General features: G+C 35.8%; 8 protein-coding genes and 2 long non-coding RNA genes across 11 annotated transcripts; 4 read left to right on the forward strand and 6 right to left on the reverse strand.

Annotated features, from left to right (window-relative positions):
* The first annotated feature begins 11665 nt into the window (after window positions 1-11665).
* Window positions 11666-12756, forward strand: LOC113322269 (major latex protein 146). Its single transcript, XM_026570334.1, has 2 exons — window positions 11666-12091; window positions 12214-12756. The coding sequence occupies exons 1-2, from the start codon at window positions 11887-11889 to the stop codon at window positions 12486-12488; spliced, it is 480 nt and encodes a 159-aa protein (XP_026426119.1). The 5' UTR covers window positions 11666-11886; the 3' UTR covers window positions 12489-12756.
* Window positions 12757-21910: 9154 nt separating this feature from the next.
* LOC113339651 lies at window positions 21911-22582 on the reverse strand. Its single transcript, XR_003355096.1, has 3 exons — window positions 22450-22582; window positions 22264-22363; window positions 21911-22182 (listed from the first exon to the last, which is right to left on the reverse strand). It is a non-coding gene; the product is annotated as an uncharacterized LOC113339651 (long non-coding RNA).
* Window positions 22583-23206: 624 nt separating this feature from the next.
* Window positions 23207-24717, reverse strand: LOC113339656. Its single transcript, XM_026584898.1, has 2 exons — window positions 24226-24717; window positions 23207-23917 (listed from the first exon to the last, which is right to left on the reverse strand). Exons 1-2 carry the CDS (start codon window positions 24306-24308, stop codon window positions 23590-23592), a joined length of 411 nt encoding a protein of 136 aa, XP_026440683.1. The 5' UTR covers window positions 24309-24717; the 3' UTR covers window positions 23207-23589.
* Window positions 24718-31574: 6857 nt separating this feature from the next.
* LOC113322277 (major latex protein 146) lies at window positions 31575-32665 on the forward strand. The gene is made up of 2 exons (XM_026570342.1): window positions 31575-32000; window positions 32123-32665. Exons 1-2 carry the CDS (start codon window positions 31796-31798, stop codon window positions 32395-32397), a joined length of 480 nt encoding a protein of 159 aa, XP_026426127.1. The 5' UTR covers window positions 31575-31795; the 3' UTR covers window positions 32398-32665.
* Window positions 32666-41797: 9132 nt separating this feature from the next.
* On the reverse strand, window positions 41798-42469 carry LOC113339665. Its single transcript, XR_003355097.1, has 3 exons — window positions 42337-42469; window positions 42151-42250; window positions 41798-42069 (listed from the first exon to the last, which is right to left on the reverse strand). It is a non-coding gene; the product is annotated as an uncharacterized LOC113339665 (long non-coding RNA).
* A 688-nt stretch (window positions 42470-43157) lies between these two features.
* LOC113339670 lies at window positions 43158-44600 on the reverse strand. The gene is made up of 2 exons (XM_026584908.1): window positions 44109-44600; window positions 43158-43800 (listed from the first exon to the last, which is right to left on the reverse strand). The coding sequence occupies exons 1-2, from the start codon at window positions 44189-44191 to the stop codon at window positions 43473-43475; spliced, it is 411 nt and encodes a 136-aa protein (XP_026440693.1). The 5' UTR covers window positions 44192-44600; the 3' UTR covers window positions 43158-43472.
* Window positions 44601-51445: 6845 nt separating this feature from the next.
* LOC113322285 (major latex protein 146) lies at window positions 51446-52536 on the forward strand. Its single transcript, XM_026570351.1, has 2 exons — window positions 51446-51871; window positions 51994-52536. The coding sequence occupies exons 1-2, from the start codon at window positions 51667-51669 to the stop codon at window positions 52266-52268; spliced, it is 480 nt and encodes a 159-aa protein (XP_026426136.1). The 5' UTR covers window positions 51446-51666; the 3' UTR covers window positions 52269-52536.
* Window positions 52537-56968: 4432 nt separating this feature from the next.
* Window positions 56969-57830, forward strand: LOC113339676 (major latex protein 149). The gene is made up of 2 exons (XM_026584914.1): window positions 56969-57226; window positions 57337-57830. Exons 1-2 carry the CDS (start codon window positions 57022-57024, stop codon window positions 57609-57611), a joined length of 480 nt encoding a protein of 159 aa, XP_026440699.1. The 5' UTR covers window positions 56969-57021; the 3' UTR covers window positions 57612-57830.
* A 2719-nt stretch (window positions 57831-60549) lies between these two features.
* On the reverse strand, window positions 60550-63065 carry LOC113339685 (B3 domain-containing protein At3g19184-like). 2 transcript variants are annotated; one of them, XR_003355098.1, is made up of 4 exons: window positions 62416-62534; window positions 62172-62300; window positions 61214-61371; window positions 60550-61082 (listed from the first exon to the last, which is right to left on the reverse strand). XR_003355098.1 is itself a non-coding variant. In XM_026584923.1 (4 exons), the coding sequence occupies exons 1-3, from the start codon at window positions 63063-63065 to the stop codon at window positions 62417-62419; spliced, it is 468 nt and encodes a 155-aa protein (XP_026440708.1). In that variant the 3' UTR covers window positions 61960-62300; window position 62416. The 2 variants fall into 2 exon arrangements, 1 of the variants encoding a protein (XP_026440708.1); XM_026584923.1 differs by lacking the exons at window positions 60550-61082; window positions 61214-61371 and adding exons at window positions 62536-62754; window positions 62835-63065 and having other exon boundaries at window positions 61960-62300; window positions 62416-62434.
* A 2194-nt stretch (window positions 63066-65259) lies between these two features.
* On the reverse strand, window positions 65260-66999 carry LOC113322293 (inositol-tetrakisphosphate 1-kinase 1-like). The gene has a single exon (XM_026570360.1). The coding sequence runs from the start codon at window positions 66758-66760 to the stop codon at window positions 65666-65668; it is 1095 nt and encodes a 364-aa protein (XP_026426145.1). The 5' UTR covers window positions 66761-66999; the 3' UTR covers window positions 65260-65665.
* Between the last annotated feature and the right edge of the window lie 5090 nt (window positions 67000-72089).

A 72089-nucleotide genomic window follows, 5' to 3' on the forward strand; every position in this document is an offset into this window, starting at 1 on the left:
TGTACTATTAATTATCTCACGAATTCTTATCTTGTCTAAATATCTTCGATTCTTTCAGGATATGGGTTGAATGACAGTTACTATTGTCCTAAATGCTGCCCACTGCTGGGTCATGTGGTTTGTTTCTATATAAACTCATTCAGCTAAGATCATTTTCATAACAAATTCAAAATTATCCTAACATTTAGTTAAGGCAACAATCAGTATCATTTATAAGCAATGGCTCATCATCATGGTATTTCAGGTCTAGTTGGGATATCTATTATCTAGTACGTTTGACTGGCTATGGGGTTGTGTTGGTAAATGCCTAAATGGTGCCCCTTGAGTTAGAAAAAGATTGCCTATTGACAACAGAAATCTCAGGTTGCAAAGGTTACCTTGGATGTTTTTTCTTCATTCTTTTGGCTAAAAGTTTATAAGAAAAAAGAGAGACACAACCATCACTTAACTCTACGTACGGGGTACAATTCTAATACTAACAAAGGCCGATGTCTATTCCCCGTAAGTCACTGTACAAAAAGTATTGAGTCTACGATGGAGTGGAGCTAACAAAAATGAACGTGCCTGTGTACTTCATTTTGACTGTTAGATATATGACCTTTAATCACATGTATCCTCTTCCCTTTGCGTGTTTGATATAGACTACTAGGGTGGTAGTAATAGGACTTTACCCCACAGTGTTACTGTATAGGTCCCAAATTTGTTCTCGTTCAATCTAAAAAGTTAGAAACATTCGACAATAGAAAGTAGAAACCTTAACAAATAGTTTGATTCCCTTACGTTGGGTGAATGATTGGTGCGTACAAGTGCCGAACAGTATTATGACAACACTCAGGGTATCAAACAACAAATAATCTAGTTGAACTTTCGACACTTCAATCGAGTAGGGATAAAAGATAACTGCACCACAAAACTAGAGGTGTAAAACGTGCCGGCCCGGCATAGTCCGACACACGAAATCCCGTGCTTCACGTGCCATGCGCCGTGCTGTATTGGGTCAACGATTCATACGTGCTGTGCCGTGCTGTGCTTTACTAGTCAAAAGCTAGGAACAACACAGCCCACGGGCACATGACACGAATAAACGTGATGTGCGGTGTCGTGTTGGCACACATATTATAAGCAATTTAAAATCACCTAATGGTATACATTAAGTCGGACATTAAGTGTCGTGCAGGTTGTGCAAAAAGGGTTGAGAGCTCATTCTTGAGCTGAGGCATTGGTTGTGAAACTGGTGATTTCTTCTAAGAATTATTTTGGCATTTTGACATACATTTGTCTTTTAATTTGTACGGTAACCAAGACATTTTTTTGCTGCATTGAGAATGAATGGAAATAGAATCTTACTGTGAATTTCTAGTGTGTTTTTTGATGGATGGATGTAATTTTTACAACTTGATATAGCAGGGAATTGCGAATTGTCCTTGAAATTTTTAGTTTTGGTGACAGCTAAGGCCAGAGGTGACGGCATGCTGTCCCAAGAAATACCTGTTGTTATGCCGTCCCTGTTGGTAAAGTCAACTGAAATTAGTCAAAGGCAAATGTGACAGGAATACTTCCGTCATAATTGATTTAGTGACAGTATATCCGTCGCAGTCACCGTCACAAAAGGTATTTGCGACAGCACCTAAGGTGACGGTACTTTATCCGTCACAGATGTTCAGTTGTGACAGAAAAACAGGCTATTGTGTCACTTTTCTGCCGTCCCAATAGGGCATCACATGTAGTTTTTGTTCATCATTAAACTATGCAATTAAGATCTTATTTTAAGATGATTGTTTTGAGAGATTATTTCAGACGGCGGTTCTCTATTTTATTCAGTACCTTCCAGGAAAGTAATCTGGGTGGGATGCAACTTCTGCAGTCTAAAAGACTAATGGAGATGCATCAACTGACAATCATGAGTAGATAGCTGGTATTGCTAACAATTCTGGTGATTTTGCTGTCGCATCTAATTCTGTTAATTCGCATTTGTAGTCTAGCTAGGTCAATCCAACTGTTGGTTATCTATAATGTATTAAGGGAAAGGAAATACTAGCTAGGTCAATCCAACTGTTGGTTATCTATAATGTATTAAGGGAAAGGAAGAAAACTCGATTTATATACAATCATATATATATATATATATATATATATATGTATATCTTGAACCTCATCCTTTCAACCGTTTGTAAACAGAATTCATTCGAAGTTTGAGCCTAGTACAGTATGTCATCCCAATACTAGTAGTTACAGGTCAATTTATGACTACAATCTCACAAAATCTTTTCTGGTCTCTAAATCTGTAAATCTTTCTGGATAGATATGGTTGAATGATCGTTGCCCCAAATACAGCTCAGTATCGAGTCATCACCCTGATTCAATTCACTCCTGTAGTTGCTGGTTATTTCGATATAAAATCATTCAGCTTAGATCAATTTTCATCACAGTCACAATCACAATCGTCCTAATATTCAGTTAAGGCTACAATAAGTATCAACTACTAGCAATGGCTCATAGTCATGGTATTTCAGGTCTAGTTGGGAAACTTGTTATGGAATCCGAGGTGAACTGCAACGCTGACAAGTATTACAAATTATATAAGCACCATGAAGATCTTCCAAGCGTAATCCCTCATATTTACACCAGCGTCAAAGCTGTCGAGGGACATGGAACTACTTCTGGTTGTGTCAAGGAGTGGGGCTATATTCTTGGTATGCTTGCATATGAATTGATAATACATTAAAGTCGTCAAATTTATTGTCTTACTTTTTCTTCATATTCTGCAATTACTTTTTCTTCATATTCTGCTGATGTTGGAGCTTAGCTTGTTAGGCTTCCAACCGGTTAATGTAATACCCTTTTTAAAAAAAAATAGAAAATTAATATTTTCCATTATATTCGGGCAGCCATTATTTTCTTCCTGTGTGCGGGTAATTTTCTTCTATTTTTCTTTGGTAAAATATTTCAAGGTCCAAAAATTTAGGGACTATAATTCAAGATGACTTATTATGCATCAACCTAAAACAAAATAAGAAGAAGTGTGATGATGATGATGATGCTAACGAAGAAAATAATATACAAAAGGTACACACTATTCTCTTTTTTTAGTGGATTCTTCTTTTTTTCCCATTACTGATTATTGGTCTTGGTCATAAGAAAGAACCAGTTGTTGATTGTTTCACGTGCATGACTATACGGGGCAAGCCTTGAAGAGCGTATTGACTACTTGTTGGCAGTTTGAATGATCCATGTATCAGTACTCTCACTGCATAGATATCACGGCATGTTGGAGCATCTTTTGTTATGTGAAGTGTGTTGCACTTGTTTGTTGGCAAATTGAACACCTGATATATATATATAATATTGTTACTGTATTGATGTAATGCACGTTATAACAAACTGATTTGTTGAAGAGCCCTCCGAAGATCTGGGTAGCGCGGGAAAGCATGTTGTAGCAGAACTGGCAGCAAATATTCCATAATCATATGAAAGTCATGCGACTTCAAACAGTGCAGGCCGGGAGGTTGAAGAGTGACATTGTTTCCAAGATTTGAGGAAAATCCAGTCGGAAACTTCATGTCTTTCGATATCTTCAAAAAGTCATTTCTTTCCTTCTTGCTCAAAATATAAGGAGTGTCAGGTACGATATCTTTACCAGTTTCAGGATCTTCAGTAATCCATTGACCCCTCTGAATATTCAGAGCCTCCATACCTTTCCTAGCAAACACACTATCTTTTTATTTCTTCTTTAAGTCAAGTAAAGCATCTACAAGATGTTCACTAACATTCTTCTCAACGTGCATTACATCAATACAGTAACAATATTCATTAAAATCCATGTTGGAATATCCAACGGCCTCGACCTTTTGTAAAACGCTTTAGTTGGTGAATGAATATCATCGCAATCAACTTCATAAAAATCTCTCTTTCTCTTCTTACCGTCTTTGGAAAGCTTACCAGGAACATAATGAACATGACTGGTCTTCGCCATTACTTCTTGTCCGGTTAATCGAACTGGTGCAAATCCCTTCTCTTTTGTTTGGAGTCCCATATACTTGCTTGACCTGAAAAGAGGACACGAAATTCTCACTACCAATGCAATTCCTTTTCAATTGAACAGTCAAAAATTAAGAACTAAAATGATCATATATGACCAAACCAAGCTTCACAAAAAATCAAGATAACAACTTTAAACCAACTCCCTTGGAAATTATTGAACATGTTAAAATCAACAATGAACCAGAAACTCCAAAGTTAAATATAAAAGCCATGCTTAGTTATTTGTTTTGCAAGTAATTGCAGTATCAAATTCATGCGACATTTCATCATGTTAGATAATCAAAAATAATTAAGGAAATTTTCATCATGTACCTGAAAGGATGATTTGTCTTCAAAATCTTCGGAAATTTTTGTACACAATCTTGCGGGAGTGAGGTAACCAATTACTTTCCATCTCATCTGCACAACCAGGACACGTTTTGTAACCACGAACTACACATCCAGATAGATTTCCGTATGCAAGTACGTCATGAATACCTCACATAAGAATTGCTCTCAACTTGAATGCCTATTTTAAACGCATATCATATGCATCAATACCCTCCCAAAGTTGTTGCAGGTCCTCTATTCATACTTGAAGAAAAACACAGATGTCTTGCCCCGGTGCTTTAGGCCCTGGTATCAACAACGACATGATCTGAAACTCTTCCTTCATACATAGTGATGGTGGAAAGTTATACATTACCAGATAACTAGCCAACAACTATAACCGGTAGATTGGATGCCTCGAGGATTAAACCCATCAGTTGAGATGCCAAGCCACACATTACACGCTTCACTTGCAAACTCAGGCCACCTTTCCTTCGTGTTCTGCCACAACACAGTCTATTGGATGGCGCATATGATCATACGACGCTTCTACTCTCATGCCACGTCATGTCTTCAGAGATCCATGGTACAGTATAAAACTTCTTAAGTCTTTCATCGAGCGGAAAATGTCGCAACACTTTCTCTAGCTCTTTTGTTGGCCTTGGTATTCCATCTTTCCCCACTTTAACTTTGTACCTAGATGCTCCACAAATCGGACATTCTATTGCATTCTCAAGGTCTTTCCGGAACAGCACACAATGGTTAACACAAACATGTATATTTTCAGCCTCCATTCCAAGATCTCTCAACATCTTCTTCATTATCGGGTATTTTTCAGGAAAAATATTGCCCTATGGAAACCATTTTCTAAGTAATCCCAAGAGGTAAGTTACACTATTCCCTGACCATGCCAAAAGTCTTCTTTACATGATGCAACTCTACTATGACAGAAAGCGTTGTATGACCATTCTCACATGACGGATATATCTTCTCCTCTGCTAACTTCTTATACTTGTCGTACTTCTTACCTAAGCTACGATCTTGAATAAAGGGATGTTCATATTCACCTACATCGACGTGCTCGTTCAACCCTTCAAATACCCCAAATGCATTGTCAACAAAATCACCCAACCTGCACCCACCATCTCTACTGTCCTCTGCTACATGTTCCTCTACAGGCTCCACTGAAGTTTCTTCTTGAACCAATTGATCTACATTTGGGGGAACTACCTATGATGGTGGTGTCGGCTTCTCTCCATGTAGTGACCAATGTACATATGTAACTAGCATGCCGTTCACTTTTAAATCATGCCTCACTAGTTCAGACTTCTTAGATTTTGCATTACGACAAACACGACAAGGACAGGGATAAGTTTGTGAGTCTCTAGTTCTGTTCTTATATGCAAAGGCAATAAAAGTATATACTCCTGTTCTATACACATGACTAAACCTATCTTCAAACATCCAGCTTTTCAGTATGTTGAGACATTCTACAATAATGAAGACAGGCCAGATTATAAAATTGATGCACTATTTCTAACCTGTAATTCACAACGAAACAAAAACAATCAAACTGATTCCTAAGCAAACTGAATGCATAATAAGAAACTGAATTATAAGCAACTAAGAGCAAATTAAACTACGCACAATACGAGAGAGGCAGAAACTATAGATTACTAGAAGTACAAACAAGCAACAAACCCTCTCTGCGGTGAACAGGTTTCGTCCACGATACGTTGATACCTAAGTAATAAGCAGGCAACAATATGATAGTAAGAAGCTGAACATACAATCTTATACAACAATGATAACTATAGCAGCTAAAAAAAAGCTGAACAGGTTACCCGACCTTTCAAGTCCTTAAAACCGCAATTTTACGCAACGAAACCTGCACCAAAACACAAATCACACTTTAGAATTGCCATCTGACAACAACATCACAACAATGAGGACCAGAAAAAGGGAGTTATTTTCCCACTAAGGACTCTGTTTTCTATCCTTGTTTTCTTTCATTAAGAGACAGCATAACCAGATGGATAACAATGATACTGCATTGGAACCAAAAGCCGTATCAAGACTCTAAGAACATGTAAGCTCTAGTTATTACTACGTTCAAACTAACAAGTTATTCTAATTAACCTTCCAATGAGTCATGTAATATGAAGTATAGGACTTCATAAAAAACTAAGAAACTAACCATGCCATACACAATTGAGACTACATCCAGCAGTAACAAATCAAACAAGTGACATTTGAATACAAGCAGCAAGAGATTGATAACTAAAAAAGCAATTTGACCCTGAAAATAGCTCACAAATAAAAAATTGATGGCACCATAATAATAAAACTAAATGTGTTGACTAAGCAGAAAGCAAAACACCCATGCCTTGAAATTCTACATAATACACACACACACACACACACAAAAAAAAAAAAAAAAAAAAAAAAAAACCTAACTTCAAAACCAAAATCTGTATGGACTTCACAGAGTTAGGTCAACAAAATCAAAATTAAACAACAATGCTAGGAAATAATGGTTTAAACCTGATGATAATCAACTATCAAATGAATTGATTTCAGATGTCAGTAACAAAATTGATTTTATGTTCTAGGTTTAGGAATTCTTTAAGGTTCTAGAGGATCAAGATTTCTAGGTTTTGAGAATAGATTGAAATTTCTATGTTTGTTTACTGAAATTCAGGTTTCGATTTGTGGTTTCATTGTAAGAGAAGGGTTTTGGTTACTGAGTTTTTAGTTTAAGGGTTTGTTTCTCAGACTTTGGGTTCTGAGAGAGAAACGTTAAAAACGATGAGATGAATATGTCTGAATATATTTGGGTGTGAGAGAGAAATAAATATGTATGAGAGGGAAATGTTTGAAATTTTGAGGGAAAAATATTTGGTGAAAAAAATAAGAGGGAGGATGATTTTGGTGAAATATTGAGAGGGAAATGTTTGGAAATTTTAAGATTTTCTAAAAAAATAATAATAAGTAAAAAGAAATTGATATTAAATAAACTAGACTACTAAAAGCCCATAGATATGTCTGATATTACATATTTGCCGATGTTGCCCAACGTTTTATACGTTAGATGTCCATTAAACTTATTTTAGCTTATTGATATTATATAATTTAACCAACGTATTTTTTGGTTTCCAACGGATATTGGCATTGCACAAGGTCGCAACGTCAATATCCGTTAAACACCTCCGAAACTGAGGTGTTGGAAAATACAGGATATGATGTAGTGAGTGGGAGGTTTTGTTAGTTGAAGCAGCTACTTGGGAAAACAATCTATGAGAGCTCAGTTTCCAAAACTAATGTTTGAGGACAAGGATCAGGTGAAGGAGAGGGATTTGTTATGAAAGAGTCATGACCTTACTATAATGGGCTTAGGCCTTTATCTATTATGTCTTTTGTATGGCCTTTATTTAAGATTGTCTTAGGGTTATTTTCTCAGAGTTCTGTTTTGTTAGTAGATGTGCTGGGAACCGTCCGATTGTGAGTTGTGGATTGGAACTTTCATACCCTATCATTGTGTTCACCTGAGTTTATTAATGAAATTATAACCTAGCTTCCGTACCTTCTCGGTTCTTCTAATTATTCTACTCATGAGTTGTTTGTGAGCTAATCGGTAACGTAGATTGTTGCAGTTTATACGATTAAATGAATTGAAGGAAATTTTGGAAGTTTTCTTAAGTCGTTCCATTCTTGAAATTTGGTTTTTGATTTGGGTTCCGATTGATGCTATCTCGTATGTTTGATTGAGTGTAATTGAATTGAAATTGAGGTTAATTTATGTTGTTGATTTGTTAAAACTTGCTTAATTTGCTTACGTGTAAGGTTGATAATATAATTTTGGTTATAGTTTTAATTGAATCAGACTTTCGCATACCTTCAGTTGGTTTTGGAATTTGCAGATACGAGGAGTAACCATATTGATCCATGTCTCTCCATATAATTATGGAGAGTTTACCACAGTTATGGTATGATTTACTAAAGAAAAAGATAAAGTAGTAAAAACAGCAGTTGTGCTAGTTTTTCGCCATCAATGGGGTTCTCCATTATAACATGTGGAAGCAGAAAAAAAGAAACTTAATCGGACCGTAGCTAGATGGTTTTCATTAAAATCCGTCAGATCTTACACCAATATCGGGGGTATTCTTGTAAAGTCAGTGTAATTATTTATAAAATTAATTAAATTTAGTCATTGAGGTCAACGCTGGTCAACTTAATTAACAAGTACCAAACCTTAAGTTGGGCAAAATTTAGACCAAACACTAATATTGGACAAAATGTAAGTATTAAAGAGCAAATAATCCACTTATATTTAGAAGCCAGAGAATAACTGGGATCAATATGCATGACCTCTAATATTTTTTTCTCCGTGTTATTGTACACGATATTTATATTAGTCTTTCGTAATCATGTTTTAAAATCCGTCAATCCACTGCATCCACCCGGTTCATCCGTTCACCCATAGGTATTTTACCCGTTGGGTAATGGACTGGACGTGGATACAATTTTAATATCCGTCAATTTAATGGATTGGACACGGATGATACCAAATCCGCACCTACCACCTCATTGCTCACCCAACGCTAAAGTTGCAAAACTGAATAATGCTGGTTATGAGCTTATGAAATATCCATCAAATCATTACTGGTCGCTGACGCTGCAGAACCGACAAATATTGGCTATGGTCTTATGAAATATCAAATACATTTGACTAGGGATTGTTTGGTAAATGGTGTGCCTTGAGTTTGAAAAATATTGCTTATTGATAACAGAAATCTTAGGTTTCAAAGGTTACCTACCCGGATCAATTGGCAATGTGTGGAGTGGATGGACAAAAACAAAGACTTAAAAGGCCTAGAGTTAAAGATCTAGAAAAAAAATCTCCCATATTTAATAGCGAGGAAACCCTCGCCTCCTGTTGGATAAGGCTTTTTTTTTTAAGTTTAGTGAAACAAGAGTTTTGGTGAAGACAGTTGGCAAAGCAAAAATTACAAACCCAAAGCAAAGTACCTACCATATTAGGACTCTCTTTTCCAAATTAATACACAAAAAGAAAACAAAAACAAAACCACGTACTATTTTCTTCTAAAATAAAAGGAAAATACAAATAAAATCCGCACATATTTCATATATTTTCTTCGCCTATTTAATATATTCACTCAGTCACCAAATCGTCACCACGGAGTGGGTCCAAGCCTAGCGCACACCAAGTTAAAGAACATAAAAAATGCCTGTTGGGTATCACGGGCACAAAGCTAGTGTGTATAAAGGCTAGAGGTTTTAGTAGGGGTGCGTAATGAATTGTTGGATACGTATTTGTTATCACCTGCGTCCAATCAATTTAAATGGAAGATTAAGATATTCTCCCACGTCCAATCTATTACCCGTCAGATGTGACACCCGCAGTTCTCATATTTGACGGGTGAGCGGATGAGCGAATTTTATACAGATGGATTTGCGGATATAAAAAATTATAGACGTAAATGGATAAATGTTGAACACCAAGTAACATAATGTCTTTCCAGCAACCAAAATTATAATATTTATTGATATGAAGGTCTCCGATTAATCCAAAATTTATACTTCTGGAATATCATTGAAGATCTTCAATGCTTCTAAATAGCAAACTATATATATCATCTACCAATTTTCCATAATACCCTTCACGAACATTATCCTTAGGATCGGGTGTCCAACTGATGGGTGATGTTCAACCTGCGTCCAACCCGTAAAAATGATCGGTTTCCAAAAATTCACTCGCGTCCAATCCTCCAAGATAAGACTTGGGAGTCCACTTGCCAAAATGTTGATCGCTTTGGGTAAAATTCGCGGATTTAATGTTTTTACTCACCCCTAGGAATTAAGCAACTATTAGTCTGGAGTTGTATTTAACAGTGAGACTAGAAGTTCAAACATTCCCCTTCATGGGAAAGGAGGGCGTTTTAAGTCTCTTAATACGTGGAATATCAAATTATTGGTCTCTAAGGGTGAGTAAAAACACTCGTATCCATGGATTTTATTCAAAACCATTTGCATTTTAGCAGGTGGAACGGATTGGGTGCGGGTGAATTTTTAAAATCATCGGTTTGGTGTATCACCCTTCCGTTGGATACCCAACCCGGAGGGGAGATTTGGTGGTATACCAAAATAGGAAGGATAAGCTAGAGCGTGAACAAGTTACTTATATTTAGAAGCCAAAGAAATATTCGGGATCAGAATAAGAGAATGAGACTAAGTTGAGGATACTATGGACTCAATATGCATGATCAGTAATCTTTTTTTCTGTTTATTGTACACAACATTAATATTAGTGTTTTGTAATTATGTTTTGAAATCCGTCAATTCGCCAGCATCCATCCAGTTTATCGGTTTATCCATAGGTATTTTACCCGTTGGGTAATGAACTAAACGTGGGTGCATTTTTAATGTCCGTCATTTTACTGGATTGGACATGGGTGGTACCAAATCAGAACCTACCCACCCATTGCTCACCCAACGCTGAAGCTTCAAAACTGACTAATGTTGGTTATGGGCTTATGAAATATCCATCAAATTATTGCTTGCCGCTGACGCTGAAAAAATGCTGGCCATGGGCTTATGAAATATCTAGTATTTTTCTTTAGCTGAGTTTATATGAAATATCTAGTACTTTTTTTTAGCTAAGTTTATGAAATACTTCCTCCGTCCCTGATTAGATGACCTACTTGGTTTTAAGTTTTGTCCCATAAATAGATGACCTATTTTTGTTACTATAAGAAATATGTATGATTTGATAGTTATGTTTATATTCGTTACGTAGGTGTTTTAAAATGCTTTTTAACAGTATAAAGTTTACCAAAAACCGTGATATAGTTTAAGAAATAAATCATTTCTAAATTTTACTAACATCCTTGTCTTAAAAATTGTGCAAACTACAATTAGGACATCTAATTACGGACGGAGGGAGTATCTATTATCTAGTATGTTTGACTGGCTATGGGGTTGTGTTGCTAAATGCCTAAATGGTGCCCCTTGTGTCACAAAAAGATTGCCTATTGACAACAGAAAGCTCAGGTTCCAAGTCATGGATGCATGGATTATGAAATGCATGGTCAATCCAACTGGTTGGTTATCTATAATGTATCAAGGGAAAGGAAGAAAACTCGATTTATATACAATCATATATATATAATATCTTGAACCTCATCCTTTCAACCGTTTGTAAACAGAATTCATTCGAAGTTTGAGCCTAGTACAGTATGTCATCCCAATACTAGTAGTTACAGGTCAATTTATGACTACAATCTCACAAAATCTTTTCTGGTCTCTAAATCTGTAAATCTTTCTGGATAGATATGGTTGAATGATCGTTGCCCCAAATACAGCTCAGTATCGAGTCATCACCCTGATTCAATTCACTCCTGTAGTTGCTGGTTATTTCGATATAAAATCATTCAGCTTAGATCAATTTTCATCACAGTCACAATCACAATCGTCCTAATATTCAGTTAAGGCTACAATAAGTATCAACTACTAGCAATGGCTCATAGTCATGGTATTTCAGGTCTAGTTGGGAAACTTGTTATGGAATCCGAGGTGAACTGCAACGCTGACAAGTATTACAAATTATATAAGCACCATGAAGATCTTCCAAGCGTAATCCCTCATATTTACACCAGCGTCAAAGCTGTCGAGGGACATGGAACTACTTCTGGTTGTGTCAAGGAGTGGGGCTATATTCTTGGTATGCTTGCATATGAATTGATAATACATTAAAGTCGTCAAATTTATTGTCTTACTTTTTCTTCATATTCTGCAATTAAAATTTATTTCCGGTTATATTATTGTGTTAATTTGTTCGCGCAGAGGGGAAACCACTTTCTTGCAAGGAGAAAACTACATATAACGATGAAACAAGGACGATACATCATATGGTAGTAGCAGGAGACTTGATGAATGATTACAAGAAGTTTGATGCAACACTTGTAGTTAATCCAAAGTCTAATGGACATGGATGCATTGTTAAGTGGACTATAGATTATGAGAAGATGAATGAAGATTCTCCAGTTCCATTTGGTTATCTAGCTTGCCAGCAACAGATCACCGAAGACTTGAGTTCTCACCTCTGCGCTTCTGATTAAATCGTCAATGGATATATCTATCGGATAATATCAGTGTGTTATAACGTGTAAGGTGTGTCAAAATGGAGAGTACTATCCATTAGTGAAGTGTCCGCTAGACCTATTTTCTACCTAATAAATGCGTACGTGCGCATATGTTTGGTGTGTTTCATTTCGTATCGGTTTTCATCTACTTTCTGTAATTTCTACTCATAATCAAGGCTTAATAATGCCCAAGTCATTTAGATTGTTACTACTACGATTTATCAAAGCGAAAATTGAACCCAAATTTACTTCCTCCCTCTTCTAGAAACTCATCATTAAGATGGTATATATATGTAGCCCAAAATTCAAGATCTACAGTTAAAAACAATACATTTAGATTGACTTATATATACACATTTTCAACATAACTATATCAACCTTTATTCGTTAATAATATTAACTTATTTTCAAAAAGAACGGGCACTTAGCTCAGCTGGTCATTCCCGTTTTCTAAGGTTTTATGCGTTCTTGGAGGTCCCACGTTCGAGTCCCCAATTACGTAATATTGCAGGAGTTCATATTAAAGATAGAGTTAGCTTGCCCCCATTGTGGTACAATCTCAGCCCCATCCGTTTCGGTTCCTTTATATAGGTTACCCATGAGGCTCGCTGATAGGTTAACACAACAACCTATTTAATTAATGCAGTAGTACGTTGTTGGAGCTTAGCTTGTTAGGCTTCCAACCAGTTAATGTAATAATCTTTTAAAAAAATAGAAAATTAATATTTTCCATTATATTCGGGCAGCCATTATTTTCTTCCTTGTGCGGGTAATTCTCTTCTATTTTTCTTTGGTAAAATTTTTCAAGGTCCAAAAATTTAGGGACTATAATTCAAGATGACTTATTATGGATCAACCTAAAACAAAATAAGAAGAAGTGTGATGATGATGCTAACGAAGAAAATAATATACAAAAGGTACACACTATTCTCTTTTTTTAGTGGATTCTTCTTTTTTTTCCCATTACTGATTATTGGTCTTGGTCATAAGAAAGAACCAGCTGTTGATTGTTTGAATGATCCATGTATCAGTACTCTCACTGCATAGATATCACGGCATGTTGGAGCATCTTTTGTTATGTGAAGTGTGTTGCACTTGTTTGTTGGCAAATTGAACACCTGATATATATATTATATATATATAGGTGGAGTACAAATCCTCACAATTTGAAAGTGAAACGATGTAAATCATATTTTTTTTACAAACAAATTGGCACCGTTTTTTTCCACGACACCCACTTTAATTATAACAAGAATGCTGCACTGACTATCTGACTGCTTGCCATAGTTTTTGCACCCATCTAACAATGTTGATTTCAAAACTATGATAAAAATACGCACCCAAGAATTTATAGAAGATTCAAAGTTCGTGAAAATCTATGGGTCATCGTTTCCCTCTATCCTCGCCTATGAGTAGGAATAACATGACGCGAAAGTTCCCTTGGTGACATCATTCTTTATAACAACTAATCATGATTAGCCTATTCCAATCGATTGAATAATAGAGATAACACTATAGAAATTAAATGGTGAAATAAACTGTCACCATATCAGTTGATTTCAAGAAAAAAAAAAAATGAAACTTATGAGCTTCCATGACATTTACACACTTACTAGAATAAAACTTACAGATGAATGTATCTCCAAACTCACAAACGTGAATTTTGAAAAAACATTTTTCTGGAAACGTTTAATGTCTTCTGATGGAATCAATATTTTTTTTTTGGTGATTCACAGCACAAACAAAGATGAAAGAATCTCAAAAAGGAAAAATTTTTTATTAGACCATAATCAAATCTCCTCATCTTTTAATTCCAATTTTTTCAATTGCATTGAATCTCTATTTACTCTCCCATTATCCTCCCACGATTAAGAGAGTTGCTTATCAATAAATAAGTTAAAACCGTCCATGCTCTAAGGTCTGCATGCAGCGAAACGACTGCTCCTTGATGACTAGCACGTAATAACCCATTCCAAAAGAAAAAATGTCTAAAAAATTGAATGCTCCCTAATTATAATTATCAATGAGTTGTGTATAAATAAGGGATTGTATTTCTTCAACCACACACATTCACTCATTCATTCATTCCAACTTAATTTTTTGGTGATTTTTTTTCGTAAGAGTATCAACATGTCAAACATGATTAGCCGCAACCCCATAAAAACCATTGCCCAAAACGTATTTGCTTTCTTTTCGAGAATGCATGATTGCGATGAAAATAAACATGCAAGAATTAGGTTTCGTGTTGCAAGAAAATAGGAAGAGATCGATTTCATGGCGACCAACGAAGTCATTGAGGTTCATCCGTTCACCCATAGGTATTTTACCCGTTGGGTAATGGACTGGACGTGGATGCAATTTTAATATCCGTCAATTTAATGGATTGGACACGGATGATACCAAATCCGCACCTACCAACTCATTGCTCACCCAACGCTGAAGTTGCAAAACTGAATAATGTTGGTTATGAGCTTATGAAATATCCATCAAATCATTACTGGCCGCTGACGCTGCAGAACCGACAAATATTGGCTATGGTATTATGAAATATCCAATACATTTGACTAGGGATTGTGTTGGTAAATGGTGTGCCTTGAGTTTGAAAAATATTGCTTATTGATAACAGAAATCTTAGGTTTCAAAGGTTACCTACCCGGATCAATTGGCAATGTGTGGAGTGGATGGACAAAAAAAAAAAGACTTAAAAGGCCTAGAGTTAAAGATCTAGAAAAAAAAAATCTCCCATATTTAATAGCGAGGAAACCCTCGCCTCCTGTTGGATAAGGCTTTTTTTTTTAGTTTAGTGAAACAAGAGTTTTGGTGAAGACAGTTGGCAAAGCAAAAATTACAAACCCAAAAGCAAAAGTTAACTTACCGTGTTTCGATTTTATGAAATTTCAAATTCAATTTGGAAAGCCGAGTACCTACCATATTAGGACTCTCTTTTCCAAATTAATACACAAAAAGAAAACAAAAACAAAACCACGTACTATTTTCTTCTAAAATATAAGGAAAATACAAATAAAATCCGCACATATTTCATATATTTTCTTCGCCTATTTAATATATTCACTCAGTCACACCAAATCATCACCACGGGGTGGGTCCAAGCCTAGCGCACAACAAGTTAAAAGAACAAAAAAAAAATGCATGTTGGGTATCACGGGCACAAAACTAGTGTGTATAAAGGCTAGAGGTTTTAGTAGGGGTGCGTAATGAATTGTTGGATACGTATTTGTTATCACATGCATCCAATCAATTTAAATGGAAGATTAAGATATTCACCCACGTCCAATCTATTACCCGTCAGATGTGACACCCGCGGTTCTCATATTTGACGGGTGAGCGGATGAGCGAATTTTATACAGATGGATTTGCGGATATAAAAAATTATAGACGTAAATGGATAAATGTTGAACAACCAAGAGTAACATAATGTCTTTCCAGCAACCAAAATTATAATATTTATTGATATGAAGGTCTCCGATTAATCCAAAATTTATACTTCTGGAATATCATTGAAGATCTTCAATGCTTCTAAATAGCAAACTATATATATCATCTACCAATTTTCCATAATACCCTTCACGAACATTATCCTTAGGATCGGGTGTCCAACTGATGGGTGATGTTCAACCTGCGTCCAACCCGTAAAAATGATCGGTTTCCAAAAATTCACTCGCGTCCAATCCTCCAAGATAAGACTTGGGAGTCCACTTGCCAAAATGTTGATCGCTTTGGGTAAAATTCGCCGATTTAATGTTTTTACTCACCCCTAGGAATTAAGCAACTATTAGTCTGGAGTTGTATTTAATAGTGAGACTAGAAGTTCAAACATTCCCCTTCATGGGAAAGGAGGGCGTTTTAAGTCTCTTAATACGTGGAATATCAAATTATTGGTCTCTAAGGGTGAGTAAAAACACTCGTATCCATGGATTTTATTCAAAACCATTTGCATTTTAGCAGGTGAAACGGATTGGGTGCGGGTGAATTTTTAAAATCATCGGTTTGGTGTATCACCCTTCCGTTGGATACCCAACCCGGAGGGGAGATTTGGTGGTATAGCAAAATAGGAAGGATAAGCTAGAGCGTGAACGAGTTACTTATATTTAGAAGCCAAAGAAATATTCGGGATCAGAATAAGAGAATGAGACTAAGTTGAGGATACTATGGACTCAATATGCATGATCAGTAATCTTTTTTTCTGTTTATTGTACACAACATTAATATTAGTGTTTTGTAATTATGTTTCGAAATCCGCCAATTCACCAGCATCCACCCAGTTTATCGGTTTATCCATAGGTATTTTACCCGTTGGGTAATGAACTAAACGTGGGTGCATTTTTAATGTCCGTCATTTTACTGGATTGGACATGGGTGGTACCAAATCAGAACCTACCCACCCATTGCTCACCCAACGCTGAAGCTTCAAAACTGACTAATGTTGGTTATGGGCTTATGAAATATCCATCAAATTATTGCTTGCCGCTGACGCTGAAAAAATGCTGGCCATGGGCTTATGAAATATCTAGTATTTTTCTTTAGCTGAGTTTATATGAAATATCTAGTACTTTTTTTTAGCTAAGTTTATGAAATATCTAGTACGTTTGACTGGCTACGGGGTTGTGTTGGCAAATGCCTAAATGGTGCCCCTTGAGTTAGAAAAAGATTGCCTATTGACAACAGAAAGTTCACGTTGCAAAGGTTACCTTGGATGTTTTTTCTTCTTTTTTTTGGCTAAAAGTTTATAAGAAAAAAGAGAGACACAACCATCACTTAACTCTACGTACGGCGTACAATTCTAATACTAACAAAGGCCGATGTCTATTCCCCGTAAGTCACTGTACAAAAAGTATTGAGTCTACGATGGAGTGGAGCTAACAAAAATGAACGTGCCTGTGTACTTCATTTTGACTGTTAGATATATGACCTTTAATCACATGTATCCTCTTCCCTTTGCGTGTTTGATATAGACTACTAGGGTGGTAGTAATAGGACTTTACCCCACAGTGTTACTGTATAGGTCCCAAATTTGTTCTCGTTCAATCTAAAAAGTTAGAAACATTCGACAATAGAAAGTAGAAACCTTAACAAATAGTTTGATTCCCTTACGTTGGGTGAATGATTGGTGCGTGCAAGTGCCGAACAGTATTATGACAACACTCAGGGTATCAAACAACAAATAATCTAGTTGAACTTTCGACACTTCAATCGAGTAGGGATAAAAGATAACTGCACCACAAAACTAGAGGTGTAAAACGTGCCGGCCCGGCATAGTCCGACACACGAAATCCCGTGCTTCACGTGCCATGCGCCGTGCTGTATTGGGTCAACGATTCATACGTGTTGTGCCGTGCTGTGCTTTACTAGTCAAAAGCTAGGCACAACACAGCCCACGGGCACATGACACGAATAAACGTGATGTGCGGTGTCGTGTTGGCACACGTATTATAAGCAATTTAAAATCACCTAATGGTATACATTAAGTCGGACATTAAGTGTCGTGCAGGTTGTGCAAAAAGGGTTGAGAGCTCATTCTTGAGCTGAGGCATTGGTTGTGAAACTGGTGATTTCTTCTAAGAATTATTTTGGCATTTTGACATACATTTGTCTTTTAATTTGTACGGTAACCAAAACATTTTTTTGCTGCATTGAGAATGAATGGAAATAGAATCTTACTGTGAATTTCTAGTGTGTTTTTTGATGGATGGATGTAATTTTTACAACTTGATATAGCAGGGAATTGCGAATTGTCCTTGAAATTTTTAGTTTTGGTGACAGCTAAGGCCAGAGGTGACGGCATGCTGTCCCAAGAAATACCTGTTGTTATGCCGTCCCTGTTGGTAAAGTCAACTGAAATTAGTCAAAGGCAAATGTGACAGGAATACTTCCGTCATAATTGATTTCGTGACAGTATATCCGTCGCAGTCACCGTCACAAAAGGTATTTGCGACAGCACCTAAGGTGACGGTACTTTATCCGTCACAGATGTTCAGTTGTGACAGAAAAACAGGCTATTGTGTCACTTTTCTGCCGTCCCAATAGGGCATCACATGTAGTTTTTGTTCATCATTAAACTATGCAATTAAGATCTTATTTTAAGATGATTTTTTTGAGAGATTATTTCAGACGGCGGTTCTCTATTTTATTCAGTACCTTCCAGGAAAGTAATCTGGGTGGGATGCAACTTCTGCAGTCTAAAAGACTAATGGAGATGCATCAACTGACAATCATGAGTAGATAGCTGGTATTGCTAACAATTCTGGTGATTTTGCTGTCGCATCTAATTCTGTTAATTCGCATTTGTAGTCTAGCTAGGTCAATCCAACTGTTGGTTATCTATAATGTATTAAGGGAAAGGAAGAAAACTCGATTTATATATATATATATATATATATATATATATATATATGTATATCTTGAACCTCATCCTTTCAACCGTTTGTAAACAGAATTCATTCGAAGTTTGAGCCTAGTACAGTATGTCATCCCAATACTAGTAGTTACACGTCAATTTATGACTACAATCTCACAAAATCTTTTCTGGTCTCTAAATCTGTAAATCTTTCTGGATAGATAATGATCGTTGCCCCAAATACAGCTCAGTATCGAGTCATCACCCTGATTCAATTCACTCCTGTAGTTGCTGGTTATTTCGATATAAAATCATTCAGCTTAGATCAATTTTCATCACAGTCACAATCACAATCGTCCTAATATTCAGTTAAGGCTACAATAAGTATCAACTACTAGCAATGGCTCATAGTCATGGTATTTCAGGTCTAGTTGGGAAACTTGTTATGGAATCCGAGGTGAACTGCAACGCTGACAAGTATTACAAATTATATAAGCACCATGAAGATCTTCCAAGCGTAATCCCTCATATTTACACCAGCGTCAAAGCTGTCGAGGGACATGGAACTACTTCTGGTTGTGTCAAGGAGTGGGGCTATATTCTTGGTATGCTTGCATATGAATTGATAATACATTAAAGTCGTCAAATTTATTGTCTTACTTTTTCTTCATATTCTGCAATTACTTTTTCTTCATATTCTGCTGATGTTGGAGCTTAGCTTGTTAGGCTTCCAACCGGTTAATGTAATACCCTTTTTAAAAAAAAATAGAAAATTAATATTTTCCATTATATTCGGGCAGCCATTATTTTCTTCCTGTGTGCGGGTAATTTTCTTCTATTTTTCTTTGGTAAAATTTTTCAAGGTCCAAAAATTTAGGGACTATAATTCAAGATGACTTATTATGCATCAACCTAAAACAAAATAAGAAGAAGTGTGATGATGATGATGATGCTAACGAAGAAAATAATACAAAAGGTACACACTATTCTCTTTTTTTAGTGGATTCTTCTTTTTTTCCCATTACTGATTATTGGTCTTGGTCATAAGAAAGAACCAGTTGTTGATTTTTCACGTGCATGACTATACGGGGCAAGCCTTGAAGAGCGTATTGACTACTTGTTGGCAGTTTGAATGATCCATGTATCAGTACTCTCACTGCATAGATATCACGGCATGTTGGAGCATCTTTTGTTATGTGAAGTGTGTTGCACTTGTCTGTTGGCAAATTGAACACCTGATATATATACAAATCCTCACAATTTGAAAGTGAAACGATGTAAATCATATTTTTTTTACCAACAAATTGGTACCGTTTTTTTCCACGACATCCACTTTATAACAAGAACGCTGCACTGACAATGTTGATTTCAAAACTATGATAAAAATACGTACCCACGAATTTATAGAAGATTCAAAGTTCGTGAAAAAACTATGGGTCATCGTTTCCCTCTATCCTCGCCTATGAGTAGGAATAACATGACGCGAAAGTTTCCTTGGTGACATCATTCTTTATAACAACTAATCATGATTAGCCTATTCAAATCAATTGAAAAATAGAGATAACGCTATAGAAACTAAATGGTGAAATGAACCGTCACCATATCGGTTGATTCCAAGAAAAAGAAAAACGAAACTTATGAGCTTCCATGCCATTTACACACTTACTAGAGTAAAACTTACAGATGAATGAATCTCCAAACCCATAAACGTGAATTTTGATGGCGTATTGCGTTTTTCTGGAATCAAAGTTTTTTTTTTTTTTGATACATTTTTCTGGAAACGTTTAAGGTCTTCTGATGGAATCAATAATTATTTTTTTGGTGATCCACGGCACAAACAAAGATGAAAGAATCTCAAAAAGGAACCGTTTTTTATTAGACCATAAACAAATCTCCTCCTCTTTTAATTCCAATTTTTTCAATTGCATTGGATCTCTATTTACTCTCCCATTATCCTCCCACGATTAAGAGAGTTGCTTATCAATAAATAAGTTAAAACCGTCCATGCTCTAAGGTCTGCATGCAGCGAAACGGCTGCTCCTTTATGACTAGCACGTAATAATCCATTCCAAAAGAAAAAGTTTCCAAAAAATTGAATGCCTCCCTAATTATAATTATCAATGAGTTGTGTATAAATAAAGGACCGTATTTCTTCAACCACACACATTCACTCATTCATTCATTCCAACTTAATTTTTTGGTGATTGTTTTTTCGTAAGAGTATCAACATGTCAAACATGATTAGCCGCAACCCCATAAAAACCGTTGCCCAAAACGTTTTTGCTTTCTTTTCTAAAATGCATGATTGCGATGAAAACAATCATGCAAGAATTAGGTTTCGTGTTGCAAGAAAATGGGAAGAGATCGATTTCATGGCGACCAACGAAGTCACTAATTTGGATTTACTAATGATCGATGAAAACTTGAGTATATTGTTATTTCGATCCGAATTAAACTATTTTTTTAAAAAGAACAAAATATTAGTGACACCTTCTAATCATTTTTACATAATTGCGATGAAATTAAACCTGCAGTACTCAAGTTTCGTGTTGCCAAAAAATGGGAAGATGTCGATTTCATGGCGACCAACTAAGTGACTGCTTTGGTTTGATTCACTAATGATCGGTCAAAACGTGAGATATTTTTATTTCGGTCCAAATCAAACTAATGTTCTTTTTTTAATAAAAATATTAGTCATGTATTCTAATCTATCTTGACGTCCAACACAGGAAAATACCATGCACGCCGTCGTCCCTAAGAATTTGATATTGGAAGTTCGGAACGTTGCTTCAATAAGTCATCTGCTTGTCTAGTAATCTTCCTTGGAGAGTGAATTACAACAGACCATTCAGGGTCCTTCAGATCTGGCGAGTAAAACACTTGTGAAGCCTCAAATCAAGTATCGCAGCTTCATCAAAGTAAATGTTTGAACTTCTGAAATTATTCAAGCTCACCAGTACCAAGTTGGAATCAGGACACATTTTACACCCATGACTCTTCTTCTCAACTTTCACCCAGTCGCAATAAAACACCACCTCTGTAAACTCTGTGTAGTCATGCTCCAATATTTGTTTAACCACACCATACCACTTAGTCACACCATCGACGAGTTTTTTTATCTTTACTACTTGCCCTGTATGTTGTAGTTGCTTCCATGCAAACGCCACTATCTTGTATGACGCGATCATGTTCTAGCTCATAGGATTTGGATGCGAAGATATGACCATTGACCCTGTACTTGTTATATTCCTTCGCTCCAACAGGCCCTTTTACATAACGCCATAATTTGGAGTTCATTTTGCGCTCTTTCACCAACTGAAGCATTACAGAACATGTCAGTCACAAAGAAAACTGACTAGCACAATATGAAAATCATATAAATCTCAGCATAATTACCTTATTATACATCCATTTTATGAAATCTGTTTGTCATTCTACTTCGCTTCTCGTGCTCTCTATCCCATTTGTATCAACCATTATCTCATCACAGTATTCACTGGCAAACCAGCTTACATGTGAGAATAATTATCACAAACTACAAAAGAAAAGTATTCTTAAAGAATCAATAAAAAAGGTACTCACGCGTAGTAATCTGCAAGACCTTCTACTTCATGATGAAATATCACCCATCTAAATATCTGTATAATTTGTACATCAGATAGAATCACTTTCTTATCTCCATATCCCCGAGGGCCTTCATCATTGTACTCAGAATCGGCATCCAAGAATGCTTCATGTGTAGCTTTGTGATTGCCATCCTTTGAGTTGTTTCCCACGTGTTCCATTGCATGCACCACACCTTCAGATACATGTTGATTTTCTTTAAACGAACCTTCCACGTAACGCTTGTTGCTTGGAATGTTCTTGTAAAGCTTCATCGCCCTGCGTAACACACAAACTACATGTGAACAAAATAGTTCGACACCATCATTTTTAGCTCTAAAATTATGACCTGGTCTCGTTTCAGTGTACACCAGCTGCAGATATTCATTAACTGTAAAAATAAAGAATCTGTAAAGTGATACAGAACTCAAGTCTGGAGGGATATACCCATCATAAATACTAGTGATTAAAACTTGGAGCTTAGCTCCACCTAAGTTATACATGAAACTATTTAGCTGCTGCATAGTTTATAGATTATAGTGTCGATTACCAATAACAAAGTTAAAACTTGGTTCAGTTCATGCTTCAGTATCAAAATAATTTAAAGTAATTACCTTTCAAATGGATACATCCATCGGAATCTAACTGGTCCACAAGTTAGAGCTTCATCAGCAAGATGCACCACCAGATGGATGCTGATAACAAAAAAAGAAGGCGGAAAATACTTTTCCAGAACACATAATGCCTCAGCAACCATGTATTTCGCCTGTTAAAGAACAAACTGATTTGTTGAAGAGCCCTCCGAAGATCTGGGTAGCGCGGGAAAGCATGTTGTAGCAGAACTGGCAGCAAATATTCCATAATCATATGAAAGTCATGCGACTTCAAACAGTGCAGGCCGGGAGGTTGAAGAGTGACATTGTTTCCAAGATTTGAGGAAAATCCAGTCGGAAACTTCATGTCTTTCGATATCTTCAAAAAGTCATTTCTTTCCTTCTTGCTCAAAATATAAGGAGTGTCAGGTACGATATCTTTACCAGTTTCAGGATCTTCAGTAATCCATTGACCCCTCTGAATATTCAGAGCCTCCATACCTTTCCTAGCAAACACACTATCTTTTTATTTCTTCTTTAAGTCAAGTAAAGCATCTACAAGATGTTCACTAACATTCTTCTCAACGTGCATTACATCAATACAGTAACAATATTCATTATAAATCCATGTTGGAATATCCAACGGCCTCGACCTTTTGTAAAACGCTTTAGTTGGTGAATGAATATCATCGCAATCAACTTCATAAAAATCTCTCTTTCTCTTCTTACCGTCTTTGGAAAGCTTACCAGGAACATAATGAACATGACTGGTCTTCGCCATTACTTCTTGTCCGGTTAATCGAACTGGTGCAAATCCCTTCTCTTTTGTTTGGAGTCCCATATACTTGCTTGACCTGAAAAGAGGACACGAAATTCTCACTACCAATGCAATTCCTTTTCAATTGAACAGTCAAAAATTAAGAACTAAAATGATCATATATGACCAAACCAAGCTTCACAAAAAATCAAGAATAACAACTTTAAACCAACTCCCTTGGAAATTATTGAACATGTTAAAATCAACAATGAACCAGAAACTCCAAAGTTAAATATAAAAGCCATGCTTAGTTATTTGTTTTGCAAGTAATTGCAGTATCAAATTCATGCGACATTTCATCATGTTAGATAATCAAAAATAATTAAGGAAATTTTCATCATGTACCTGAAAGGATGATTTGTCTTCAAAAATCTTCGGAAATTTTTGTACACAATCTTGCGGGAGTGAGGTAACCAATTACTTTCCATCTCATCTGCACAACCAGGACACGTTTTGTAACCACGAACTACACATCCAGATAGATTTCCGTATGCAAGTACGTCATGAATACCTCACATAAGAATTGCTCTCAACTTGAATGCCTATTTTAAACGCATATCATATGCATCAATACCCTCCCAAAGTTGTTGCAGGTCCTCTATTCATACTTGAAGAAAAACACAGATGTCTTGCCCCGGTGCTTTAGGCCCTGGTATCAACAACGACATGATCTGAAACTCTTCCTTCATACATAGTGATGGTGGAAAGTTATACATTACCAAGATAACTAGCCAACAACTATAACCGGTAGATTGGATGCCTCGAGGATTAAACCCATCAGTTGAGATGCCAAGCCACACATTACACGCTTCACTTGCAAACTCAGGCCACCTTTCCTTCGTGTTCTGCCACAACACAGTCTATTGGATGGCGCATATGATCATACGACGCTTCTACTCTATCATGCCACGTCATGTCTTCAGAGATCCATGGTACAGTATAAAACTTCTTAAGTCTTTCATCGAGCGGAAAATGTCGCAACACTTTCTCTAGCTCTTTTGTTGGCCTTGGTATTCCATCTTTCCCCACTTTAACTTTGTACCTAGATGCTCCACAAATCGGACATTCTATTGCATTCTCAAGGTCTTTCCGGAACAGCACACAATGGTTAACACAAACATGTATATTTTCAGCCTCCATTCCAAGATCTCTCAACATCTTCTTCATTATCGGGTATTTTTCAGGAAAAATATTGCCCTATGGAAACCATTTTCTAAGTAATCCCAAGAGGTAAGTTACACTATTCCCTGACCATGCCAAAAGTCTTCTTTACATGATGCAACTCTACTATGACAGAAAGCGTTGTATGACCATTCTCACATGACGGATATATCTTCTCCTCTGCTAACTTCTTATACTTGTCGTACTTCTTACCTAAGCTACGATCTTGAATAAAGGGATGTTCATATTCACCTACATCGACGTGCTCGTTCAACCCTTCAAATACCCCAAATGCATTGTCAACAAAATCACCCAACCTGCACCCACCATCTCTACTGTCCTCTGCTACATGTTCCTCTACAGGCTCCACTGAAGTTTCTTCTTGAACCAATTGATCTACATTTGGGGGAACTACCTATGATGGTGGTGTCGGCTTCTCTCCATGTAGTGACCAATGTACATATGTAACTAGCATGCCGTTCACTTTTAAATCATGCCTCACTAGTTCAGACTTCTTAGATTTTGCATTACGACAAACACGACAAGGACAGGGATAAGTTTGTGAGTCTCTAGTTCTGTTCTTATATGCAAAGGCAATAAAAGTATATACTCCTGTTCTATACACATGACTAAACCTATCTTCAAACATCCAGCTTTTCTCAGTATGTTGAGACATTCTACAATAATGAAGACAGGCCAGATTATAAAATTGATGCACTATTTCTAACCTGTAATTCACAACGAAACAAAAACAATCAAACTGATTCCTAAGCAAACTGAATGCATAATAAGAAACTGAATTATAAGCAAACTAAGAGCAAATTAAACTACGCACAATACGAGAGAGGCAGAAACTATAGATTACTAGAAGTACAAACAAGCAACAAACCCTCTCTGCGGTGAACAGGTTTCGTCCACGATACGTTGATACCTAAGTAATAAGCAGGCAACAATATGATAGTAAGAAGCTGAACATACAATCTTATACAACAATGATAACTATAGCAGCTAAAAAAAAGCTGAACAGGTTACCCGACCTTTCAAGTCCTTAAAACCGCAATTTTACGCAACGAAACCTGCACCAAAACACAAATCACACTTTAGAATTGCCATCTGACAACAACATCACAACAATGAGGACCAGAAAAAGGGAGTTATTTTCCCACTAAGGACTCTGTTTTCTATCCTTGTTTTCTTTCATTAAGAGACAGCATAACCAGATGGATAACAATGATACTGCATTGGAACCAAAAGCCGTATCAAGACTCTAAGAACATGTAAGCTCTAGTTATTACTACGTTCAAACTAACAAGTTATTCTAATTAACCTTCCAATTAACTCCAATGTCATGTAATGAAGTATAGGACTTCATAAAAAACTAAGAAACTAACCATGCCATACACAATTGAGACTACATCCAGCAGTAACAAATCAAACAAGTGACATTTGAATACAAGCAGCAAGAGATTGATAACTAAAAAAGCAATTTGACCCTGAAAATAGCTCACAAATAAAAAATTGATGGCACCATAATAATAAACTAAATGTGTTGACTAAGCAGAAAGCAAAACACACCCCATGCCTTGAAATTCTACATAATACACCACACACACACACACACAAAAAAAAAAAAAAAAAAAAAAAAAAAAAACCTAACTTCAAATTAACCAAAATCTGTATGGACTTCACAGAGTTAGGTCAACAAAATCAAAATTAAACAACAATGCTAGGAAATAATGGTTTAAACCTGATGATAATCAACTATCAAATGAATTGATTTCAGATGTCAGTAAAACAAATTGATTTTATGTTCTAGGTTTAGGAATTCTTTAAGGTTCTAGAGGATCAAGATTTCTAGGTTTTGAGAATAGATTGAAATTTCTATGTTTGTTTACTGAAATTCAGGTTTCGATTTGTGGTTTCATTGTAAGAGAAGGGTTTTTGGTTACTGAGTTTTTAGTTTAAGGGTTTTGTTTCTCAGACTTTGGGTTCTGAGAGAGAAACGTTAAAAACGATGAGATAATGAATATGTCTGAATATATTTGGGTGTGAGAGAGAAATAAATATGTATAGAGGGAAATGTTTGAAATTTTGAGGGAAAAATATTTGGTGACCCAAATCAGCGGGCGGCTGATTTTGGTGCTCTTGACGGGGCCCTGTTTGGCCCTTTTCCGCTTTTCTCCCCCCTCCTCCTCCGTCCCCGCTTGATATTCATCTAGACTCTAAAGCCCATAGATCTGTCTGATATTACATATTTGCCGATGTTGCCCAACGTTTATACGTTAGATGTCCATTAAACTTATTTAGCTTATTGATTTATATAATTATATAACCAACGTATTTTTTGGTTTCCAACGGATATTGGCATTGCACAAGGTCGCAACGTCAATATCCGTTAACACCTCCGAAACTGAGGTGTTGGAAAATACAGGATATGATGTAGTGAGTGGGAGGTTTTGTTAGTTGAAGCAGCTACTTGGGAAAACAATCTATGAGAGCTCAGTTTCCAAAACTAATGTTTGAGGACAAGGATCAGGTGAAGGAGAGGGATTTGTTATGAAAGAGTCATGACCTTACTATAATGGGCTTAGGCCTTTATCTATTATGTCTTTTGTATGGCCTTTATTTAAGATTGTCTTAGGGTTATTTTCTCAGAGTTCTGTTTTGTTAGTAGATGTGCTGGGAACCGTCCGATTGTGAGTTGTGGATTGGAACTTTCATACCCTATCATTGTGTTCACCTGAGTTTATTAATGAAATTATAACCTAGCTTCCGTACCTTCTCGGTTCTTCTAATTATTCTACTCATGAGTTGTTTGTGAGCTAATCGGTAACGTAGATTGTTGCAGTTTATACGATTAAATGAATTGAAGGAAATTTTGGAAGTTTTCTTAAGTCGTTCCATTCTTGAAATTTGGTTTTTGATTTGGGTTCCGATTGATGCTATCTCGTATGTTTGATTGAGTGTAATTGAATTGAAATTGAGGTTAATTTATGTTGTTGATTTGTTAAAACTTGCTTAATTTGCTTACGTGTAAGGTTGATAATATAATTTTGGTTATAGTTTTAATTGAATCAGACTTTCGCATACCTTCAGTTGGTTTTGGAATTTGCAGATACGAGGAGTAACCATATTGATCCATGTCTCTCCATATAATTATGGAGAGTTTACCACAGTTATGGTATGATTTACTAAAGAAAAAGATAAAGTAGTAAAAACAGCAGTTGTGCTAGTTTTTCGCCATCAATGGGGTTCTCCATTATAACATGTGGAAGCAGAAAAAAAGAAACTTAATCGGACCGTAGCTAGATGGTTTTCATTAAAATCCGTCAGATCTTACACCAATATCGGGGGTATTCTTGTAAAGTCAGTGTAATTTATTTTATAAAATTAATTAAATTTAGTCATTGAGGTCAACGCTGGTCAACTTAATTAACAAGTACCAAACCTTAAGTTGGGCAAAATTTAGACCAAACACTAATATTGGACAAAATGTAAGTATTAAAGAGCAAATAATCCACTTATATTTAGAAGCCAGAGAAATAACTGGGATCAATATGCATGACCTCTAATATTTTTTTCTCCGTGTTTATTGTACACGATATTTATATTAGTCTTTCGTAATCATGTTTTAAAATCCGTCAATCCACCTGCATCCACCCGGTTCATCCGTTCACCCATAGGTATTTTTACCCGTTGGGTAATGGACTGGACGTGGATACAATTTTAATATCCGTCAATTTAATGGATTGGACACGGATGATACCAAATCCGCACCTACCACCTCATTGCTCACCCAACGCTAAAGTTGCAAAACTGAATAATGCTGGTTATGAGCTTATGAAATATCCATCATCATCATTACTGGTCGCTGACGCTGCAGAACCGACAAATATTGGCTATGGTCTTATGAAATATCAAATACATTTGACTAGGGATTGTTTGGTAAATGGTGTGCCTTGAGTTTGAAAAATATTGCTTATTGATAACAGAAATCTTAGGTTTCAAAGGTTACCTACCCGGATCAATTGGCAATGTGTGGAGTGGATGGACAAAAACAAAGACTTAAAAGGCCTAGAGTTAAAGATCTAGAAAAAAAAATCTCCCATATTTAATAGCGAGGAAACCCTCGCCTCCTGTTGGATAAGGCTTTTTTTTTTAAGTTTAGTGAAACAAGAGTTTTGGTGAAGACAGTTGGCAAAGCAAAAATTACAAACCCAAAAGCAAAGTACCTACCATATTAGGACTCTCTTTTCCAAATTAATACACAAAAAGAAAACAAAAACAAAACCACGTACTATTTTCTTCTAAAATAAAAGGAAAATACAAATAAAATCCGCACATATTTCATATATTTTCTTCGCCTATTTAATATATTCACTCAGTCACACCAAATCGTCACCACGGAGTGGGTCCAAGCCTAGCGCACACCAAGTTAAAAGAACATAAAAAATGCCTGTTGGGTATCACGGGCACAAAGCTAGTGTGTATAAAGGCTAGAGGTTTTAGTAGGGGTGCGTAATGAATTGTTGGATACGTATTTGTTATCACCTGCGTCCAATCAATTTAAATGGAAGATTAAGATATTCTCCCACGTCCAATCTATTACCCGTCAGATGTGACACCCCGCAGTTCTCATATTTGACGGGTGAGCGGATGAGCGAATTTTATACAGATGGATTTGCGGATATAAAAAATTATAGTAAAATGGATAAATGTTGAACAACCAAGAGTAACATAATGTCTTTCCAGCAACCAAAATTATAATATTTATTGATATGAAGGTCTCCGATTAATCCAAAATTTATACTTCTGGAATATCATTGAAGATCTTCAATGCTTCTAAATAGCAAACTATATATATCATCTACCAATTTTCCATAATACCCTTCACGAACATTATCCTTAGGATCGGGTGTCCAACTGATGGGTGATGTTCAACCTGCGTCCAACCCGTAAAAATGATCGGTTTCCAAAAATTCACTCGCGTCCAATCCTCCAAGATAAGACTTGGGAGTCCACTTGCCAAAATGTTGATCGCTTTGGGTAAAATTCGCGGATTTAATGTTTTTACTCACCCCTAGGAATTAAGCAACTATTAGTCTGGAGTTGTATTTAACAGTGAGACTAGAAGTTCAAACATTCCCCTTCATGGGAAAGGAGGGCGTTTTAAGTCTCTTAATACGTGGAATATCAAATTATTGGTCTCTAAGGGTGAGTAAAAACACTCGTATCCATGGATTTTATTCAAAACCATTTGCATTTTAGCAGGTGGAACGGATTGGGTGCGGGTGAATTTTTAAAATCATCGGTTTGGTGTATCACCCTTCCGTTGGATACCCAACCCGGAGGGGAGATTTGGTGGTATACCAAAATAGGAAGGATAAGCTAGAGCGTGAACAAGTTACTTATATTTAGAAGCCAAAGAAATATTCGGGATCAGAATAAGAGAATGAGACTAAGTTGAGGATACTATGGACTCAATATGCATGATCAGTAATCTTTTTTTCTGTTTATTGTACACAACATTAATATTAGTGTTTTGTAATTATGTTTTGAAATCCGTCAATTCGCCAGCATCCATCCAGTTTATCGGTTTATCCATAGGTATTTTACCCGTTGGGTAATGAACTAAACGTGGGTGCATTTTTAATGTCCGTCATTTTACTGGATTGGACATGGGTGGTACCAAATCAGAACCTACCCACCCATTGCTCACCCAACGCTGAAGCTTCAAAACTGACTAATGTTGGTTATGGGCTTATGAAATATCCATCAAATTATTGCTTGCCGCTGACGCTGAAAAAATGCTGGCCATGGGCTTATGAAATATCTAGTATTTTTCTTTAGCTGAGTTTATATGAAATATCTAGTACTTTTTTTTAGCTAAGTTTATGAAATACTTCCTCCGTCCCTGATTAGATGACCTACTTGGTTTTAAGTTTTGTCCCATAAATAGATGACCTATTTTTGTTACTATAAGAAATATGTATGATTTGATAGTTATGTTTATATTCGTTACGTAGGTGTTTTAAAATGCTTTTTAACAGTATAAAGTTTACCAAAAACACCAAAACCGTGATATAGTTTAAGAAATAAATCATTTCTAAATTTTACTAACATCCTTGTCTTAAAAATTGTGCAAACTACAATTAGGACATCTAATTACGGACGGAGGGAGTATCTATTATCTAGTATGTTTGACTGGCTATGGGGTTGTGTTGCTAAATGCCTAAATGGTGCCCCTTGTGTCACAAAAAGATTGCCTATTGACAACAGAAAGCTCAGGTTCCAAGTCATGGATGCATGGATTATGAAATGCATGGTCAATCCAACTGGTTGGTTATCTATAATGTATCAAGGGAAAGGAAGAAAACTCGATTTATATACAATCATATATATATATATATCTTGAACCTCATCCTTTCAACCGTTTGTAAACAGAATTCATTCGAAGTTTGAGCCTAGTACAGTATGTCATCCCAATACTAGTAGTTACAGGTCAATTTATGACTACAATCTCACAAAATCTTTTCTGGTCTCTAAATCTGTAAATCTTTCTGGATAGATATGGTTGAATGATCGTTGCCCCAAATACAGCTCAGTATCGAGTCATCACCCTGATTCAATTCACTCCTGTAGTTGCTGGTTATTTCGATATAAAATCATTCAGCTTAGATCAATTTTCATCACAGTCACAATCACAATCGTCCTAATATTCAGTTAAGGCTACAATAAGTATCAACTACTAGCAATGGCTCATAGTCATGGTATTTCAGGTCTAGTTGGGAAACTTGTTATGGAATCCGAGGTGAACTGCAACGCTGACAAGTATTACAAATTATATAAGCACCATGAAGATCTTCCAAGCGTAATCCCTCATATTTACACCAGCGTCAAAGCTGTCGAGGGACATGGAACTACTTCTGGTTGTGTCAAGGAGTGGGGCTATATTCTTGGTATGCTTGCATATGAATTGATAATACATTAAAGTCGTCAAATTTATTGTCTTACTTTTTCTTCATATTCTGCAATTAAAATTTATTTCCGGTTATATTATTGTGTTAATTTGTTCGCGCAGAGGGGAAACCACTTTCTTGCAAGGAGAAAACTACATATAACGATGAAACAAGGACGATACATCATATGGTAGTAGCAGGAGACTTGATGAATGATTACAAGAAGTTTGATGCAACACTTGTAGTTAATCCAAAGTCTAATGGACATGGATGCATTGTTAAGTGGACTATAGATTATGAGAAGATGAATGAAGATTCTCCAGTTCCATTTGGTTATCTAGCTTGCCAGCAACAGATCACCGAAGACTTGAGTTCTCACCTCTGCGCTTCTGATTAAATCGTCAATGGATATATCTATCGGATAATATCAGTGTGTTATAACGTGTAAGGTGTGTCAAAATGGAGAGTACTATCCATTAGTGAAGTGTCCGCTAGACCTATTTTCTACCTAATAAATGCGTACGTGCGCATATGTTTGGTGTGTTTCATTTCGTATCGGTTTTCATCTACTTTCTGTAATTTCTACTCATAATCAAGGCTTAATAATGCCCAAGTCATTTAGATTGTTACTACTACGATTTATCAAAGCGAAAATTGAACCCAAATTTACTTCCTCCCTCTTCTAGAAACTCATCATTAAGATGGTATATATATGTAGCCCAAAATTCAAGATCTACAGTTAAAAACAATACATTTAGATTGACTTATATATACACATTTTCAACATAACTATATCAACCTTTATTCGTTAATAATATTAACTTATTTTCAAAAGAACGGGCACTTAGCTCAGCTGGTCATTCCCGTTTTCTAAGGTTTTATGCGTTCTTGGAGGTCCCACGTTCGAGTCCCCAATTACGTAATATTGCAGGAGTTCATATTAAAGATAGAGTTAGCTTGCCCCCATTGTGGTACAATCTCAGCCCCATCCGTTTCGGTTCCTTTATATAGGTTACCCATGAGGCTCGCTGATAGGTTAACACAACAACCTATTTAATTAATGCAGTAGTACGTTGTTGGAGCTTAGCTTGTTAGGCTTCCAACCAGTTAATGTAATAATCTTTTAAAAAAATAGAAAATTAATATTTTCCATTATATTCGGGCAGCCATTATTTTCTTCCTTGTGCGGGTAATTCTCTTCTATTTTTCTTTGGTAAAATTTTTCAAGGTCCAAAAATTTAGGGACTATAATTCAAGATGACTTATTATGGATCAACCTAAAACAAAATAAGAGAAGTGTGATGATGATGATGCTAACGAAGAAAATAATATACAAAAGGTACACACTATTCTCTTTTTTTAGTGGATTCTTCTTTTTTTTCCCATTACTGATTATTGGTCTTGGTCATAAGAAAGAACCAGCTGTTGATTGTTTGAATGATCCATGTATCAGTACTCTCACTGCATAGATATCACGGCATGTTGGAGCATCTTTTGTTATGTGAAGTGTGTTGCACTTGTTTGTTGGCAAATTGAACACCTGATATATATATATATATATATAGGTGGAGTACAAATCCTCACAATTTGAAAGTGAAACGATGTAAATCATATTTTTTTTACAAACAAATTGGCACCGTTTTTTTCCACGACACCCACTTTAATTATAACAAGAATGCTGCACTGACTATCTGACTGCTTGCCATAGTTTTTGCACCCATCTAACAATGTTGATTTCAAAACTATGATAAAAATACGCACCCAAGAATTTATAGAAGATTCAAAGTTCGTGAAAATCTATGGGTCATCGTTTCCCTCTATCCTCGCCTATGAGTAGGAATAACATGACGCGAAAGTTCCCTTGGTGACATCATTCTTTATAACAACTAATCATGATTAGCCTATTCCAATCGATTGAATAATAGAGATAACACTATAGAAATTAAATGGTGAAATAAACTGTCACCATATCAGTTGATTTCAAGAAAAAAAAAAAATGAAACTTATGAGCTTCCATGACATTTACACACTTACTAGAATAAAACTTACAGATGAATGTATCTCCAAACTCACAAACGTGAATTTTGAAAAAACATTTTTCTGGAAACGTTTAATGTCTTCTGATGGAATCAATATTTTTTTTTTGGTGATTCACAGCACAAACAAAGATGAAAGAATCTCAAAAAGGAAAAATTTTTTATTAGACCATAATCAAATCTCCTCATCTTTTAATTCCAATTTTTTCAATTGCATTGAATCTCTATTTACTCTCCCATTATCCTCCCACGATTAAGAGAGTTGCTTATCAATAAATAAGTTAAAACCGTCCATGCTCTAAGGTCTGCATGCAGCGAAACGACTGCTCCTTGATGACTAGCACGTAATAACCCATTCCAAAAGAAAAAATGTCTAAAAAATTGAATGCTCCCTAATTATAATTATCAATGAGTTGTGTATAAATAAGGGATTGTATTTCTTCAACCACACACATTCACTCATTCATTCATTCCAACTTAATTTTTTGGTGATTTTTTTCGTAAGAGTATCAACATGTCAAACATGATTAGCCGCAACCCCATAAAAACCATTGCCCAAAACGTATTTGCTTTCTTTTCGAGAATGCATGATTGCGATGAAAATAAACATGCAAGAATTAGGTTTCGTGTTGCAAGAAAATAGGAAGAGATCGATTTCATGGCGACCAACGAAGTCATTGAGGTTCATCCGTTCACCCATAGGTATTTTACCCGTTGGGTAATGGACTGGACGTGGATGCAATTTTAATATCCGTCAATTTAATGGATTGGACACGGATGATACCAAATCCGCACCTACCAACTCATTGCTCACCCAACGCTGAAGTTGCAAAACTGAATAATGTTGGTTATGAGCTTATGAAATATCCATCAAATCATTACTGGCCGCTGACGCTGCAGAACCGACAAATATTGGCTATGGTATTATGAAATATCCAATACATTTGACTAGGGATTGTGTTGGTAAATGGTGTGCCTTGAGTTTGAAAAATATTGCTTATTGATAACAGAAATCTTAGGTTTCAAAGGTTACCTACCGGATCAATTGGCAATGTGTGGAGTGGATGGACAAAAAAAAAAAGACTTAAAAGGCCTAGAGTTAAAGATCTAGAAAAAAAAATCTCCCATATTTAATAGCGAGGAAACCCTCGCCTCCTGTTGGATAAGGCTTTTTTTTTTAGTTTAGTGAAACAAGAGTTTTGGTGAAGACAGTTGGCAAAGCAAAAATTACAAACCCAAAAGCAAAAGTTAACTTACCGTGTTTCGATTTTATGAAATTTCAAATTCAATTTGGAAAGCCGAGTACCTACCATATTAGGACTCTCTTTTCCAAATTAATACACAAAAAGAAAACAAAAACAAAACCACGTACTATTTTCTTCTAAATATAAGGAAAATACAAATAAAATCCGCACATATTTCATATATTTTCTTCGCCTATTTAATATATCACTCAGTCACACCAACATCACCACGGGGTGGGTCCAAGCCTAGCGCACAACAAGTTAAAAGAACAAAAAAAAATGCATGTTGGGTATCACGGGCACAAAACTAGTGTGTATAAAGGCTAGAGGTTTTAGTAGGGGTGCGTAATGAATTGTTGGATACGTATTTGTTATCACATGCATCCAATCAATTTAAATGGAAGATTAAGATATTCACCCACGTCCAATCTATTACCCGTCAGATGTGACACCCGCGGTTCTCATATTTGACGGGTGAGCGGATGAGCGAATTTTATACAGATGGATTTGCGGATATAAAAAATTATAGACGTAAATGGATAAATGTTGAACAACCAAGAGTAACATAATGTCTTTCCAGCAACCAAAATTATAATATTTATTGATATGAAGGTCTCCGATTAATCCAAAATTATACTTCTGGAATATCATTGAAGATCTTCAATGCTTCTAAATAGCAAACTATATATATCATCTACCAATTTCCATAATACCCTTCACGAACATTATCCTTAGGATCGGGTGTCCAACTGATGGGTGATGTTCAACCTGCGTCCAACCCGTAAAAATGATCGGTTTCCAAAAATTCACTCGCGTCCAATCCTCCAAGATAAGACTTGGGAGTCCACTTGCCAAAATGTTGATCGCTTTGGGTAAAATTCGCCGATTTAATGTTTTTACTCACCCCTAGGAATTAAGCAACTATTAGTCTGGAGTTGTATTTAATAGTGAGACTAGAAGTTCAAACATTCCCCTTCATGGGAAAGGAGGGCGTTTTAAGTCTCTTAATACGTGGAATATCAAATTATTGGTCTCTAAGGGTGAGTAAAAACACTCGTATCCATGGATTTTATTCAAACCATTTGCATTTTAGCAGGTGAAACGGATTGGGTGCGGGTGAATTTTTAAAATCATCGGTTTGGTGTATCACCCTTCCGTTGGATACCCAACCCGGAGGGGAGATTTGGTGGTATAGCAAAATAGGAAGGATAAGCTAGAGCGTGAACGAGTTACTTATATTTAGAAGCCAAAGAAATATTCGGGATCAGAATAAGAGAATGAGACTAAGTTGAGGATACTATGGACTCAATATGCATGATCAGTAATCTTTTTTTCTGTTTATTGTACACAACAATTAATATTAGTGTTTTTAATTATGTTTCGAAATCCGCCAATTCACCAGCATCCACCCAGTTTATCGGTTTATCCATAGGTATTTTACCCGTTGGGTAATGAACTAAACGTGGGTGCATTTTAATGTCCGTCATTTTACTGGATTGGACATGGGTGGTACCAAATCAGAACCTACCCACCCATTGCTCACCCAACGCTGAAGCTTCAAAACTGACTAATGTTGGTTATGGGCTTATGAAATATCCATCAAATTATTGCTTGCCGCTGACGCTGAAAAAATGCTGGCCATGGGCTTATGAAATATCTAGTATTTTTCTTTAGCTGAGTTTATATGAAATATCTAGTACTTTTTTTTAGCTAAGTTTATGAAATATCTAGTACGTTTGACTGGCTACGGGGTTGTGTTGGCAAATGCCTAAATGGTGCCCCTTGAGTTAGAAAAAGATTGCCTATTGACAACAGAAAGTTCACGTTGCAAAGGTTACCTTGGATGTTTTTTCTTCTTTTTTTTGGCTAAAAGTTTATAAGAAAAGAGAGACACAACCATCACTTAACTCTACGTACGGCGTACAATTCTAATACTAACAAAGGCCGATGTCTATTCCCCGTAAGTCACTGTACAAAAAGTATTGAGTCTACGATGGAGTGGAGCTAACAAAAATGAACGTGCCTGTGTACTTCATTTTGACTGTTAGATATATGACCTTTAATCACATGTATCCTCTTCCCTTTGCGTGTTTGATATAGACTACTAGGGTGGTAGTAATAGGACTTTACCCCACAGTGTTACTGTATAGGTCCCAAATTTGTTCTCGTTCAATCTAAAAAGTTAGAAACATTCGACAATAGAAAGTAGAAACCTTAACAAATAGTTTGATTCCCTTACGTTGGGTGAATGATTGGTGCGTGCAAGTGCCGAACAGTATTATGACAACACTCAGGGTATCAAACAACAAATAATCTAGTTGAACTTTCGACACTTCAATCGAGTAGGGATAAAAGATAACTGCACCACAAAACTAGAGGTGTAAAACGTGCCGGCCCGGCATAGTCCGACACACGAAATCCCGTGCTTCACGTGCCATGCGCCGTGCTGTATTGGGTCAACGATTCATACGTGTTGTGCCGTGCTGTGCTTTACTAGTCAAAAGCTAGGCACAACACAGCCCACGGGCACATGACACGAATAAACGTGATGTGCGGTGTCGTGTTGGCACACGTATTATAAGCAATTTAAAATCACCTAATGGTATACATTAAGTCGGACATTAAGTGTCGTGCAGGTTGTGCAAAAAGGGTTGAGAGCTCATTCTTGAGCTGAGGCATTGGTTGTGAAACTGGTGATTTCTTCTAAGAATTATTTTGGCATTTTGACATACATTTGTCTTTTAATTTGTACGGTAACCAAAACATTTTTTTGCTGCATTGAGAATGAATGGAAATAGAATCTTACTGTGAATTTCTAGTGTGTTTTTTGATGGATGGATGTAATTTTTACAACTTGATATAGCAGGGAATTGCGAATTGTCCTTGAAATTTTTAGTTTTGGTGACAGCTAAGGCCAGAGGTGACGGCATGCTGTCCCAAGAAATACCTGTTGTTATGCCGTCCCTGTTGGTAAAGTCAACTGAAATTAGTCAAAGGCAAATGTGACAGGAATACTTCCGTCATAATTGATTTCGTGACAGTATATCCGTCGCAGTCACCGTCACAAAAGGTATTTGCGACAGCACCTAAGGTGACGGTACTTTATCCGTCACAGATGTTCAGTTGTGACAGAAAAACAGGCTATTGTGTCACTTTTCTGCCGTCCCAATAGGGCATCACATGTAGTTTTTGTTCATCATTAAACTATGCAATTAAGATCTTATTTTAAGATGATTTTTTTGAGAGATTATTTCAGACGGCGGTTCTCTATTTTTTTATTCAGTACCTTCCAGGAAAGTAATCTGGGGGGATGCAACTTCTGCAGTCTAAAAGACTAATGGAGATGCATCAACTGACAATCATGAGTAGATAGCTGGTATTGCTAACAATTCTGGTGATTTTGCTGTCGCATCTAATTCTGTTAATTCGCATTTGTAGTCTAGCTAGGTCAATCCAACTGTTGGTTATCTATAATGTATTAAGGGAAGGAAGAAAACTCGATTTATATATATATATATATAATATATATATATATATGTATATCTTGAACCTCATCCTTTCAACCGTTTGTAAACAGAATTCATTCGAAGTTTGAGCCTAGTACAGTATGTCATCCCAATACTAGTAGTTACACGTCAATTTATGACTACAATCTCACAAAATCTTTTCTGGTCTCTAAATCTGTAAATCTTTCTGGATAGATAATGATCGTTGCCCCAAATACAGCTCAGTATCGAGTCATCACCCTGATTCAATTCACTCCTGTAGTTGCTGGTTATTTCGATATAAAATCATTCAGCTTAGATCAATTTTCATCACAGTCACAATCACAATCGTCCTAATATTCAGTTAAGGCTACAATAAGTATCAACTACTAGCAATGGCTCATAGTCATGGTATTTCAGGTCTAGTTGGGAAACTTGTTATGGAATCCGAGGTGAACTGCAACGCTGACAAGTATTACAAATTATAAGCACCATGAAGATCTTCCAAGCGTAATCCCTCATATTTACACCAGCGTCAAAGCTGTCGAGGGACATGGAACTACTTCTGGTTGTGTCAAGGAGTGGGGCTATATTCTTGGTATGCTTGCATATGAATTGATAATACATTAAAGTCGTCAAATTTATTGTCTTACTTTTTCTTCATATTCTGCAATTACTTTTTCTTCATATTCTGCTGATGTTGGAGCTTAGCTTGTTAGGCTTCCAACCGGTTAATGTAATACCCTTTTTAAAAAAAAATAGAAAATTAATATTTTCCATTATATTCGGGCAGCCATTATTTTCTTCCTGTGTGCGGGTAATTTTCTTCTATTTTTCTTTGGTAAAATTTTTCAAGGTCCAAAAATTTAGGGACTATAATTCAAGATGACTTATTATGCATCAACCTAAAACAAAATAAGAAGAAGTGTGATGATGATGATGATGCTAACGAAGAAAATAATATACAAAAGGTACACACTATTCTCTTTTTTTAGTGGATTCTTCTTTTTTTCCCATTACTGATTATTGGTCTTGGTCATAAGAAAGAACCAGTTGTTGATTGTTTCACGTGCATGACTATACGGGGCAAGCCTTGAAGAGCGTATTGACTACTTGTTGGCAGTTTGAATGATCCATGTATCAGTACTCTCACTGCATAGATATCACGGCATGTTGGAGCATCTTTTGTTATGTGAAGTGTGTTGCACTTGTCTGTTGGCAAATTGAACACCTGATATATATACAAATCCTCACAATTTGAAAGTGAAACGATGTAAATCATATTTTTTTTACCAACAAATTGGTACCGTTTTTTTCCACGACATCCACTTTATAACAAGAACGCTGCACTGACAATGTTGATTTCAAAACTATGATAAAAATACGTACCCACGAATTTATAGAAGATTCAAAGTTCGTGAAAAAACTATGGGTCATCGTTTCCCTCTATCCTCGCCTATGAGTAGGAATAACATGACGCGAAAGTTTCCTTGGTGACATCATTCTTTATAACAACTAATCATGATTAGCCTATTCAAATCAATTGAAAAATAGAGATAACGCTATAGAAACTAAATGGTGAAATGAACCGTCACCATATCGGTTGATTCCAAGAAAAAAAAACGAAACTTATGAGCTTCCATGCCATTTACACACTTACTAGAGTAAAACTTACAGATGAATGAATCTCCAAACCCATAAACGTGAATTTTGATGGCGTATTGCGTTTTTCTGGAATCAAAGTTTTTTTTTTTTTGATACATTTTTCTGGAAACGTTTAAGGTCTTCTGATGGAATCAATAATTATTTTTTTGGTGATCCACGGCACAAACAAAGATGAAAGAATCTCAAAAAGGAACCGTTTTTTATTAGACCATAAACAAATCTCCTCCTCTTTTAATTCCAATTTTTTCAATTGCATTGGATCTCTATTTACTCTCCCATTATCCTCCCACGATTAAGAGAGTTGCTTATCAATAAATAAGTTAAAACCGTCCATGCTCTAAGGTCTGCATGCAGCGAAACGGCTGCTCCTTTATGACTAGCACGTAATAATCCATTCCAAAAGAAAAAGTTTCCAAAAAATTGAATGCCTCCCTAATTATAATTATCAATGAGTTGTGTATAAATAAAGGACCGTATTTCTTCAACCACACATTCACTCATTCATTCATTCCAACTTAATTTTTTGGTGATTGTTTTTTCGTAAGAGTATCAACATGTCAAACATGATTAGCCGCAACCCCATAAAAACCGTTGCCCAAAACGTTTTTGCTTTCTTTTCTAAAATGCATGATTGCGATGAAAACAATCATGCAAGAATTAGGTTTCGTGTTGCAAGAAAATGGGAAGAGATCGATTTCATGGCGACCAACGAAGTCACTAATTTGGATTTACTAATGATCGATGAAAACTTGAGTATATTGTTATTTCGATCCGAATTAAACTATTTTTTTAAAAAGAACAAAATATTAGTGACACCTTCTAATCATTTTTACATAATTGCGATGAAATTAAACCTGCAGTACTCAAGTTTCGTGTTGCCAAAAAATGGGAAGATGTCGATTTCATGGCGACCAACTAAGTGACTGCTTTGGATTCACTAATGATCGGTCAAAACGTGAGTATATTTTTATTTCGGTCCAAATCAAACTAATGTTCTTTTTTTAATAAAAATATTAGTCATGTATTCTAATCTATCTTGACGTCCAACACAGGAAAATACCATGCACGCCGTCGTCCCTAAGAATTTGATATTGGAAGTTCGGAACGTTGCTTCAATAAGTCATCTGCTTGTCTAGTAATCTTCCTTGGAGAGTGAATTACAACAGACCATTCAGGGTCCTTCAGATCTGGCGAGTAAAACACTTGTGAAGCCTCAAAATCAAGTATCGCAGCTTCATCAAAGTAAATGTTTGAACTTCTGAAATTATTCAAGCTCACCAGTACCAAGTTGGAATCAGGACACATTTTACACCCATGACTCTTCTTCTCAACTTTCACCCAGTCGCAATAAAACACCACCTCTGTAAACTCTGTGTAGTCATGCTCCAATATTTGTTTAACCACACCATACCACTTAGTCACACCATCGACGAGTTTTTTTATCTTTACTACTTGCCCTGTATGTTGTAGTTGCTTCCATGCAAACGCCACTATCTTGTATGACGCGATCATGTTCTAGCTCATAGGATTTGGATGCGAAGATATGACCATTGACCCTGTACTTGTTATATTCCTTCGCTCCAACAGGCCCTTTTACATAACGCCATAATTTGGAGTTCATTTTGCGCTCTTTCACCAACTGAAGCATTACAGAACATGTCAGTCACAAAGAAAACTGACTAGCACAATATGAAAATCATATAAATCTCAGCATAATTACCTTATTATACATCCATTTTATGAAATCTGTTTGTCATTCTACTTCGCTTCTCGTGCTCTCTATCCCATTTGTATCAACCATTATCTCATCACAGTATTCACTGGCAAACCAGCTTACATGTGAGAATAATTATCACAAACTACAAAAGAAAAGTATTCTTAAAGAATCAATAAAAAAGGTACTCACGCGTAGTAATCTGCAAGACCTTCTACTTCATGATGAAATATCACCCATCTAAATATCTGTATAATTTGTACATCAGATAGAATCACTTTCTTATCTCCATATCCCCGAGGGCCTTCATCATTGTACTCAGAATCGGCATCCAAGAATGCTTCATGTGTAGCTTTGTGATTGCCATCCTTTGAGTTGTTTCCCACGTGTTCCATTGCATGCACCACACCTTCAGATACATGTTGATTTTCTTTAAACGAACCTTCCACGTAACGCTTGTTGCTTGGAATGTTCTTGTAAAGCTTCATCGCCCTGCGTAACACACAAACTACATGTGAACAAAATAGTTCGACACCATCATTTTTAGCTCTAAAATTATGACCTGGTCTCGTTTCAGTGTACACCAGCTGCAGATATTCATTAACTGTAAAAAAAGAATCTGTAAAGTGATACAGAACTCAAGTCTGGAGGGATATACCCATCATAAATACTAGTGATTAAAACTTGGAGCTTAGCTCCACCTAAGTTATACATGAAACTATTTAGCTGCTGCATAGTTTATAGATTATAGTGTCGATTACCAATAACAAAGTTAAAACTTGGTTCAGTTCATGCTTCAGTATCAAAATAATTTAAAGTAATTACCTTTCAAATGGATACATCCATCGGAATCTAACTGGTCCACAAGTTAGAGCTTCATCAGCAAGATGCACCACCAGATGGATGCTGATAACAAAAAGAAGGCGGAAAATACTTTTCCAGAACACATAATGCCTCAGCAACCATGTATTTCGCCTGTTAAAGAACAAACTGATTTGTTGAAGAGCCCTCCGAAGATCTGGGTAGCGCGGGAAAGCATGTTGTAGCAGAACTGGCAGCAAATATTCCATAATCATATGAAAGTCATGCGACTTCAAACAGTGCAGGCCGGGAGGTTGAAGAGTGACATTGTTTCCAAGATTTGAGGAAAATCCAGTCGGAAACTTCATGTCTTTCGATATCTTCAAAAAGTCATTTCTTTCCTTCTTGCTCAAAATATAAGGAGTGTCAGGTACGATATCTTTACCAGTTTCAGGATCTTCAGTAATCCATTGACCCCTCTGAATATTCAGAGCCTCCATACCTTTCCTAGCAAACACACTATCTTTTTATTTCTTCTTTAAGTCAAGTAAAGCATCTACAAGATGTTCACTAACATTCTTCTCAACGTGCATTACATCAATACAGTAACAATATTCATTATAAATCCATGTTGGAATATCCAACGGCCTCGACCTTTTGTAAAACGCTTTAGTTGGTGAATGAATATCATCGCAATCAACTTCATAAAAATCTCTCTTTCTCTTCTTACCGTCTTTGGAAAGCTTACCAGGAACATAATGAACATGACTGGTCTTCGCCATTACTTCTTGTCCGGTTAATCGAACTGGTGCAAATCCCTTCTCTTTTGTTTGGAGTCCCATATACTTGCTTGACCTGAAAAGAGGACACGAAATTCTCACTACCAATGCAATTCCTTTTCAATTGAACAGTCAAAAATTAAGAACTAAAATGATCATATATGACCAAACCAAGCTTCACAAAAAATCAAGAATAACAACTTTAAACCAACTCCCTTGGAAATTATTGAACATGTTAAAATCAACAATGAACCAGAAACTCCAAAGTTAAATATAAAAGCCATGCTTAGTTATTTGTTTTGCAAGTAATTGCAGTATCAAATTCATGCGACATTTCATCATGTTAGATAATCAAAAATAATTAAGGAAATTTTCATCATGTACCTGAAAGGATGATTTGTCTTCAAAAATCTTCGGAAATTTTTGTACACAATCTTGCGGGAGTGAGGTAACCAATTACTTTCCATCTCATCTGCACAACCAGGACACGTTTTGTAACCACGAACTACACATCCAGATAGATTTCCGTATGCAAGTACGTCATGAATACCTCACATAAGAATTGCTCTCAACTTGAATGCCTATTTTAAACGCATATCATATGCATCAATACCCTCCCAAAGTTGTTGCAGGTCCTCTATTCATACTTGAAGAAAAACACAGATGTCTTGCCCCGGTGCTTTAGGCCCTGGTATCAACAACGACATGATCTGAAACTCTTCCTTCATACATAGTGATGGTGGAAAGTTATACATTACCAAGATAACTAGCCAACAACTATAACCGGTAGATTGGATGCCTCGAGGATTAAACCCATCAGTTGAGATGCCAAGCCACACATTACACGCTTCACTTGCAAACTCAGGCCACCTTTCCTTCGTGTTCTGCCACAACACAGTCTATTGGATGGCGCATATGATCATACGACGCTTCTACTCTATCATGCCACGTCATGTCTTCAGAGATCCATGGTACAGTATAAAACTTCTTAAGTCTTTCATCGAGCGGAAAATGTCGCAACACTTTCTCTAGCTCTTTTGTTGGCCTTGGTATTCCATCTTTCCCCACTTTAACTTTGTACCTAGATGCTCCACAAATCGGACATTCTATTGCATTCTCAAGGTCTTTCCGGAACAGCACACAATGGTTAACACAAACATGTATATTTTCAGCCTCCATTCCAAGATCTCTCAACATCTTCTTCATTATCGGGTATTTTTCAGGAAAAATATTGCCCTATGGAAACCATTTTCTAAGTAATCCCAAGAGGTAAGTTACACTATTCCCTGACCATGCCAAAAGTCTTCTTTACATGATGCAACTCTACTATGACAGAAAGCGTTGTATGACCATTCTCACATGACGGATATATCTTCTCCTCTGCTAACTTCTTATACTTGTCGTACTTCTTACCTAAGCTACGATCTTGAATAAAGGGATGTTCATATTCACCTACATCGACGTGCTCGTTCAACCCTTCAAATACCCCAAATGCATTGTCAACAAAATCACCCAACCTGCACCCACCATCTCTACTGTCCTCTGCTACATGTTCCTCTACAGGCTCCACTGAAGTTTCTTCTTGAACCAATTGATCTACATTTGGGGGAACTACCTATGATGGTGGTGTCGGCTTCTCTCCATGTAGTGACCAATGTACATATGTAACTAGCATGCCGTTCACTTTTAAATCATGCCTCACTAGTTCAGACTTCTTAGATTTTGCATTACGACAAACACGACAAGGACAGGGATAAGTTTGTGAGTCTCTAGTTCTGTTCTTATATGCAAAGGCAATAAAAGTATATACTCCTGTTCTATACACATGACTAAACCTATCTTCAAACATCCAGCTTTTCTCAGTATGTTGAGACATTCTACAATAATGAAGACAGGCCAGATTATAAAATTGATGCACTATTTCTAACCTGTAATTCACAACGAAACAAAAACAATCAAACTGATTCCTAAGCAAACTGAATGCATAATAAGAAACTGAATTATAAGCAAACTAAGAGCAAATTAAACTACGCACAATACGAGAGAGGCAGAAACTATAGATTACTAGAAGTACAAACAAGCAACAAACCCTCTCTGCGGTGAACAGGTTTCGTCCACGATACGTTGATACCTAAGTAATAAGCAGGCAACAATATGATAGTAAGAAGCTGAACATACAATCTTATACAACAATGATAACTATAGCAGCTAAAAAAAAGCTGAACAGGTTACCCGACCTTTCAAGTCCTTAAAACCGCAATTTTACGCAACGAAACCTGCACCAAAACCAAATCACACTTTAGAATTGCCATCTGACAACAACATCACAACAATGAGGACCAGAAAAAGGGAGTTATTTTCCCACTAAGGACTCTGTTTTCTATCCTTGTTTTCTTTCATTAAGAGACAGCATAACCAGATGGATAACAATGATACTGCATTGGAACCAAAAGCCGTATCAAGACTCTAAGAACATGTAAGCTCTAGTTATTACTACGTTCAAACTAACAAGTTATTCTAATTAACCTTCCAATGAGTCATGTAATATGAAGTATAGGACTTCATAAAAAACTAAGAAACTAACCATGCCATACACAATTGAGACTACATCCAGCAGTAACAAATCAAACAAGTGACATTTGAATACAAGCAGCAAGAGATTGATAACTAAAAAAGCAATTTGACCCTGAAAATAGCTCACAAATAAAAAATTGATGGCACCATAATAATAAAACTAAATGTGTTGACTAAGCAGAAAGCAAAACACACCCATGCCTTGAAATTCTACATAATACACACACACACACACACACACAAAAAAAAAAAAAAAAAAAAAAAAAAACCTAACTTCAAATTACCAAAATCTGTATGGACTTCACAGAGTTAGGTCAACAAAATCAAAATTAAACAACAATGCTAGGAAATAATGGTTTAAACCTGATGATAATCAACTATCAAATGAATTGATTTCAGATGTCAGTAACAAAATTGATTTTATGTTCTAGGTTTAGGAATTCTTTAAGGTTCTAGAGGATCAAGATTTCTAGGTTTTGAGAATAGATTGAAATTTCTATGTTTGTTTACTGAAATTCAGGTTTCGATTTGTGGTTTCATTGTAAGAGAAGGGTTTTGGTTACTGAGTTTTTAGTTTAAGGGTTTGTTTCTCAGACTTTGGGTTCTGAGAGAGAAACGTTAAAAACGATGAGATAATGAATATGTCTGAATATATTTGGGTGTGAGAGAGAAATAAATATGTATGAGAGGGAAATGTTTGAAATTTTGAGGGAAAAATATTTGGTGAAAAAAATAAGAGGGAGGATGATTTTGGTGAAATATTGAGAGGGAAATGTTTGGAAATTTTAAGATTTTCTAAAAAAATAATAATAAGTAAAAAGAAATTGATATTAAATAAACTAGACTACTAAAAGCCCATAGATATGTCTGATATTACATATTTGCCGATGTTGCCCAACGTTTTATACGTTAGATGTCCATTAAACTTATTTTAGCTTATTGATATTATATAATTTAACCAACGTATTTTTTGGTTTCCAACGGATATTGGCATTGCACAAGGTCGCAACGTCAATATCCGTTAAACACCTCCGAAACTGAGGTGTTGGAAAATACAGGATATGATGTAGTGAGTGGGAGGTTTTGTTAGTTGAAGCAGCTACTTGGGAAAACAATCTATGAGAGCTCAGTTTCCAAAACTAATGTTTGAGGACAAGGATCAGGTGAAGGAGAGGGATTTGTTATGAAAGAGTCATGACCTTACTATAATGGGCTTAGGCCTTTATCTATTATGTCTTTTGTATGGCCTTTATTTAAGATTGTCTTAGGGTTATTTTCTCAGAGTTCTGTTTTGTTAGTAGATGTGCTGGGAACCGTCCGATTGTGAGTTGTGGATTGGAACTTTCATACCCTATCATTGTGTTCACCTGAGTTTATTAATGAAATTATAACCTAGCTTCCGTACCTTCTCGGTTCTTCTAATTATTCTACTCATGAGTTGTTTGTGAGCTAATCGGTAACGTAGATTGTTGCAGTTTATACGATTAAATGAATTGAAGGAAATTTTGGAAGTTTTCTTAAGTCGTTCCATTCTTGAAATTTGGTTTTTGATTTGGGTTCCGATTGATGCTATCTCGTATGTTTGATTGAGTGTAATTGAATTGAAATTGAGGTTAATTTATGTTGTTGATTTGTTAAAACTTGCTTAATTTGCTTACGTGTAAGGTTGATAATATAATTTTGGTTATAGTTTTAATTGAATCAGACTTTCGCATACCTTCAGTTGGTTTTGGAATTTGCAGATACGAGGAGTAACCATATTGATCCATGTCTCTCCATATAATTATGGAGAGTTTACCACAGTTATGGTATGATTTACTAAAGAAAAAGATAAAGTAGTAAAAACAGCAGTTGTGCTAGTTTTTCGCCATCAATGGGGTTCTCCATTATAACATGTGGAAGCAGAAAAAAAGAAACTTAATCGGACCGTAGCTAGATGGTTTTCATTAAAATCCGTCAGATCTTACACCAATATCGGGGGTATTCTTGTAAAGTCAGTGTAATTTATTTTAAAATTAATTAAATTTAGTCATTGAGGTCAACGCTGGTCAACTTAATTAACAAGTACCAAACCTTAAGTTGGGCAAAATTTAGACCAAACACTAATATTGGACAAAATGTAAGTATTAAAGAGCAAATAATCCACTTATATTTAGAAGCCAGAGAAATAACTGGGATCAATATGCATGACCTCTAATATTTTTTTCTCCGTGTTTATTGTACACGATATTTATATTAGTCTTTCGTAATCATGTTTTAAAATCCGTCAATCCACCTGCATCCACCCGGTTCATCCGTTCACCCATAGGTATTTTACCCGTTGGGTAATGGACTGGACGTGGATACAATTTTAATATCCGTCAATTTAATGGATTGGACACGGATGATACCAAATCCGCACCTACCACCTCATTGCTCACCCAACGCTAAAGTTGCAAAACTGAATAATGCTGGTTATGAGCTTATGAAATATCCATCAAATCATTACTGGTCGCTGACGCTGCAGAACCGACAAATATTGGCTATGGTCTTATGAAATATCAAATACATTTGACTAGGGATTGTTTGGTAAATGGTGTGCCTTGAGTTTGAAAAATATTGCTTATTGATAACAGAAATCTTAGGTTTCAAAGGTTACCTACCCGGATCAATTGGCAATGTGTGGAGTGGATGGACAAAAACAAAGACTTAAAAGGCCTAGAGTTAAAGATCTAGAAAAAAAAATCTCCCATATTTAATAGCGAGGAAACCCTCGCCTCCTGTTGGATAAGGCTTTTTTTTTTAAGTTTAGTGAAACAAGAGTTTTGGTGAAGACAGTTGGCAAAGCAAAAATTACAAACCCAAAAGCAAAGTACCTACCATATTAGGACTCTCTTTTCCAAATTAATACACAAAAAGAAAACAAAAACAAAACCACGTACTATTTTCTTCTAAAATAAAAGGAAAATACAAATAAAATCCGCACATATTTCATATATTTTCTTCGCCTATTTAATATATTCACTCAGTCACACCAAATCGTCACCACGGAGTGGGTCCAAGCCTAGCGCACACCAAGTTAAAAGAACATAAAAAATGCCTGTTGGGTATCACGGGCACAAAGCTAGTGTGTATAAAGGCTAGAGGTTTTAGTAGGGGTGCGTAATGAATTGTTGGATACGTATTTGTTATCACCTGCGTCCAATCAATTTAAATGGAAGATTAAGATATTCTCCCACGTCCAATCTATTACCCGTCAGATGTGACACCCGCAGTTCTCATATTTGACGGGTGAGCGGATGAGCGAATTTTATACAGATGGATTTGCGGATATAAAAAATTATAGACGTAAATGGATAAATGTTGAACAACCAAGAGTAACATAATGTCTTTCCAGCAACCAAAATTATAATATTTATTGATATGAAGGTCTCCGATTAATCCAAAATTTATACTTCTGGAATATCATTGAAGATCTTCAATGCTTCTAAATAGCAAACTATATATATCATCTACCAATTTTCCATAATACCCTTCACGAACATTATCCTTAGGATCGGGTGTCCAACTGATGGGTGATGTTCAACCTGCGTCCAACCCGTAAAAATGATCGGTTTCCAAAAATTCACTCGCGTCCAATCCTCCAAGATAAGACTTGGGAGTCCACTTGCCAAAATGTTGATCGCTTTGGGTAAAATTCGCGGATTTAATGTTTTTACTCACCCCTAGGAATTAAGCAACTATTAGTCTGGAGTTGTATTTAACAGTGAGACTAGAAGTTCAAACATTCCCCTTCATGGGAAAGGAGGGCGTTTTAAGTCTCTTAATACGTGGAATATCAAATTATTGGTCTCTAAGGGTGAGTAAAAACACTCGTATCCATGGATTTTATTCAAAACCATTTGCATTTTAGCAGGTGGAACGGATTGGGTGCGGGTGAATTTTTAAAATCATCGGTTTGGTGTATCACCCTTCCGTTGGATACCCAACCCGGAGGGGAGATTTGGTGGTATACCAAAATAGGAAGGATAAGCTAGAGCGTGAACAAGTTACTTATATTTAGAAGCCAAAGAAATATTCGGGATCAGAATAAGAGAATGAGACTAAGTTGAGGATACTATGGACTCAATATGCATGATCAGTAATCTTTTTTTCTGTTTATTGTACACAACATTAATATTAGTGTTTTGTAATTATGTTTTGAAATCCGTCAATTCGCCAGCATCCATCCAGTTTATCGGTTTATCCATAGGTATTTTACCCGTTGGGTAATGAACTAAACGTGGGTGCATTTTTAATGTCCGTCATTTTACTGGATTGGACATGGGTGGTACCAAATCAGAACCTACCCACCCATTGCTCACCCAACGCTGAAGCTTCAAAACTGACTAATGTTGGTTATGGGCTTATGAAATATCCATCAAATTATTGCTTGCCGCTGACGCTGAAAAAATGCTGGCCATGGGCTTATGAAATATCTAGTATTTTTCTTTAGCTGAGTTTATATGAAATATCTAGTACTTTTTTTTAGCTAAGTTTATGAAATACTTCCTGCGTCCCTGATTAGATGACCTACTTGGTTTTAAGTTTTGTCCCATAAATAGATGACCTATTTTTGTTACTATAAGAAATATGTATGATTTGATAGTTATGTTTATATTCGTTACGTAGGTGTTTTAAAATGCTTTTTAACAGTATAAAGTTTACCAAAAACCGTGATATAGTTTAAGAAATAAATCATTTCTAAATTTTACTAACATCCTTGTCTTAAAAATTGTGCAAACTACAATTAGGACATCTAATTACGGACGGAGGGAGTATCTATTATCTAGTATGTTTGACTGGCTATGGGGTTGTGTTGCTAAATGCCTAAATGGTGCCCCTTGTGTCACAAAAAGATTGCCTATTGACAACAGAAAGCTCAGGTTCCAAGTCATGGATGCATGGATTATGAAATGCATGGTCAATCCAACTGGTTGGTTATCTATAATGTATCAAGGGAAAGGAAGAAAACTCGATTTATACAATCATATATATATATATATCTTGAACCTCATCCTTTCAACCGTTTGTAAACAGAATTCATTCGAAGTTTGAGCCTAGTACAGTATGTCATCCCAATACTAGTAGTTACAGGTCAATTTATGACTACAATCTCACAAAATCTTTTCTGGTCTCTAAATCTGTAAATCTTTCTGGATAGATATGGTTGAATGATCGTTGCCCCAAATACAGCTCAGTATCGAGTCATCACCCTGATTCAATTCACTCCTGTAGTTGCTGGTTATTTCGATATAAAATCATTCAGCTTAGATCAATTTTCATCACAGTCACAATCACAATCGTCCTAATATTCAGTTAAGGCTACAATAAGTATCAACTACTAGCAATGGCTCATAGTCATGGTATTTCAGGTCTAGTTGGGAAACTTGTTATGGAATCCGAGGTGAACTGCAACGCTGACAAGTATTACAAATTATATAAGCACCATGAAGATCTTCCAAGCGTAATCCCTCATATTTACACCAGCGTCAAAGCTGTCGAGGGACATGGAACTACTTCTGGTTGTGTCAAGGAGTGGGGCTATATTCTTGGTATGCTTGCATATGAATTGATAATACATTAAAGTCGTCAAATTTATTGTCTTACTTTTTCTTCATATTCTGCAATTAAAATTTATTTCCGGTTATATTATTGTGTTAATTTGTTCGCGCAGAGGGGAAACCACTTTCTTGCAAGGAGAAAACTACATATAACGATGAAACAAGGACGATACATCATATGGTAGTAGCAGGAGACTTGATGAATGATTACAAGAAGTTTGATGCAACACTTGTAGTTAATCCAAAGTCTAATGGACATGGATGCATTGTTAAGTGGACTATAGATTATGAGAAGATGAATGAAGATTCTCCAGTTCCATTTGGTTATCTAGCTTGCCAGCAACAGATCACCGAAGACTTGAGTTCTCACCTCTGCGCTTCTGATTAAATCGTCAATGGATATATCTATCGGATAATATCAGTGTGTTATAACGTGTAAGGTGTGTCAAAATGGAGAGTACTATCCATTAGTGAAGTGTCCGCTAGACCTATTTTCTACCTAATAAATGCGTACGTGCGCATATGTTTGGTGTGTTTCATTTCGTATCGGTTTTCATCTACTTTCTGTAATTTCTACTCATAATCAAGGCTTAATAATGCCCAAGTCATTTAGATTGTTACTACTACGATTTATCAAAGCGAAAATTGAACCCAAATTTACTTCCTCCCTCTTCTAGAAACTCATCATTAAGATGGTATATATATGTAGCCCAAAATTCAAGATCTACAGTTAAAAACAATACATTTAGATTGACTTATATATACACATTTTCAACATAACTATATCAACCTTTATTCGTTAATAATATTAACTTATTTTCAAAAAGAACGGGCACTTAGCTCAGCTGGTCATTCCCGTTTTCTAAGGTTTTATGCGTTCTTGGAGGTCCCACGTTCGAGTCCCCAATTACGTAATATTGCAGGAGTTCATATTAAAGATAGAGTTAGCTTGCCCCCATTGTGGTACAATCTCAGCCCCATCCGTTTCGGTTCCTTTATATAGGTTACCCATGAGGCTCGCTGATAGGTTAACACAACAACCTATTTAATTAATGCAGTAGTACGTTGTTGGAGCTTAGCTTGTTAGGCTTCCAACCAGTTAATGTAATAATCTTTTAAAAAAATAGAAAATTAATATTTTCCATTATATTCGGGCAGCCATTATTTTCTTCCTTGTGCGGGTAATTCTCTTCTATTTTTCTTTGGTAAAATTTTTCAAGGTCCAAAAATTTAGGGACTATAATTCAAGATGACTTATTATGGATCAACCTAAAACAAAATAAGAAGAAGTGTGATGATGATGATGCTAACGAAGAAAATAATATACAAAAGGTACACACTATTCTCTTTTTTTAGTGGATTCTTCTTTTTTTTCCCATTACTGATTATTGGTCTTGGTCATAAGAAAGAACCAGCTGTTGATTGTTTGAATGATCCATGTATCAGTACTCTCACTGCATAGATATCACGGCATGTTGGAGCATCTTTTGTTATGTGAAGTGTGTTGCACTTGTTTGTTGGCAAATTGAACACCTGATATATATATATATATATATATATAGGTGGAGTACAAATCCTCACAATTTGAAAGTGAAACGATGTAAATCATATTTTTTTTACAAACAAATTGGCACCGTTTTTTTCCACGACACCCACTTTAATTATAACAAGAATGCTGCACTGACTATCTGACTGCTTGCCATAGTTTTTGCACCCATCTAACAATGTTGATTTCAAAACTATGATAAAAATACGCACCCAAGAATTTATAGAAGATTCAAAGTTCGTGAAAATCTATGGGTCATCGTTTCCCTCTATCCTCGCCTATGAGTAGGAATAACATGACGCGAAAGTTCCCTTGGTGACATCATTCTTTATAACAACTAATCATGATTAGCCTATTCCAATCGATTGAATAATAGAGATAACACTATAGAAATTAAATGGTGAAATAAACTGTCACCATATCAGTTGATTTCAAGAAAAAAAAAAAATGAAACTTATGAGCTTCCATGACATTTACACACTTACTAGAATAAAACTTACAGATGAATGTATCTCCAAACTCACAAACGTGAATTTTGAAAAAACATTTTTCTGGAAACGTTTAATGTCTTCTGATGGAATCAATATTTTTTTTTTGGTGATTCACAGCACAAACAAAGATGAAAGAATCTCAAAAAGGAAAAATTTTTTATTAGACCATAATCAAATCTCCTCATCTTTTAATTCCAATTTTTTCAATTGCATTGAATCTCTATTTACTCTCCCATTATCCTCCCACGATTAAGAGAGTTGCTTATCAATAAATAAGTTAAAACCGTCCATGCTCTAAGGTCTGCATGCAGCGAAACGACTGCTCCTTGATGACTAGCACGTAATAACCCATTCCAAAAGAAAAAATGTCTAAAAAATTGAATGCTCCCTAATTATAATTATCAATGAGTTGTGTATAAATAAGGGATTGTATTTCTTCAACCACACACATTCACTCATTCATTCATTCCAACTTAATTTTTTGGTGATTTTTTTTCGTAAGAGTATCAACATGTCAAACATGATTAGCCGCAACCCCATAAAAACCATTGCCCAAAACGTATTTGCTTTCTTTTCGAGAATGCATGATTGCGATGAAAATAAACATGCAAGAATTAGGTTTCGTGTTGCAAGAAAATAGGAAGAGATCGATTTCATGGCGACCAACGAAGTCACTAATTTGGATTTACTAATGATCGATGAAAACTTGAGTATATTGTTATTTCGATCCGAATTAAACTATTTTTTAAAAAAGAACAATATATTAGTGACGCCTTCTAATCATTTTTTACATAATTGCGATGAAATTAAACCTGCAGTACTCAAGTTTCGTGTTGCCAGAAAATGGGAAGATGTCGATTTCATGGCGACCAACTAAGTGACTGCTTTGGATTTACTAATGATCGGTCAAAATATGAGTATATTTTTATCTCGGTCCAAATCAAACTAATGTTTTTTTTTTAATAAAAATATTAGTCATGCATTCTAATCTATCTTGAAGTCCAACACAGGAAGATACCATGCATACCGTCGTCCCTAAGAATTCGATATTGGAAGTTCAGAACATTGCTCCATTAGGGAGTACTCTATTCACTCTCTAAGTTCAATACCACAACGGTAGAAATCCCAATTTCGTCCCTCAAAGAATGATTAACGAGGAATTTTTATCAAAAACTATTATTTGAAGTCTAAAGAATATAGTGAGGAATTATTAAACTATTATTTAAGTGTAATCGAAATTACAATTATTTGGATTAAGATTTCATGTCTATAATTCTCATGAGTCAAATTAAGCCTCATAGTGTGTGGTAATTATTAATTAAGACCATTCTAACAAAAACTTATTTTGTTTCATACCGTGCCGTTACGGCACGGGTTATTTCTAGTATGAATACAATCCGGATTGAGAGATGCCCATGCATAGCACACATCGACATATTTGTTTCATTGAAATCACTAGGAGAAGGAAATATGACGAGGACATTCATTGAAGATGGGCTTTTACCTCTATAAAATTAAGGCACTTTGGGTATCCACTATCTCGTACAATAATTACTTCCTCCGTCTCATTATTAATTGACCTAGTTTAAATTTGCACAATTCTTAACGCAACAAGGGGAAAGAGTATTTAAGTATATTTTTACAATTGTACCTTATGGATAATAACTAGTACATTTAAAAATGATTTATCTCTCAAACTATACCACGAATGTTCACAAACTTTATATCGTTGAAAAACATTTTTTAAAACACTTACTTAACCAATATAAACATGCCTATCAAATTACATATATTTCTTATACTAAAAAAAATCAATTAAAAGGGTAATTTTAGAAATATCCCCTTGTTTGGTGAAATAAGTCATCTATTGTGAGACAAAATCTGAAAATAAATAGGTCAATTAATAATTATTAGATAAAGAGTATTACATTAACTAGTTGGAAGCCTAACAAGCTAAGCTCCAACAACGTAACCAGGTTGCTGTGCTAGCCGACCAGCGGGTCTCATGGGTAACTTAGCCAAAAAAGCCGAAACGGGTGGGGGTCTGAGATTGTGTCACAAGGGGGCAAACTAACTCTACCTTCCATACATAATATTAATTCTTGCAATATTACGCCATTGGGACTCGAACCTGGGAGATCATGAAGCGCATGAAACTTTGAGAAACGGGGATCACTAGCTGAGCTAGTTGCACGTTTTTTATAATCGGACGGAGGGAGTATTATTTTTATTTGTCCAGTTTCCTTTTCACTTGAGTTCTTCAGTAGTCCAGCCCCACCAACAATAATTCTTGGGTCCGTCTGAGCGCAATTAATTTAGTAGCACAAGCTATCTTTAAAAGACTATGCAGAATTTTTCATGAGTAGAACTGAAAATCTTTTTGGTGTTTTTTCTCTGTTGAAAACGTGATGTTTTATAACAGTAAAAGTTTCTCGGATCTTATTCTGTTGCCTCACATCTGCAGTCTATCATGGACTGATAGGTTTCAACGACTGAATTTTTGTTCATCCGTACGCAGTAAACCCCAAACCACATGTACACAACATGCATTGGACACCTTTAGTGCATACAGTTGATCGAACATGATGTGCAATTTTTTCATATTTGCGATTAATTGTTGATCGATCGACGAAAAATACAATAACAAACTCAAATATGTAACGTACACTGAAACTAAATCTATCATGCACTCTGATTACTGGTTGGTTATCTATAATAAGTAATGAATCAGGGAAAATGCAGTAATAAATTTGATGTATATGCAATCATCTGTCTATCTTGAAGCTGATCCTTTAAACCGTTTTTACGAAGAATTCATTCAAAGTTTGTGCTAGTAACTCATCACAATACTAGTGGTTAAAGGTCAAATTATAACTACAATCTCACAAAATCTTTTATTGTCTCTAAATCTCTTAGTCTTTCAAGATAGTTCTAGTTGAATGATCGTTACCCTAAATACAGCTCATTATCCAGTCACCACCCTTTATCATTCCTGTAGTTTCTGGTTGTTTCTATATAAACTCGTTCAGCTAAGACTAATTTTCATCGCAATCACACTCATCCTAATATTCAGCTAAGGAAACCGTAAGTATCAACTTTTAGCAATGGCTCATACTCGTGGTATTTCAGGTCTAGTTGGGAAACTTGTTATGGAATCGGAGGTTAACTGCAACGCTGACAAGTATTACCAAATATATAAGCACCATGAAGATCTTCCAAGCGCAATCCCTCATATTGTCACTAGCGCCAAAGCTGTTGAGGGACATGGAACTACTTCTGGTTGCGTCAAGGAGTGGGGCTATATGCATGGTATATGCTTACATAACAATCAATACATCAAAATTCTTATATTCTTGCTTTCTCTTCATTTGTACACTTAAAATTGATCAACATTTATATTGACGTGTTTGTGTACGCAGAGGGTAAAACACTTACTTGCAAGGAGAAAACTACCTATAACGATGAAACAAGGACGATATGTCATAGCATATCTGAAGGAGACTTGATGAATGATTACAAGAAGTTCGATGCAACACTTGTCGTTGATCCAAAGGATAATGGACATGGAAGCATTGTAAAGTATATTTTAGATTATGAGAAGATAAATGAGGATTCTCCGGTTCCTATTCATTATCTAGCTCTGTGCAATCAAGCCACCGAAGACTTGAACACTTACCTTTGTGCTTCTGTCTAAGTTATCAATGGATATCTCCGCCGAATAAATATGCAAGTATGAATACCACTGTTCTACTTCTATCAGTGGTATCTAATAATAAAGTCTATATGTGGAATTTCCACTAGACCTATTGTCTATAATAAATGCTTCCATACTTGTACGTACCTGTTGTTTTCTTCATTTCTTTTTGTTATGGAGTACTGTTTTTCGTCTACTATCTTTTATTTTTACTGAAAATCAAGGCGTAATAATAATGTGTTATTTAAAGTACCGTATGCATTGATGTGAGACATCACAAATATTCTCCTTCAACTTCAAATATATGAAAAGCCCAAAGAATGGTAACCACAAATTAGAGTTAGTAGCTAAGCAAATTAATGTGGGAGGTGTCTCTATTCTCAGCCCCTAGGGAATACAAGCTTTCCAACTCTTGGCATTGGCAATCTGTTATACCTGATTATCGTGTATTGGATAACTCATTGCGCAGTAGGTGTAGAATTTGCTTTGAAACATGTGGAAATACTAACTAGAAATTCCTAAATGTACTCCAAAGAAAATCTCATTGTTAAGGGACAATATTGATGTCATAATAAGATTACAAGGAAGGATATGAACATAATGAAAGAAGAAGAGTAGTTTTCGTTACTAATCCTCCCTGTAGGTGCATGATAAACAAGATACACTAGCGTTGGCCTTCGGGTGTTAGTAATAAAATCCTAACGGAAGTGTATGTATGCATTAGAATGAACTGTTATATTCCTTAAGGAAAAGAATTCCTTCAAATTTTGTTTAAAGTATGCAACTAGAAACTGCTATCTTCAGCTACTGATTTCAAAGAAAATACATGACCACTATACAAACAGAAGATCAAGTTATTGGTCGCCGCTGCGGAACTGACTAATGCTGGTTATGGGCTTATGAAATATCCAGTACGTTTGACTAGGGATTGTGTTGGTAAATGGTGTGTGCCTTGAGTTGAAAAAGATTGCCTACTGACAACTGAAAACGTTGCAAAGGTTCAGTACCAGGGACAATTCTCTCTCTTTTTTAGGGTCAATTGCCCAAATATTTTTAAAACATGGTTCTAATGGATGAGGAAAAATTAATATGGGTAAAATGGACACCAAAAAAATAGCAAGAATGAATCTGGATTCATCCTGGCATAAATTTAAAAAATAATGAGGGTGAAACTTGATGCATTCTGATGTAAATTAAAAATAAGAAAAAAAATATTTAAAAATGGATAGGATGAAACTGTTTGCATCCTGGCAATTTTTACATTCTCGTCCATTTAAACAGTATCATATTATACATGTTTTTTTCACTAAGGAATTGTCGTTATTGGGTTAATTGACCAAGTTTATGTGTTTTTTTTCCCTTGCAAAGGTTAACCATCACTTGACATTGGTATGCGGGACACTTTTAGTACTAACTACGGACTATGTTTATTCCCCGTAAGTCACTGTACACAAAATTTTGAGTCTACGATTGAGTGGAGCTAACAAAAGTGAACGTTCCTGTGTGCTTCATTTTGACTGTTAGATATATATGTGACCTTTAATCACATGCATCTTCTACCCTTTACATCAATAGAACTATCTCAAAAACTTATGGTCAGGATTCGCAGAAAGAGAGGGTGAACGCTTTAATGGTGGTGGCGACATTGATAGCAGGAATCGCTTTTCAAGCTACACTAAACCCACCAGGTGGGTATTGGCAAGATGACACCAAAGTTGACTCTGGTACCGACCTGGTTACTTTTACTTACTATCTTAATCATATGTATGACTCTGACATATCTGGCAATTTGGAATCTTACATGCGAACTGCAATACGTAGAGGTAACACACAGAAAGCCGTTACAGATTTTATCGAGGTTTTAATGAATTCTTCAGCTTCTTCTATGACAAGCAAAGGATTGATATTGGAAGATTTCAACAAAAGCAATAACAGCAGCCGTGGTTTCATCCCTTATCTAATACACTACGCTGAATATCCTATATTGGCATATAAAAACCCTGTGGTCTACACGATTTATATGAATACTAACATAGTTGCATTTCTTGTGTCTTTAATTACCATTTTATTGGTCCTAAGCGGAACTGTGGACGATTATCAGCTTCGACCTCTTGTTGCGCTGATGTGCATTTCAACCTTGTGCATCGGCACCAGTTACGTCTGTATTTTAAACGCTATTTTGCCAGAATTTTACGCTACAGAACCTACAATATTTTCACTCTATGGATTCTTCGCGCTGTACTGCTTCTATGGAATTGTCGTCATTATTCGGATTGCTATATCTAGGAAGGATAAGCTAAGAAACAGTAACTTGACAGGAATCAATTACTACACAGCATCTGTCAGTATGAACGCAAGTACTGCTGAAAAACTGATGTTACTTTTATTTGGTTACTGTGTTACCCTTTTAATAATACTTGTTAGCTCCTAACCCCCAGTACATGTCAATATGGAGTGAATGCCACAAGACTCTCCGTGTTAATGTCATGAGTCCTAACATGTATGTTTGCCATCACAAACGAATAATTTGAAGATTTATGTTGTTGTATGTGTAAGTTTGGGAAACAACCATAGCATCATAGTTGAACTATATTTCGTGCTTATTTATAATAAAAATGATATCTATTTGTTCTACTCCCTCGATGATTTATTTAAATAGGAAACATCAAAATTGTAGCCCCATACCTGATTTAAGAATTCATGTCTGGAAACATGAATTCAGGAACTTGTCTTTGGACTATGCCATGCCAAAACTAGGCCTACAATCAAGAGGTGAGGCCTCCTTTAGTGCTTCTAGTAACGCACTTCGTATTTCACCTGAAGAATGTTCCCTCTATTCAATATGTAATTCTGAATTATTATGAAAATGGGAGGAATTAACCCGCAAAAAAGAACATAAACCGAAAAAAATATTGCACGCCATTAAAAAGCTCCGGCAATAATGCATTACATCAATCTTCAAAATCGTTTAAAATGCCATACGAATATGAATCACATGGATCAAGCAACAAGCCAGATACCCAGTTTCCCCTCCACACATAATAAATGAATTTACTCGAGCTTTAGAAATACAACTTTCAACAATCGGAGCCAAAATATTCATGGTAAATAATGTCTGCAAATACAGTCCAAATTTCATTAAGCTTCAGACTCTCTTTCAGCCCATAGGAAATTAAACAATGACCTTGCTAGGGGTGTTTCTGTGCTCATGTTGGTTCTAGCAAGTTGCTAGCGCTGTAACGCGGCGCCCACGTGGATACCATGATCCAACAGTGATAGGCCGTGGGATTCATTGCATATTAAAGTGCTAGCAACAGGTAAGCAACAAAGCTTTCCTAGCGTTTTCCATAACACAACTCCGAATCGAGAAAAACTCACATTCTTAACAAGAGTTTCATCCATTTTTTCTTCTTCTTCTTCTTCTTCTTCTTCTTCAGATCCCATGGTATTCATCACCTCCAACGACATAATCTGTAACAAACAGAAAGCTTCTAAGAGACATTTTAACAAACAGATAACGGCATCCAAAAAAAAAACATAAATTCTTAAATCAATAATTTTAACTTGATGATCGATCTCTAATCATAAAATTGAGGATGAACCTGATGATGTTCATGCCAGTCCAGGCGTCTATCTTCTTCGTCTTCTTCTTCTTGTATGCATCTCCAGAGGCAGACGACCTCTGCTTTTGGAGAATCGAATCACAGTGAGGTGTGATTGATAACTTAATTGATAAAACCATGAAATCCACCTTTAAATCCTGTGATCGTCCGAATTAATGATTAGGTTTTAGTCGTTATTTGGCTCGAGACTACATGCATTCCCTATCACTGCAAGAAATCACTTATTTTTTTCTAGGGTTTATATTTTGGGTGATGGGAATTTAGAAATTTAGAAGAAAGAAAAGAGTAGCCGCAATAAAATACTTTTATAACGACAAAATGGATTGGGCATCAAAGAGAAAAGTAATTAATGATTTGATAACTCTATTTAGACGGAAATAAAATAAAAATTATAATTATAATAGAATTTATTTTGATAAACTTGTTTTGAAAGCCTGCACCTGCGGGTACATGGATGCCTTCTTCCACGAGGCGACCAATCAAGAAAGCTCATCATTTTATTACAAGTAAAAGCAGTATTTGATCATATATATATATATTCAAGATAAAAAAATATTTTAATAAATGTCATCTTACATGTAATATCCAAAATTAAGTGTGTCTTTATAGAATTAAATTATCTTCTTGCTTAAACTGAAAGTATATAAATATAAGAAAATGAAATAATAATCATTTTATTTTAATAAAAATATAAAATTATCCTTTGCTTAAATTATCATTTTATATGTAGATTCTTTATCTTTTCTTTTTTTTTCCTTTTTTGGACTTAAGAATGTTTGATTTATTAAAACAGAAGGAAATGGCACCACAAGTGCTACAAATTGGCAACATCTAAAACCTAAGAGTACCGCTTAGTTGCGCAGTTCACCAGCATTTTGGTTTTAATTCTAATGACAACCCCAAAAAACCCATAGCATGATGCCATTAGTATTTTCACCTGTGCAGTCACTTTTCCTTGCGGCAACAAGGATCGAAATGTACCCTTCCTTATTGTGATGGATATATATTCAAGTTACAGACTATCTTCTCCGTCTCTTTGTGAACCATTAGCCTTTATTATATGAACCTACACCAGAAATTCAAATGAATCGGATGAAACCATTTAGTACATGCAGTATATGAAGATTCATAAACATAAGCAATATGAAACTCTTACAGACTATGAGCATTCAAGATCTCACCTTAACTAGCAGGAAGACCCTGCATTCAACAGTTGCAAATCATTATTCCCTTAACTCTAGAATGACATTTTTTAAGATGCCAACTTAAAAACAAGAATTTTATATGCGATCGATGCTCACCATCCAAAACCCATCATTAACATGAGAATGCAACATGCTTTTAGCAAAGCAAGGAAAGCCATCATCTCTGATAAGATTCGCCTTCAACTCTTCTGCTTTGTTTGTTGCATATGCTCTCTCAGTTTCACTCGCTACATAATAATCGCCTAGTCGATCTCTACGTTTACAGATCCCTGTGCTGCGACATTTGAGCCTTTCCAAAGGGAAATCATCTTCAACCTGCAAGCACATAATTAGTGTTGATTAGATGCATATATGAACACGAAATGAGTACTGCAAGAAATGGCATGTTATTATACCTCTCTGTAAGTTGGAGCTGGTTTATCTGACAAACGGCTAGATCTTCTCTGGACAGCAGGAACCAACTCCAACTTCTTCTGAACCATAACCCTTGGTTTTTGAATGGAGCTGCTGCTCTTCTTGAGATTGATGGCTAAATGGTCGAGTTTAAGATCTTTCATTCTCTTCATATTCTCTTGGATCCTCTGTAATCTGAGATCCTCATAGGATGATGACTTCTTCATCACCATTGTGAATTCTTTACTGATGAGAAAACCTAACCACAGTCTCTCAATATATAAACAATCTATTAGTGGTAGTAGTCGACCGTTGAGAGAAGAAAGGAATTTGTTAAGTTTCTCTTGTATGGGAAGAGATATCTTTGAATCTCCTAAAAAATCTCTCAACCCTAATCCAAAAGTCAGCAAGTAATTCAAAATTCAAATTGATTAGTCTTTTGTACTTGAATATAGAAAATTCTTGGAAGGAAGGCAAGAAAATGATTTTAATTATGTGCTGGAATTAGAATGGAATCGGCAATTGAAAGCAGTCAGGCTCTTTCTTTACAAAAATATGATCCAATTACATGCAATTTTGTTGGCATTAGTTGTCCATTCTCAGATTTCCATAAATTGAAAATTTAAACAAAAAAAAAAAAATGAAAAACATTTCCCAGATTTGCAGAACCGGTAAAAGAAGGGCAATTCAGAACTGACAAGCAAGAGTTTGGAAAGACAGACGGTAGCTAGGGTCCTGCAGAAGCATTAAAGATCTGTGAATGCCGCCGCAGGCACAAGCTATGGGTACCCCCATTTCAAACTGTTGTTGTCTGCAATAACAAAGTATTATTCTAAAGAAAAAGGGATCATTTGCCACTTGCTCAAGGAAGCAGCAACTTCTCTCAGTGCTCAAGGAATCAGCAACTTCTCTCAGTGATTTTATACTCCATACCTAAAGTAAATCTCAAACCAACGCTATGAGGGCAGAATAGCTATCAATGGGGAAGGGATTGAGCTGGACCACTCTGGAATTTCGAGCCTACCCTTCCACCACTATAACCAATTTGCATAACACTTGCAAAAATTGGCTGGAAAGATTAAAAAACAGAGAAGACGATGCAGAAGAAAACAAAGAGGCCTAATCAGATGAGATGACTACTAAAACTATTCTGCCGCAGACATAAAGGACATAGATATGACAATGACAGGGAAAAACAATACAAAAAGTAGAAACTGTTATGAAAATGAAAGCTACCAAATGCAGATAGCAATATTATCTTGAAAACCAGCCTAATAACTCAATTAGAATTTAGAAACAGCTTCTGCTGGGCACCAAAAGTACTCTCTGTGCAGGCAGCCAATTCAAATGAGCAATTCTCTTTTCACTAGTAAGATTCAAAAGTCCAATGACCCAACTCATTGATGTAGAAAGCCACATGAGCAAGAGTTAGATAAAAAACAGATGGTAGGGTCCTGTAAAAGCATTAGAGATCTATGAATGCAAGGCACCAAGGGTAACTCATTTCAAATTGATAAAAAAAATCTGCGGCAAACTGTTTTCTTCAATAACAAAGCATTATTCCAGAGAAACAGGGATCACTTTGAACTTGCTATCAGCATCTTTTGCAATTTTCATTGATTCCAAACCCAAAAAAAAGAGTCATAACAACCTTAGGCGATAGAATAAGTTATCAATGGGCAAGGAATTGATGGATGCCAGAAAGGGAGAAACAGGTCCCCTCTACAAGTTTCGAGTCTACCCTTCCCCCACTAGAACCAATTGGCAAATTAAAAACAAAGTAGGCGATGCAAAACAAAACAAAACAAAACAAAACAAAAGGGCTTAATTAAATGATAATGACTGCTAATACCGACACTGACATAAAAGACTAGAATAGGAATGACAAAGATGATCAGAGCAATACAAAAAGTAGATATTCTTATGAAAATGAAAGCTATCAAATGCAAATAGCAATATCATCTGGAATACCAGCATCATAACTCATTTAGAAACAGCGTCAGCTTGGCACAAGCTGAGCACCTAAAGTACTCTCTCTGAAGGCAGCCAATTCAAATGAGCAATTCTCTTTTCAGTAGCAAGTTTCAAAAATTCAATAATTCAGCTCCTTGATGTCGAAAGAGACTCATAGGAAAAAAGAAAAAAAAATCCCACTACACACTAGTGGTAGGTAAAGGTGTATACGAGGTACTGGGGAGACACCTTAATGCATCCAGTCTGTTACGAATAATACACAAATGCTTGACGGGGGCAGGGGAGAGACCACATTGATCTTGTTTATTGGCAAGGACAACTTTTCAGTTACTAATCGTGTATTACTGGAAACTAGAGGCTACCTTAAAATGTTTTTTTACTGAGTCATGCCAATTGGCTTCCATAAACTAAATTTGTGGATCAAACATGAAAATAATAATAAAGAAATATTCAACCAACTACAATCAATTCTGTCAAAAATGTAAATTTCATAGCAAATTCCATGCATCCATTGTTCATGAACATTAAGAGGAATGACACTAGCCTCGAAAGATACAGCTTTGAACTTCCTAAAACTTAAAAAGTAAAAATTTGAGAAAATGCCTACTTCTGGTACCACATCAGAATATACAAAGATCAACATGAAGTGCCAAAAACAAAGCCACTTGAGAGGCATTAAAACGAAGTGTAAAAATCTACTTATTCAACTAAACCTACCAACTAGCCCACCACATCTGAAATTTCAAAAAGAACTAGAAGAACTTTACCTCCCAGACGCTCCAGGGCGCTATCAATTTTAACCACCAATTATCTTCCATCAAAGATTGAACCCATCCATTGCCTGTCATCCACAATTTCATCAGTGCTCCTCACCTGCATCAGCCGAACCATTATTGCTCACAAGCGTCCTCTCTTCCTTGACAGACTCCGTCACAGGACAACCCTCTTCTTCCTTCCTCACACCCTGATTACCCAAATTCTGCTTCCCTTGAATGAGATCGCAAAAGAAATCCGTCAACACAGGTTCATAACACGGCATCTTCGCATACCCAGGGAAGTAATTAATATCAATAACAAGATAATGATCACCAATCTTCGAATCCCTAATAACATCAAAATTGAACAGATGTAACCTCATAGCTTGCCTCAACCCTCTAGCAATATCAGTAATCAAACTATCTGGCGGCATTACAACGTCTTCTATATGCATTATCTCATAATAATTCTTTCCATCCGCTCGATTCTGAGTTGTCATATTCGATATCTGTGAAAACGACATAGTCCCCTCTTCAGAATTCCCCACTAATTGCTCCTCGGATATATCCGGCAACGATTTCCTCTTCACACATTTCACATAATCACCAACAACATACACTTTAAAAATAACACCACCATGATTCACAAACTCTTGCAAAACAATTGGCGGCTTAAGCTTATTCAACCCGTCCCTATTATAAACCAGCGCCATCTTATGCGATTTCGCACTACCATCAGCCACCAATGGTTTCGCAATCACCGGAAACTTCAACCCATGCTCATCCATCCCGCACGGGTTCATCAACGAATCGACATCGTTTATAACCATCTGCTTAGGAATACCAAAGGTAGCTCCCTTGGCATCACCATTCTCAACTTTCTTATCACAAATTTTCAAATCAGAAACAACTTGTAACATAGAAATACGATTATGCACAATTTCGATATCATTCGGAGAATCAATTATCAAAACATTAGGGTTCTTAATAACATAGTCATCTAATTGTTTAACCCAATCCTCACCGGACAATTTGTGTAAAATACAATCAAATGGACCTTGATCTATTAACAATTTATCACTATCAATTTTGATAAGATCAATACCTCGTTCTCTGGATTGATTCACCAATGAATCTTGAATGAAAGATTTTTGCTTCTTTGGTGCTAATGCGTAGCCTATTGAATAACGTCTTGTCATCTTTTTTTCATGCCCCAGGTATCAAAATTGAAAATTTAACAGAACCCAGATATTCAAATCTGGATTGGAGATGAAATTGAAAGGAAATTTGGAAGAAAATTGAAAGAAATTGAAAGGGTTATGAGAGAATTAGGGTTTTGAATGAGAACCTTACAGATGTGGAGATGATGATAAAACAGAGAGAGGGATGGAGAGATAATGAGAGTTACGGAATTATTTTGGAGTTCCGTTTTACTGTATATTTATAGAGAAGAAAGGAGTTCTATTTCTTGTCAAAGACTTAGGGTTTGGTTTGGAGGAACTAAGTCAACTAACCATATTTCTTAATCATGATTAATTATTAAGCTGGCTTTTAATTTAACACTAATGAATGTCCCAAAATTGCCATGTTTTTATGGCCCCTGGAACCCAATTTTGTGCAGTCTTCCAAAAGAGAGTGTTGATTTTATTTTATTTTTTACGAACTATCGATTGTTTTAATATATTATGTGTGTCCAGAGTCTCATTTCTCGTAAGATGATCGTAAAAGTTAAATCATAATGTATTCATATAGTCGTATTTTTTGTGGCTTCTTCTGTATCAACGACACTCCTGCAGCTGTGGACAATAATGACTCTTACACTGGATAATACAAATTAAAACAGAAATTCAGCATCTGAAGAGACTTATTTGGGGTTGGCAGCAGTTGGGGTTGGCTTTTAGTTTCTTTACTTAACTAGCTTTCGATGTACTTAATGCTCGATACAAATATTGTTTGTTTATAGGTCTTGAATAGATAAAATTGGTTATAACGAAGAAGTTAGGATCCTAGAGTTTAAATCTTGCTTTTATGGGAATTCAAGGGAACATATGGTAAGTTCTCCCAAACCAAACAAAACCAAACCCTAGCTAGTCTTTCAGAAGAGATGAAACTCTTTCTTCTCTTTGTAAATATACAGTCATGAAATTTCTATGTTCCTGAATAGTGATGTTTCCACGGATCCTCTAGTTGAAAACAGTTACCAGCTGGATGAGCAAAAATTTTCTTAATTTCTGAGAAACTGTACAAAATTTTCATTGTTATGATTTTTTATTAAACAACTTTTTTGTCGATATTCTCTAAACATTATAACCTGATAAAAAATATTTTACGGTTATGTATAGAAATAAATATCGTTATTCTCTAAGATTTAATACCTGACAAAAATGATGAGATAATTTGTCGTATAATATTTGTGTCAGAACCATCAACAGGCAGTTGACTTGATTTCAGTAATTATAAAAGCTCCAAAAATAATCGAGTTGTGTGTCAGACTGATCCAGAAAATCTGTGGAACTGAAACAATGAATATACAAATCTCTGAAACTCTTCGCAGATTTAGATTTACGCCTCCGTAAAACACTATATAATGAATCCAAGCAATATATAATCTACCACTATAGAAATACAGTTTTGAGCTAATTTTCCTTTTGCAATTACAAATTTATATGTAACCGCTAGATTTTCTTGAAATGATGTTACTTTAATCACTGTAAAGATTAAAAGAAAAAAGTCTGATTGGATATGTTAAAAGCAGAATTTAATCCCAGAAATCAAAAGTAAAAAGTTATTTTTTTTATTTGTAGAAATCATGCTGGAACTGCGTAGTCAAACTAGTCAACCTAGTTTTTGACTTTATTTGTTTCCAGAAATTGTAAAACGACTTTTTAAGTGGACACTAGAAACAAAAGTCAATCCCAAAAGTCAGAAGAAAAAACAATTTGCAACATCAAAAGCTAAGAACTTGTTTGGATACCACTCCGCAGCTTTTTAACTTCTTGAATCAGAAAAAAGAAAAAAAAATAGTTTGGATACATAATTCAAAATGACTCTTATAAATAAAAAAAAATTAACTTTTTGCGAAACAAAAACATTTTGCTCATGAACTCGGATTCTGATTTCTGCTTCCGAAAAAGCAGAAATATTTTTACTTCTGATATATAAACGCGCTATAACCATTCTTTTTTTTTTTTGAAGTCATTTTGAAATTCTATTTCCAAACAAACTCCACGAAGGCTGCTTTCGGATTTAAAAACTAACTTGTGAATTCGAACACGCTATTAGTGCTAACTAGATTAGACTTGTCGATCATCCGAGTCCGCCGTAGTGAGACCCTATCCGTTACAAAGAATACAATACTTTGGTAACTCACCAGATGTAACACGTGAAGACAGTATGGAAAGCATGTGGGTCTCCACGTGGCATACCTTTCAGTCTATATTCCATATTAACGCGTGATTAATGGGACCCACACTAGCAGCAGGGGTCAAGCTTAAAATAAACGGTTTCGATTTCTTGGAATCTCGGAGGTAGGTCCCACATCTGAAGATTCCTTCTGGTTAACTAGCGTTGGATTTGTTTATTGTAACGTATCTGTCACCAAAAGATTCTGAGTCCCACTGGCGGCTTTCGTGTCTCTAACGCGGTTTTGTCAACAACCTTTACCACACCACCTAATGTGGATGATTGCTAAAGGGTTACCGGAAGTAGTATTGGGTATCGTATTATTATACGAGACAAAAGAGTTATATCTGATCCTGATCGTCGGATTACTTATTATCTGTTTCGTTTTCTTTCTAAAAATTTTTACCATCCGATTTTGATACACCTAGCCAAAATAAAAAAAGTGTATCATATAGAATTATAAAGAATGAAGATAGAACCTTGTGTTTAGGGCATACATGAGAATTTCAGGGCATACTGAATGAAGACAAACACGGATTATAGATAGTAAATCCAAAAGCCCCTTAACCAAATAATTTTTGTAATGACAAATCTGCCTTTTTGTATTAGTACTAATAGTAATGATTAGTTGTGAATAATCTTGATTAGTGATTAAGATAATTAGTGTTGATGATAAAATTTGGGCAAGAAAAAAAAAGTTAAGTTTTTTAAGAGAAACAGAAGGGGAAGTGAGGAAAAAAATTGTATTTTGATTCAAGTAATTTTAATGGATTAGGAGGGATAATCTTTATCTAAAAAACCTAAGAAAATACACATCAACTACAACAATGATCCAGAGATGGTTGATTTTCTAATTATGAGAATGATTTTGCACAAACTCAAAATCATATTGAAGATTTTTATGAGCCAAATCCAGAAGATGAATACGTCGATGAGGAACCCAATGCTAACAATACACAAATATACTTCTAGATTATGTTTAATTTCACTTTTATAGGTTGAAATCATCAACAATCTGGTTTTTTCACCCAAGTTCGGCGAACCAGAGATAGGTTCGGCTAATAATTTCAAGCCAAACCTAAATGGTATGCTACAGAAGATGACCAATTCGGCTTACTCGAAATAAAATAGTTATTGGACGAATTTATATTTTGTAATTTTCAACCTACTTACTAGTTAAATATTCGGCTAATATGAAATTTTCATTACAAGCCGAACCTTTTCCTGGGAGTTCTGAAAGAAACTAAAATTAAGGGTTCGATTTTTACTCTAAATATCGTATCAGCCGAACCATATATCTTTCCAAGTTCGGCTCATATTCAAAAAATCGTATTAGCCGAACATGTTACTTATTTTACAGAAAACACTCAAGTTCATACACATCTAGGGGTTCAACATTTTACTACATATGTTTTCTATTGTGCAACCTTTCTTAGGATTAATCAACCAAAATAAGTAGAAATGACTATAAAAGTGTTAAGTAAGTGAAGTCTGTTAATGGAGAAGACGAAGATCCAAATTCAACCAATTGGAACTAAGGATATTTTATCTTCATATTCAAGAGAATGAAAATACGAAAACAACGCAAAAAGAATGAGGTCATTCCGACGTTGGACGAAAAGGTTATTGCCAAAACAAAATCGAAAGACTTGAGTCTACAAAGAGAAGTTCGGATGCACGAGTCAGCCGAACCTGGAGCCTACAAATCAAGATTTTCAAAGTGTTTACAGAGATATGTTAGGCTTGAAAGTGATCTAATCGATTCAGCCGAACCCGTCAACCACCTGGGGTAAATTTTACTTCTCAGGTTCGGCCGGTAATGGTCGGAAAGGTATTAGCCGAACCTGACAATGTATTAACCATCTGGGATGTTCGGCTATCGATTAAAAATGAATTACCAGATGAAGTGTTCATAAGAACTTTCAGAACGAAGAACAATGAATAATTCGGCTGATAATTCGTCTCTCTAATCAACCGAACTTCATTTTGGAACCCCAAAAAGCTCTTGTTTATTTTGAATTAATCATATTCTATCAATGAAAAACAATAAAATAAGATAGGGTTTGTACATTCTAATCTTCATTTTGGGAGTTGGTTCTTCACTCCGTTGAATTTCCGCTTCCAATCGTTCAACTTATTTTTGTTCTTCAATTGGCGGACTAGAAGAAGATTTAGAATGATTACCTGTTGGAGGTTTCTTTGTGCGAGTTATTTTTGTTTTTTGTAGTTGTGTTTAATCGATGATCAGATTTTCACGAATCGACGATAAAATTTTCAAGATCAAACTTTTTTATCGACGGTTTCACGACTGGAAATTAGGTAGAGAAGAAGATAAGATGTTTAAATTTAAAACTGTTTTTGATTTTTGCTTTTTAAATTAAGGATAAGGGATATAATATAAACCGTTTAAGGGTATACACGTCATTACATACCAATTAGACACCCCTTATAAACACACCCTAGTTAGTAAAATAAATTTGTATGGTTCTAAAGATATATTAAATGTTAAAAATATCTCAATAGATGTAGAATTCGTTTACCTCTCAGCATATCACATAGTCAATTATGAATCTACTTCCTATGGCCCAAACTAAAAATATTGAATCCTAAAAATGTGAAAGGTACGAGGCGGGTTAGGGCGGGTACATTGAATCCCATATTCGCCACATTTGTGCTTTACTGATTTCGAGTATTGCTCATACCCAAACATATATATGTTTGTACGGGTGAAACCCTAACCAATAAGGGAGGATATTCACAGGAATGGGTTCGGCAGGGGAAGATGGCCACCCTATCTGGACTAGAGTCCTCTCTCAGGTTCACGGATTCCCACCAACATGGAGGGAAAGGGTACCGTTTCAGACAAGACCAAAAAGTTGCATTGTTATGGATTTTCCGTAGCAATTACATTTTTTAAAATAGCAACACAATTGCCTAGTTGTGGGTAATCAGAAATGGTTTTCTCCTTGCCATGCGACTGAGGATTAAAAGCTAGAATGCAACTTAAGGTAACCGTGAAGTGAAAGAAATCCGCTCTCCTTGATATTTTAAAAGGTTAACACATGACATTAAGACTCTAAAAAGAGTGACCGAAGAAATTTTCTTGACATGATTACAGAGAAATTT

This window comes from Papaver somniferum, chromosome 1, assembly GCF_003573695.1.
Source record: "Papaver somniferum cultivar HN1 chromosome 1, ASM357369v1, whole genome shotgun sequence".
Classification (NCBI taxonomy): domain Eukaryota; kingdom Viridiplantae; phylum Streptophyta; class Magnoliopsida; order Ranunculales; family Papaveraceae; genus Papaver; species Papaver somniferum.

Coding starts and splice junctions, on each gene's coding strand:
- LOC113322269 (XM_026570334.1), top strand. CDS start 11,887: ATGGCTCATAGTCATGGTATTTCAGGTCTAGTTGGGAAACTTGTTATG. Junction 12,092..12,213: donor GGAGTGGGGCTATATTCTTG/GTATGCTTGCAT, acceptor TTGTTCGCGCAG/AGGGGAAACCACTTTCTTGC.
- LOC113339656 (XM_026584898.1), bottom strand. CDS start 24,308: ATGGAAAGTAATTGGTTACCTCACTCCCGCAAGATTGTGTACAAAAAT. Junction 23,918..24,225: donor AAGACAAATCATCCTTTCAG/GTACATGATGAA, acceptor TCCTCTTTTCAG/GTCAAGCAAGTATATGGGAC.
- LOC113322277 (XM_026570342.1), top strand. CDS start 31,796: ATGGCTCATAGTCATGGTATTTCAGGTCTAGTTGGGAAACTTGTTATG. Junction 32,001..32,122: donor GGAGTGGGGCTATATTCTTG/GTATGCTTGCAT, acceptor TTGTTCGCGCAG/AGGGGAAACCACTTTCTTGC.
- LOC113339670 (XM_026584908.1), bottom strand. CDS start 44,191: ATGGAAAGTAATTGGTTACCTCACTCCCGCAAGATTGTGTACAAAAAT. Junction 43,801..44,108: donor AAGACAAATCATCCTTTCAG/GTACATGATGAA, acceptor TCCTCTTTTCAG/GTCAAGCAAGTATATGGGAC.
- LOC113322285 (XM_026570351.1), top strand. CDS start 51,667: ATGGCTCATAGTCATGGTATTTCAGGTCTAGTTGGGAAACTTGTTATG. Junction 51,872..51,993: donor GGAGTGGGGCTATATTCTTG/GTATGCTTGCAT, acceptor TTGTTCGCGCAG/AGGGGAAACCACTTTCTTGC.
- LOC113339676 (XM_026584914.1), top strand. CDS start 57,022: ATGGCTCATACTCGTGGTATTTCAGGTCTAGTTGGGAAACTTGTTATG. Junction 57,227..57,336: donor GGAGTGGGGCTATATGCATG/GTATATGCTTAC, acceptor TTGTGTACGCAG/AGGGTAAAACACTTACTTGC.
- LOC113339685 (XM_026584923.1), bottom strand. CDS start 63,065: ATGGTGATGAAGAAGTCATCATCCTATGAGGATCTCAGATTACAGAGG. Junction 62,755..62,834: donor CAGCTCCAACTTACAGAGAG/GTATAATAACAT, acceptor ATGTGCTTGCAG/GTTGAAGATGATTTCCCTTT.
- LOC113322293 (XM_026570360.1), bottom strand. CDS start 66,760: ATGACAAGACGTTATTCAATAGGCTACGCATTAGCACCAAAGAAGCAA.